Here is a 72,089-nt window from a genome sequence, read left to right on the forward strand (position 1 = left end):
CTGCTATACACGTTAATAGATCGAAAAAAATGTTTCACCGAAAGATGTATAATTTACTTTTATGCAAGGTGGTGACTGACTTATTACCATTTGATTATGACACAAAAGTGAAACCTCTCCTCTGGGCTATTTTTATATAAATGGAAAATGGATACAGGAGTCACTTCAAATGTTCTTTATGTAAAGCAATTCAAAATACTTAACAATTTGAATGTACAGTTTGGTGTATCAGCTATAGCACCAACTTCGTCCATGCACAGTAATCAACATTAAGAGAGATACAATGCTGCTGTTGTTAAAATAGTTTATTGCTGAGAAAGAAAATATTAAGAAATTATATTGTTTATTAAAGCTGAGAGTCAATATATTTCAAAGTATAAATTTGTGTCCGGACAAAGAACCACATTATTCACACACATTATAGTTATATCGTCATGAGGAACCAAGTTTATAAACAGACATTAGTGTATACCTTCATTTTGCCAACCGTTTACTCAATAAGATTAATCCTTTACAGAAACAGCTCGATAGCAAGCCTGAACTAACAGTGAACCTGTTAAAGCAAAACAGCTCGATAGCAAGCCTGAACTAACAGTGAACCTGTTAAAACGCCTTTAAGTTTACATAACTGCCCAAAACTAAGTATTTCCTTTGGCAAAATAAAAGATCTTAAGAACAAAGTATTAGCAGACAGAAACAAAATAGAAACTAACGTTGACAATATTTATAAAGGTTGGATAAAACAAAAATAAAATCGAAAATATGGACAAGTTATTTAATGATAAAGCAGAAGGAATACACACAATGACTTGCCACTTGAATCAAAGAACATTTTTCCTGAGCCTCGACTGAGTCCATTCTTTTCCTTTCGCCACTAATTCAAGGCAACAGTACCTGTCAAGTGAATGGGTTTTAACATTGCAAATGCCACAAATAATGTTCCTCTAATCACTTATGACCAAACAGACACGAGTCGTTAACTTTACAAATGCGTGCAATTTCCTACCTCAAATGTGTATTACCCATAACCAACCATTCAAAAAACCGTAGATAGACAGTATCCTGTATTGAAACACAATTACTACGACCCTATAGTTTTAAACTAACTAATAAAATGGAGCAAAATAAAAACAAATAATCTAATTCCCTTAAATACAAACTGAAGACACAAATAAAATTATAGGATAACGAATTTAGTCACATTTAGTCCAGAAAGTTCCATCATCACTCTTAAGGAATAAAGTTCTAATTCAATTTTATTTGTGCTTGAAATAAGATTCAACAATGGGTGTGTGGATGGCTTGTAGTAGCATATGACGTGGCAATCTCAAAGGTTTTTTGATGAACCACAAAATAAAATCCAAGATGTCTTTGTTTTGAATTCACTATAATGCCCGTTTAAATTTTCTTTCGAAGACTATTATTTAAGAGCCTTTTGTATTTCCAGTTAAAAATAATTTGAAAACATAATGTACCCAAACCAGATACTGAGCACAGCAAATGCAAATGATTCGGCTTTAAGGTCTAACAGCACGAATGAATAATTTCTGAATAAACAAGCTTACAAAGAACTCTACTTGGCCCAGGTCACAATTAGTATTTTTGGCAATGCTATGTCTTAATGAAATGTATCCATTCTAAAATAATTATGCCAATAAAAATATAATAAACAACGTTGTAAACATAATGTGATTGACTCAAACCAAGTTAATTATCCTAATATTTTACCCACAATCACACAAAAAAAATATTATCTATGTATTACATTTTGACCAGAATAAAAACAAAGTTGTCTTTAGTCAGGGACACAGTGCAGTTGACTTTGGACAAGGTTAAATCCAAACTACAATTAAACATATCAATCCACGATGGAGGAAAACTAACAAACACAAATAAAAATTAAATATTCGAAACACAATTAGGTAATAGTTTAACATCGGTCTCCATTACAGAGAAAACAATCTTAGCAAGCTATACCGGTTTATAAATTCTGAAGTCTACGCTTTTATTATCTATATAGATTGAAATGTCTCAAAACAAGTCAGATGTGAATCGCACAATTTAACTTGGTACTATTTTTTCATGAATATCTATATGGGTTTGGTGAACATCGGGGGGAACTAAGCCTGAGGCCAGATCGGTGCTTCACTCAAGTATTCTTAGTTTACCTTATCGATTAAATATACTAAACAAGATAAGAGAATTCCCAAAGATAAAAATATTTGAGATGGTTCATCATATGAACCTAACTCAATCTCCTATCATGATTAAAGTACATTATAACGTCTACTCCTTGAACTCTGCTGATTATTTGGTTCCCAAATATCTTCTCAACACCGGCTCCCATCAACGAAATAATCACTACAGTCTGACAAAGCTATACACGGATACATAAATACAAATAGTACATACCTTGAGTTTATCACAATAAATATTCCTCCTCGGATTTCAGATTCAGTCATTGCAAATCTATCATGTTCTTTAAGAAAGTATACGTACCTTACTTCTTTCACTCTAGAATTGTAAGCTAGTAATAGAGATTCAAAAACTGATCTACGGCTGCTTATAATTATTCATGATCAAAGATCTCGTTTTCGTAGCAATAAAATAAATCTATCTTTCTTTAGTCGCCAGCTTCGCCAAAAGAAATTAATCTGAATGTATTATACAATCTGTTACATTTTGTGCATTAATTCTTAATCCGTTTAGTTGTTAAATATATTATCGATGATATTCATAGAACTTGACTAGAAAGGGTATTGAGTATGATCGACAGATTATATATATATATATATATATATATATATATATATATATATATATATATATATATATATATATATATATATATATATATATATATATATATACTCAAGGTAATAGCATAAAAGTTATATAATTGTATTTCTATCGGGAATTTAAAAGTGCAATAGACGTTTATTGTATCAAAAGTTCCTTTATATCGTGCACATTGTAGTGCTGATCACGCGTAGGTTTGATAGATCGAAACAATCTATAATAATGTACTTAACAGTGAATGATTCATTGCAAGTCTTATGTTGCGTATTTAGGCTCGAATAAACAGTGAAAACAACAAGCTTTGAAAAAAACTTTAATAATTTATTTCCCAGGAAAATTCTGTAAGAATGGAAAAAATATGAACTTACGGTTTTAAGAATCAAATCCAAAAATAACATAAGAATAATCCACGAATACAATTTTTGAAGTCCTTATAACAAAATGTTCTACTGATTCCAAGTTAGAGTCCCGACCAAGAATCCAAGATGGAAGACGATGACGTATGCTGTATTATGTAGTGTTGTAGCCTACAGTTCCTTGTAGAAACGATAATTATCACTCCGGTTTTAGAAATCTAAATATTTTTTATATAAAAACTGTCCTTGTTCAACAATTTAACATGAGCACATGTATTTTCCAGGAAAAAATAATTAATCCTTTCGAATCCAAGCAATCTGAAATAACTCCAAGCACCACAACATACAACTTCCAGTGTAAGAGCCCAGCTAACTGAGAATATCTCTCAAAACAAAGGTTATATCGTATTCTAAAACTTAGAAAGGGGTCACATGATCATGTTCCAGAATCTCGTAGAAGTTATGTCCTTGTTAAAGATCGCGTACACACAGTGTGGTCCTGACGAAAACGAAACATTTTACTCTAAGAAAAAAGAAATTGTTTACATCTTAAACAGCTAGTTCTATCATGACCTCGACAACAACCAATCATTTTAAAATAGTAATATAACTTATTTACGTTGTTGCTACTAATTTTGAATCATGGTAAGGATCTATATCAAGCACCTGGTGTTTATAAAACGAACAGTCAAAGGTCAAACTATTTTCTGGAAAAAGTATCATCTCCAGTGAATAAATTTACATTTCAATAGAATGTAATGAAGAATGAAAAAATTTAAACTGACAATTAATTAATTAAAATGAATGTATATTAAATCAAATATAATTAAATCAAATATACATAACACAATAAATGCACTCTGGCTGGTCTGTGCCATTTAGCATGTAAGAGTGGGTAATATAAGTATGACCAATTCTAATTCTTCCAATGACTATCTCGTCCCTACGGATGGTTTTCTAGCAAGAAGCCCATTCTGCTAAGGTTAGTTTGATCGCATCAAGTTTGTTATTCACTGCATCATTCCATAATGCATGCAACTTGAGGCGTGAAAACTTTGTGATACTAGGTTTAAAATCAGTGTATGGTATTTTAAAATCATGGTTCTGGGGATAGGGCCATTTTAGAAGCGCGGTCTGATTTTCATTACCTTTAATACCAAACTAGCTGGGTAACAAACGGTATACTATATTGTGAATGGTACACATCTCAATATTTTTAGTGAGAATATTGGTGAGTACTGGATTTGCTAATGTTATATTGTGTAGTGACTGAATTACTGATATTGAAGCGGAGAAGAAAATGGAGCTCAAAATACATTTCCTTTCGATATATTCCACAGCAGGGTCTATAGCTCTGATTTCGGCTGACAAACAAAATCGATGTTCCATTTGGTAAGCGATAACTTTTCCATCAACACCCATTCATTGAACGCTACTACTTTATGTACATCTAGAGATTTCACGCATTTAGCTTTAAAATTCTTTATGTGTGGAATCAATGTCGCTTTTTAGTCGATGGTAATACCTAGAAACTCAACAACTGGTGTAGGTGTTCCGTCCAGCGTGAGTTTAGGCTCCTCGCGGTGTCTTCGTAACTGACAGAAATGCATGCGTTCTGTTTTTGATTTTGAGAATGAATTTGAAACCGTGGCAATAGCCCGATTTTGAATCTTATTGAAAGTTTGGTGTAGTTGACTTTCAATTGTATGCATGTACTTTGATCGATAGGATATTAAGAAATCATCAACGTATAGGGAACAATCTACACCAGGAGCCAAACACTTGGTGATGCCATCAATCTTAATGTTGAAAAGCGATACATCTAAAATACTGCCCTTTGTCACACCCATCTCTTGCTCGTACGTACCTTGAATTCATTGTTAAGAGAAAGTTTGACATAAAGGAGGGCAGACGGCCTTTTAGACCCAGATACTACAGGTCATTCAGCAGCGAGTACTTCAATGTCGTGTCATTGGCCATTTCTAAATCAAAGAAAACCGCTACTAAATGTTCTTTCTTGATCAATGCGTCGCGAATAAATGTTTCCAGTCTAACCAGATGATCCTTTCTGCTACGGCCATATCGAAACCCACTTTGAAAAGGAGATGTTAAATTGTTAGTTTCCAAATACTATATAAGCGAAGAATTTAGCAATCTTTCTATTGTTTTACATACACCGCTCGTTAGGGCAATGAGGCGACAATTGGTAGGATCTGTATTATCTTTACCTGGTTTGGGAATTGGTATTACTGTTGCTTCTTTCCAAACTTTTGGTATATTACAAGTAATTCATAAGTCATTGAAGATTTACAGAAGAGCTGTTAGTAATTGTTCTAGTAGGTGTTCCTAAAACTGATAATGCATTTCGATAGGCCCAGCGAAGGTATCTTGAGCCCTTTCCAAAGTTATCGTTAGCTCCAATAATGAAAACGGTTGATTATAGCTTTCTGATTATTATACGTGACTTTCAACAGTGGTTTTTCTTTTTGAGTTTTTTTAAACTCTGAAGACTTCTGAATAATTAGAGAACTATCTTCAAGTATATAGAGTAACAAGAGATTAAAGTAGAAACGCATGTTTTCATGACGATCTTTTGTTTTCTTTGAAGGTTCGGTGAGCTTTAGCCCAGAGAAAATGGTACTTATTTAAATTTTTGAACGTAAGACGATTATTAAATTTTCTCAGCGCTTCTATGGCTCACTTAGATTCTTTAGTGAAGCAAGGTTTTATGGTTCATTTAATGTTCGGCAAGTGACCTTCCAATCATAGTCCAAAAGCAGCGAAGGAGAACAAATTGTTAAATCGATACATTTGTGTGTACCCGTTCCTGGATTTAAATACATCGGAGATTTGGTGTTATATAAACACAAATCGATTCTAAAAATGAAGTCTTCTACTTTTTCGCCTCTGGCACTTGTATGAGTTGATCCCCATACAGTCGTATAGGCATAAAATCCCCGAGCAGACCAAATGGCGCGGGCAGTTGTTGAGCAAGGTTTTTTAATTAATTTGGTATGTTTGGTGATATCAAAATAGAACAAGAGGTAATCTCTCAATGTAGAGTAACGCTTACAGCAATGGATTGCAAATTTATGTTACCTATCCAAGCCATATTTATAGATTTATAGTCATCCATATTCATTGGTTCAATGATGCTTTAACAATAACAATAAAGAGCAAAAATTGGACTTCACTGACGCTGGTTGCTTTGTAAATTTAACAAAATAATCATATTTTTGCATTATATACATCCTTTTAATTATCTGAGTACATAATCCATTGTGTTATTGTAATTGAAAATTAGATTCCTTTATTTAACGATAACGATAGTTAGCATTGTCTTGTTTGCTTTTATAAATTATTAGCATGTCTACGAGACTGTATCTTCCTCTATCTGCTATTCTACTAGATCGAAGGATGTTCTCTTGTTCGTTGACATTAACATAAACATTAACGTAATCTTCATGGTTTTCATATTTTGTACATTTTTTCATTTATTAAACCAGTGTTTATATTCATATACGCGTTTTGTATGGCCTATACGGATGGTCTTATATAAGTGTAAAATAGTCTCCATTACAGAAATCTAACATTAATTTTCTACTCTCTGTATATTACTGCAAGTTCGTTTACCAGTAAATCTACATTTGATGTAATGTTCCCAACACGTAAACTTAAATAATGTATCTGATTAAAAGTCCAATGTCCATATAAACTTCCTTTTTGATCCAATGTAGTATTAAGTGCATGAAACAGATCTTTATCTTTAAGTTGTATCTACTTTTTGTTTATTACATATTTACTACCAACATACATAACCAATGCAGGATTAATGTGTTCATTGCAGAAAAGTGAAATGTTTTTCTTATTGTTACAATTTTTATATTTGTTTATTTATTGGGGGCTGGGCTTTTTGAAATTTCTCAATGGTCTCTTACAACCTTAATATGGCACTATAAATAACAATGATTTTATATTCCGTTTTCATTTTCTTCCTTTCTTATTGGCAGAATCGATACCTTTCTTATAAGCAGAATCAATAAAGCTAATTAGCCGTTTTCTGAGGTGAATCATTCATTTAGTTAGCTATTATTGCTCAACTTCTATCAATAAAGATCTTGTTAGTTCCAGACAGAAGAAAAGTTAAGGGAAAGTGTAATTTCCATCATTAAGATTTTAGTATTTTTTATTAAGTAACTCCGATAAATGTATATAGTAATACCGTATTTGTTTAGTACGATATTTTATGTTTTATTCTCTTACAAATTTGAGGACCATAGTCCAATATCTTCTTCTTGTTCTTTGTCTTCTCTTTTATATTTGTAAGACCATGGACAAAGGTAATTCTCACGGAAACATTACCAGCCACTGGCCCTGATTTTTCTGATAATAATTCGCCGACTTCCGGCCCAGTCCTTTAGTAAATTATTGAAGCCTGTTACCTAGGTAACCATTGTTTATCAAATTAATTTTGAAGACCACTGGGGAAGAACACAGGTCTCCTTCACAGAGACGGCATACGTTGTGTCTCATCGATTATTGCTTTAATTCTAAGAAAAGATGTTATTTATTTCATGGATGAAAAATTCTGCATTTTGTTAGTATGAATTAAACGACACTTTAGCCTGCAAATTTAAAATTGAAAAAGTTTTTCGCTTTCGTTTTTATTATATCTTTTCTCATAATAATGCAAGACAAAACCGCTAATGAAGCCGCTTGACATGAAATACAAATACTTAATTAAACATCAAGAAATGCCGCAACTTTAGCCTCATTCTTGACTAATCTAATGTTAAACCTGACTTTACCTGCCCGTAAATCATCACATATAAAATATTTATACAGGCTGGAAAATTTGTATAACACAAATGCCATATTCATGTAATGAAATATGAGCGTATTTGAAATTTGAAATTTTAATTTGCATTGGACTGATACTAGGGAAGATCGATTACGCATACATGTGGACGTAATGCCTGATCATATATAAGGACTCAAGGCTTAAACTAGTCTTTGATACGTTCCTAATGGCCGTTTGGCACATACTAAACGAAAATAATGAACTGAATGAGACATACAAGGTGTCCACCGCAGACGTCTATCACATGCTTAATCAAACTGAGCCGGACGTATGAGTGTACAGACGTCTAATATAATCCTAAAACAACAAGGCTTGACTGACAGCTGGTGGTATATAGGTGGAGCTTGGTCATTCGTCACATTTATCCCTATATAAATATTTCAAACTGCTGATTGAAACGGCCTGTATTCCGTATCAGACACCATCCACTTCAAGGCTCTTGTGAAAGAAGAACATATTCAATACAAAACAAGGGTATTGTTTTTGAATTAACAATTATATTTTTCAACGTGTCGTGCCAATATGATGGGAACATCTAAAGTCAGATTCTCTATTCGTTTTGTATTATGCTTGTTATTTCCATTTCCGGAGCTACTTGCTGAATACAATAACCAGGTCCCAAAACATATTGATATTCCCATCAAGTCAAGACAACATGGCAAGGACAAGTCTTTGAACGCTGCTTTGCGTGAACAAACAGAATACGAGACGAAAACTGTGTTTGAGGGATCGGCTGTGAACATTTCCTGCAGCGAAGATAAGGTTGTGGATATTCGTTCAGCGAATTACCATGGATATTGCAATCTTTGGTACTTTCTAATTCCTTGGTACATCTTATACTATGTTCATATTGTCGACAATTGTGGTGCGGCCTGTGAAATGAACGATGTCACTGACAAAGCAATTACTATTTGTATTCAATCCAACAAGTGTTCAATACCTGCTGACAACAATGTGTTTGGTGATCCTTGTCCTAAGCTATCGAAACAGCTTGAGGTTACATCAAGGTGTGTTGAACGTGCTTAAACGGACCACAAGTACTTTACAGCTACATAACATGCAAATGCAAATACAACAATTTGATATATAATTCCATTCAGTTTTGAAATAACATTTCAACTGTCCCACAAGTACTTTGAGTGTGTGTGTTTGATTTGAAATTTTAACGTAGCTTTAACAATGTTTCAGTCATATCGCTAAGATGTCTGCAGTGTGGCAGTTTACAGTGATATTTAGCACTGGGGCAGCATGTCGCAGACATGTAACATGGTGTCCCACCCAGTCACATAATCCTGACACCAGGCCAACCAGTCCTAACACTAACCTCTTATTGCTTAGCGCCAAGCGAGGCAGCTGTTAGAAACAGGTTTATAAGTCTTTGGTATGACTCGACCGGGGATCGAACTCACGACCTCCCGCATCCGAGGAGGATTCTCTAACCAATAGGCCACCGGAGCGGTCCAAATACTTTGATAATGATGGTGGAGTTTCATGTAATCCAGTTTGTATACTGAGCTTCGTTTATTTTAAACTTAGGCAAGTACATGTATTTGGCTTTAGTTTGTATAGGATACTTACGTGTACCTCTTGTACGATTGGGAAACTCGAAATAAAACATGTTATAGAAATTCCAAGTGGACTGTGTTATTTAAAAACAAAGTCTCCAGATATTACCTTCAATCTCAGCAAGCTCTTGAAACAAAGAACATTTAGGATAATAAAAAATAAACGTGGTCGGAATTATTTGTCTGTCATTATGAAATGTTCCATTTATGTATGTCTGTAAACTCGAAAGTACTAACAACTAAATGAAATTAGCGCATTTGAAGTTGTGTATAGTCGATTAATCGTGATGGTTTAGTAATCTAAATAAAAAGTATTGTAATACCTTGCAAGAGTTCCACAAGTGTCATTTTTTTATGTTTCGCTCTCTCTCTCTCTCTCTCTGTCTCTCTCTCTCTCTTTCTCTCTCTCTCTCTCTCTATCTCTCTCTCTCTCTCTCTCTCTCTCTCTCTCTCTCTCTCTCTCTATATATATATATATATATATATATATATATATATATAGAAAATGGCCACTATATACCTATGGCTAATTCTATAGAATGTTTGTTATCGAGATATACGAGGAAACGAGCTAATTGATTTTAGTACTGTAATATACATGTATACATATACTGAATACCCAACGCATCACACACATGCATCTCACTATGTGGAAACTCCAGCTGGATTTCAATGTAACAGTACTTGTCTTGACATTTGTCGTCTTGTGGATACAGTCTGCCACAAGGTAAGGTCACAAATGTTCGAAAATATACACGTATGATATAATTTTCATATGTTCTTTTCCGTTTTCTTTTACGGCCCGGTTACGATATCAAGCCACGTAGGCTCATATTCATGTGAAGACGGCCACTAAAGAAACCAAAAATGATTACATAAAGTAAAATATATGAAGGGTTTGAAGTGATTGCTTGGTTGTGCAAAGAAAACTATCATTTCAAAATAAAGATCGATTATGTAAAATTCAAACTGTACAGCCATTCCTATGCTTTGTAGGTTAGCAGATATACAGCATTTTAAGACTTTCCAGGAGGTAATGTTATCCATCGCACTGTAAAGAAAGTAACTCGAGGGAACATTTTGTCTCGTGCTCCTTTTTAGTGAGGCCCCTATCCTTAAATAACCTGGTTAATGAATTAGTGCTTTTTGACAGTCAAATTGCACCCCTGAGTAAAAAAATGTTATATTATATTGGATTGAAATTTAAGTAACTGCGATACTAATATCGATATGAGATATATTAAAACTAGAATTGCACCTAAGAAACTGGGTCACAAAATGTGCTTGTGAGACAAATACTAGTAATGAAGAAATAGAGTACAAAACATTTTTGGTACAGGAATAATCAAAGATAGTAAACAATGAAACGTAGAAACAGTAAGCATAATATTCTTTAGAGGTAATACAGGTCAAATTGTGGTATAAAATCTGCAGTATTAGTTGTTAAAATGTAAGCGTAAAGCCACTTAACCTTGGTAATAATCTTTAAACGGTATTCAGCTTCCATTCAACCAGTTTTAAACATTCTTCAACTAACATGTGTCATTACACAATTTTATTTATAGAAAATTTCAGACCACCGCTTTACATCTTCCAGTTTGATTTTTTTAAAAAAAAAAAACTATATGCTCAATTTAAATTCTTTCTTTGAGATATGAATATCAATTATATAAAAATATAAAAAATTTTAACAAATTACATGCTAAAATTAGCAAGCACGTGTTGATATGGGTTGGTTTAAGTGAATGAAAATTATCCTTAATGATCACATAAAAATCACCAGCTGAGTTAGTAAATGTTCATACATTATTGATTCAGTCTGATGATAGTGAGTACAAATATATATAAATATATCCACTTACTGTTATAAAAAAGGGACACGACTAAAAGGCGTGTTAATAATTCAATACTTTGTCGGGACACAAATGTATCCACTTGAAATAGATCGTTTCTGAGCTACAATAAATAATATAATCTCATTCAAAGTTTGTTTCTCAGCAATTACCTCTCTCTCTCCCTCTCCCTCTCTCTCTCTCTCTCTCTCTCTGTTTATTTATGTGTTGGCATGAAGTTGGTCCTATACATGAAACAACATAAAGTAATTTTTATTTTTATTTCGTTGTTCAACACATTTACATAACTTACGTTTAAGGTGACCCCTCTATCCAGTTTCCATTTACAGGAAATGGGTCTGATGACACGTTCCACCATTTAAAATTAAATTAACAGGAAAGGCATCAGCAACTCAGGTTTGTGGTATATCAAATCTGATATGCGATAAGAAACTATTGGTAGTTTGGCTAGAGTTATGAGCGAAAAAGATAAGATACCGAGATGGCATTCAGTTATAGTACAAAGAAGACGGACATTACAAAAAAATTTAAACACTAGCTTGCAGCCAGTTTAATTATTTATCTGATAAGTCAAAGGAACAATCAATCTGTTAACAGGTACAGCATTGCCAACATCCAGAAACATCATATACAATTGAATATTCTTTCCATTACCGAAGCTTGAAAAGCGCATACACCATGTGTAGGTTGTATTTTCAATGTCTGCAAATATATGTCAATCAATTCTTAATAGTAAGTCAGAAACACTTCAGCAGACGTTTTTATGATAATAATAATAATAATGATAATAATAATAAAAACACCCATAATAATAAAAAATGCAAGCTGGAATAACCTAAATAAATAATAATCCAATGTGAAATGTGACAACTTGGGGTATTCGTAGCTCATACTAATTACAAGAACTCACTACCCAAACTCCTAGCTCACATAGATAGCTTTGACGTTCCTGATTACCCTGCTAGAGCAACGAATTATAAATCGGATCTTTAAAGGAAGAAATCTAACCGGGCCTAGCTGCATGTAATATTCAGCAATTATAACAATCTCTAAGGGCAAGTAAAGTACGTACGAGTTGAACAAGATGTTTAACTACTTTATTCTGACAGGTGCCAGAGGAAGGCGTGGCCAAGTGCGCTTGGATTCCCAAGGAATGACTTCGACAATATGAAAATATCTTATTGCGTCATAAATCTGAATCCATACATAGTGTTAGTCTCGTCAAGTTCAACTCACGGGCACATAGTACAGTTTCCGTGAATGGTCTTAAATTACTACACACAGTATATTATTTCTAGCTCAAAACATGTTTGTCGCGTTGATGTGTTTATCAGTAGGTATGTGTGCACGTGTATGTTTGAGAGAGAGAGAGAGAGAGAGAGAAACAAAGAGAGACGGTATGCGAGGTATGACGGAAGTTGCTGGACTGACACACATATGCCTCTTCTTCAATGGCATCTAAAATATGTTGGTTCTGAAGATGACTGGATAAAATGAGAACACAACACCATGTGATGAAAGATGAATATTTATAAAATGAATTAATAAAAATGTATATATTATACAAATGCATACGTTTCATTCAATTACTTTATCCAAACATTCACAGATAGGAAAACAATAAAATAATTCATAGATTAAAATGTATCTCACACAATGAAAATAAGAGTCAAATAATATCATGGAATGAAAAGATTCAAATAATCTCATAGAACGAAAGTGAGATTCATATAATCTCACGTAATGAAAGTGATCAAAATGACTCAACTGTATTCAGTTGAAACAACAATCATTTGAAACAAACATACAACTCGGTCATTTGTACAGCTGTATGATTCATAAATATTTGTGAAAACTTGCAAATATGTCCACTGACAAACAACAAACAGTTCTCCCGAATCCTTGGGTTGGCCCACGCTTGTATTGGCCATACAAAGCCTTCATTGATCCTCCGTGCGCACAAGTTTACAAATTCGCGCTTTTGTCTTCGTATGGCCTTGATGGTTTCATCATCTTCCATGCCCATATAGACACGCACACGACCAGACAGACAACATGATATACCAGCTCACACATACGTACATACAGCTACAATAAAACCAAACTGGTCATAATAACAGGTACAGAATTAAAATCTATAGATACATGCTACTAAACTAAACCCCTAATAGCAACTAGCAAAAATTCAAAAGTTAACAACGTTTCAAATCCGCGTAGTAGTAAAGGCATCATTTCACGATACAAACATTCAAAACTGAATATGCATCACATATTAAATAAATTACAAATGTAACACTTACCCCTATGGCTGTAGAACAAAAATGGAGAACATTCACTACTTGACAAGATCCAAAATGACCAGTGTTTCAGTTAGAAAAGTAACCTGCCTTAAATCTACAGTAGAGTGAATATTAGTAAGGGTAAAATACCCGCGCAAAACGTGCTTTTAGTGTCTAGCCGCAAGCTATCTACGACGAGATACATTTGCACAGTCGTATGATTCATAAATATTTGTACTAGTTCAGTCGCTTACCTAGAAAAACAATTATCCACACTAGGTAACTTTGTATGCATGTACGACGAAAATGATCAAATCGTTCAAAGGAGAAACCAAGTTACTTCTTTCCTTATTCTGTGACAACGACTATCAAAGAAAAACCTATCCGCAACAACCTTCTAGCAGCAGTAAAATATTGAGACAATAATTTCTTACAGACCAATGCAATCTTTCAAAATTTCAATAATAATAATAATAATAATAATAATAATAATAATAATAATAATAATAATAATAATATAATAACATGATTATAATGCGCTCGAATAGTGTGGTTCTCACTCAAGACATAAACATATCCACTGATACAGATATCGGTATTTTGGGACATTTATAAAAATAAAAAAGTATGGCATCTGAATACATTCAATGTACGTTCATACAGCCATCGAGCTGTTTTTGTAAAGGATTTCTTCAGATTGTTAGGTATACACTCTGATATTTGTTATAAACATGGTTTATGCTTGGGACATGACCATTAGTCGTGTTAAAGGTGTGGTTTCAAACAGGTGGCACGAACTTCACGCTATAATTGTATCTGTTCTGAGCTAGAATATTATATAAAATGACATGAAAAGAATGTCTCACATCAATGAGCTTCACAAAGTTGAACACGAGCAGCTTGTTCTGCCTGTTTTAATATTTTTTCTTTCGAGTCTGGACAAGAATTTACCCTTACGAACATTGCTTTTGTGATCTTAATCTTCAAATATTATCTCATCAAAAGTCTCTTTGTCAGCAAAACTTTATTTGAATTTAGAAAACAAAAACTCTAATTCTGACAGTTATCATAGACATACACTCGCACGCCCCTCATACGCACAAACATATTCACAGAACTGAAATAAGTTTTTTTTAAAGTGTATATATGTCTCAAACAGAAACAAAAACAACTTCTTTGTGTGTGCTTCTCTCTCTCTCTCTCTCTCTCTCTCTCTCTCTCTCTCTCTCTCTCTCTCTCCATTTACTTCTCCATTTACTTCACAATATCTTTCATCACAGTAATGTTCGTGTCAATGCATGCTGGCTAAACTGATATCATACACCGATGACACGTTTATCATTCTGTGTACGAAATTCAACTCACCGGTTTGCAACGCAAAGTCCTATATATTATTGGATTAAAGCATATCACACAACAACTACACCAATAATAATAATAATAATAATAATAATAATAATAATAATAATAATAATAAAGTTTCATGAACATATCTTTAACATTTTGTTTTCAACTGGGTACATTTTGCAGAGCATTTTCATTATCATCAGTGATGATGATTCATTGTGTTAGTCCTAAATCTTAAGCCAAAGGTTCTAGTTATAAATAAAAACACCAACAAGAACACTATAATACATTATTATATTAACTTGAATTTATACTTTTCGATTCATAAATATATACACACACAAGGTGTCACACAAATTATTTAGGTTAGAACTGGTAATTTATTTCTGTTTCCAATTAGCGTGGGTGGAGGGAAGACCAATGTTCCTGTCGAACTAGACGCAGTTCACTTAATCCCTATGTTTCTAGGTAGGCAAACATAACGGAGAACGATCATCCCTGTGTCTGTTTTTTATTTCCTTATATTTATCAACCATGTCAGAATTGTACACAAATGTTCATCTGCTTTAAAATAAATATAACATCATCTTTTTCTGATTCTGTTATTTTGATTTCATGGGCACAAGTGGAAAGAGACAATATTTTAAATACAATTAAGATCTATATAAAATGGGAAATTACATTCAAATTATATGGATATGGACACAGCTATACCCATATTTCTCTATGTTTTACTTACCTAAGCATATACATAAATTTCTACTGGAATCTACACGCTGTGCCTAGCAAGCTAAGTATTGATCAAATGCACTTGTAGTTCATTTACGTACAGGAGATATAGTTAAATCCATATTTATGTATTAGCAAACACGTGAATTGTTCTAGAGAGGGAAAAGAGAAATTGTTTGTATTTGGTAAATTACTGATGAATGTTCCACATTTTAGTCATTTAAAGTCATACGAAGCTACACTGCATCGCTGGACACATTAGTTGTATGATTCAGCTTATCGAAACACGTCAGAGTTTTCTCCATGTTCAGATATGTAAAATGCTTTTGGAAATATGGCGAAGTTCGCCATTTGGGACGAAAATATTCCCATTTACTCAAACACGAAAATCTCCCATTCTGTTAAAATATGAAATTACTTGTCGCATGTACAAATTGTTGCACAGTATGGTTATTTTATAAACAGATGTTACGTAATGGAATGTCTGTTACGTCGTATCAAATACAATTTAAAGATAAATTGCAATGTTATGACTTTCAAAATGTTTTTGCCATGGTATTATCAGATCAAGTGCATTGTTGAAATGTTTGGATTGTTTGGGCCGAAAAGAGGCCTTATAGTACCTACCCGGTATAATTTTGGTATTAAACGTAACCCATAATCTATACTGTCATTTCAAAATGATTACTTTCTTGTTCCGTTCCTTTGATTTCTTTAAGCAATGTATATTCGTCCCCATTACTGGGCATTACTATTAATTACTATACATTACTGTCGAATTATGTTCCTCATTGTATTTAGGAAGATCCAGATTGACTACAATTACTTATAATACAGTTTGATGTTGACGTAGTCATTACGCACATACTGGCGAATCCCTGTTCTATAAATAGCAAATTGAAGGTCGCAAATGACCATGATACCAGTGACGAATTCCCGATTCCTATCTCAACAAAACAAACAATGCTTAACTCTACCATAGACGCGCCAATTCAACACTGGAATTTAAAGATTTAGGATGTGGTTAATCCTGATTAAACGGTTAAGAATGTTGGTTATGCATGAAACTTGATTTGCATAATATGTATGAAATTTCATTCAATCTAAATATTCAAAAGCAAACGTGTAATTTAATATTGATAATTTACATAAACTTAGAGTCATTGCTTGTTTCATGAACGAATATATCCACCAATTACCTTGCTCGAATGTTATTATTACGAAAATGATTGTAAAGAGAGTAAGATATCGTAGTTTGGTAAAGAATAAACGTATACTTTTTCTATATGTGTTCAGACTAATTAGCAATGCCTGGTAAGTTATTTCTTGACCAGTCTTTGTTATACAAGTATTGCGCATGACATTTTGAAGTCATATCAGAAATAATAATGTAAAACGATAACATCTGAGGAGAAGGTATAGAGGAAAATCAGCAGAAATGTTGGTCATATACAATGTTTTCCCATATGTTCAAGATAGGATTACAGTCAATATTGACCCAAGAATATTCGTCCTTTATAATTTATTTAAAGTTCCTTTGGTGTGACGACGTTCTTTTGAAGCGGTAATATAACTACAAAATTCGCCATAAAGAGAGGGATAATGACACAGATCTGTTTTCTGCTTTCAAAGTGTTTAAATTAGTCAGGCTTGTACATTTGCTAATGGGTGACCAAGTGGTCTAAGGCACTCGACTTTATAGATTACTTTTGTCTCACTTCTTTCTGCTTTGCTTCCATTCTCGGAAATAGTTGGTATGACAAAAAGATTGTCGCTTCTTAGGTCGATGGTTCTTCTCAGGTTTTTCCTCCATCAAATTAAAATGGCCGTCATGTATAGCCTACGATAAGTTGACAAATACTTTAAATCAAAATACCATAAAACACATCGGTAAATATGTGCATATATGAAAACAGAGATCAGTACACGGGCACATAATATTATACAGTTATATCGTGTATCATAAATTATTAACCTTAATGAGAAATAAACCTATTCATGTCCATCATTCATGGCATCATAAACAATATTGGGACTCCACGTATCAATCATATACAGTACACCTAGTTTTACTTACCTATTGATTTTTTTATGTACCTATTGATTGAATGACATTTTTATATACTTGCTATCAAAATAAACTTAAGCGCATTCCTACACACATCATAATATTTCGAAACATATTGTCATGTAGATGTCATGTCTTTAACAGTATTTAAAGTCGATAACAAGCATACCTCGAGATCAAAATGTTGCTGGCAGTTTGTTATTATCTTCAGACGCACCAAATGTGATGAAGTACTATTACTGTTTGTGGGTTCCTCGCAGTACCTTACTTTGCTCCAATGTATTGTTTGTGTGTATTTTCTTCAGGCATTTCATTTTCACCTATTTAGTTAATGGACAATCGTACATATTGTCACTGTAACTTGTCACTGTATGACATGCCATGTTTAAGATATTTATTTCAGCACTCCATCTCCATATTAGAATTTGTTATCTTTAATCTATCGCTCTAATAATTAAATGAATTGTCTTTTTCTTTAAAGGTATATTGCTCTTAACTGTGGAATGTTATTACTATTTAATTTATTTATTACCGGCTAATACATGCATATGCAACTACTAATTTAGATCATATAACCTAAAAAATTATAAATTTGTAGCTGATAAAATTAAAGTTTTGCATTTATACTATTCATTGGTAGAGATTGATATTTATTTTCTATAGACATTAGTATTATTGTACCTTATTATTATTATTATTATTATTATTATTATTGAATGAAAAAGATTTAACTTAGCAAAAACGCTGTATATTTTATTAAGTGGATATGATCGGAATTGGCTCAAGTAAAGTAGACTGCCTGTAAATGATAGGGGCTGGATCTATGCATGGATATACTACTCTATGTTTATAATCTGGCGGTGAGCGGGAACATGGCCATGGGAGTGTATAGTGTGGCTTTGAGCCGTGACACGAAGTTATCACGTTAATGTATTCGATCTAAGACATAATATTTAAAGACTTATTAAAAGTGTTTTCCGAGAAAAAAAAACCTTGGTGGAGTTCAGCATGATAAGATTGTTATGTCTACTTTTTATGAGTGTTTTTGTTCAAGTAGACAGCTGATTCTCGATAGGAGGTGCCATACAACTGTAACATGTAGATTGTTGTCAATGGAACGATTCACAACAGTCTTTCTCAAAACCTGCTTCTGATGAAGTACATAGATGATTCTGTCTGTAAGAAAAGTCTACTGCAGTTTAAGACTATTTTCAGCTTTGGTTCTGAGTAAAGCCATATATTTTCTGGAGAAAGAGAATTGATTTGGTGCGTTTTCGAAGGATCACTGTTCATTCAGATATTCTACCGCGTTGTTTTGTACAGTATTAGATCTGACTGGAGAAGTGTTGGATATATTCAGGTGTATAATCAAACATCTGTTGATCAGATTGGTTCACGGCTGGGACATGACTATAATGCGCTCGAATAGTGTGGTTCTGACTCAAGGCACAAACATATTCACCGATATAGATATCGGTTCCGAGGTAGAATATATAACACATTCATATTAAAAATTTCTTTCTCATCAATAAACTGCATGGTGCTTTAAAGCAGCAGCGTTTTTCTTTCTCTGTGTTAATATTTGATTCTGTACAAGGACGAAGTTGGTTCTATAGAGTTGGAGGGCCATAAAAATACAATATTTAAATTAATCTGGTTGAAAGAGTAAAGCCGTCGACAAGGACTATCTCTAAATTTATTTCTTACTGATGGAATAAATTATTACGTGGATATAACATGTCTATAGACGTTTTAGTCTATATTCAACACTGGCTCTGAGCAAGGATTTATTTATTCTGGGCAGAGACATAATTATTTTTGGACATTGGTAAAAACAATTATGGCGTCTGAATATATTCAATGTAAGTTCATACAGCTATCGGGGTGTTTTGGTAAAGGATTTCTTCAGATTTGCAGGTATACACTCTAATGTTTGTTAAAAACTTGCTTCATGCTTGGGACATGACCAGTAGGCGTGCGAAAGGTGTGGTTTCGAACAGGTGGCACGAAGTTAACGCTAGAACTTTATCGGTTCTGAGCTAGAATATTAAATCAAATGACATTAATGGAATGTCCCACATCAATAAGCTTGTTCTGCCTGTTTTAATATTTTTATTTCGAGTCTGGACAAATATTTCCCCTTTCGCACATTGCTGTTGTGATGTTGATCTTCAAATAATATCGCAGTAAAAGTATCTTTGTCATCAAAACTTTATTTGAATTTAGAATAAAAGTCTAGTTCTGACTGTTTTCAAAGACATACACTCGCAAGATTCTCTCACACACACACACACACAAACATATTCACAGAACTGAGATAAAGTTTTTTCAACTGTATGTTATGTCTCGAATAAAAACAAAACAACTTCTTTGTGTGTGCTCATCCCCCCCCCCTCTCTCACTCTCGCTCTCCATTTATTCCACAATCTCTTTCAGCACAGAAATATTCGTGTCAACGGATGCTGGCTAAACTGATATCATACACTGATGACACGTTTATCATTCTGAATACGAAATAAAACTCACCGATTTGCAGCGCAAAGTGCTATATATTTCTGGATTAAAGCATATCATACAACAACAATGCCAATAATAATAATAATAATAATAATAATAATAATAATAATAAAAGTTTGATGAACATCTCTTTAACATTCTTTTATCAGCTGGGTACATTTTGAGAGCATTTTCATTATCATCAGTGATGCTGATTCAGTGTGTTAGTCCTAAACCTAATCCAAAGATTCTAATTGTAAATAAAAACATCAACAAGAACACACTATAATCCATTATTATATTAACTTGAATTTATACTTTTTGATTCTTGACATATATATATATATATATATATATATATATATATATATATATATATATATATATATATATATATATATATATATAGAGAGAGAGAGAGAGAGAGAGAGAGAGAGAGAGAGAGAGAGAGAGAGAGAGAGATACAAGATGGCACACACATTATTTAGGTTAGAATTGGTTAATTTATTTTTTGTTTCCAATTATCGTGGGTAGAGGGAAGACCAACGTTTCTGTCGAACTAGACGCAGTTTACTTAATACCTAGGTAGAAGGTAGGGCAAAAGTAACAGAGAATGATTATCGCTGTGTCTGTTGCTTATTTCCTTATATTCATCAACCATGTCAGAATTGTACACAAACATTCATGTGCTATAAAATAAATATAGCAACATCTTTTTGTGATTCTGTCATTTTGATTTCATGGGCACAAGTGGGAATAGCCTATATTTTAAATAAAAGGGACATCTATTTCAAATGGAAAATTACATACAAATTATATGCATATGGGCACAGCTATACCCAGTTTTCTATATGTTTTACTTACCTGAGCATATACATAAATTTCTACCTGGAATCTACACGCCCTGCCTAGCAAACTAAGTATTGGTCCGATGCACTTGTATGATTCAGCTTATCGAAACACGTCAGAGTTTTCTCCATGTTCAGATAAGCCAGATGCTTTTGGAAATATGGCGAAATTCGCCATTTGGGACGAAAATATTCCCATTTACTCAAACACGAAAATCCCCCATTCTGTTAAAATATGAAATTACTTGTCGCATGTACAAATTGTTGCACAAGATTGTCATTTTATAAACAGATGTGACGTAATGAACTGTCTGTTACGTCGTATCAAATACAATTTAAAGATGAATTGCCATTTTATGCCGTTCAAAATGTTTTTGCCATAGTATTAATAGATCAAGTGCATTGTCGAAACGTTTTAATTGTTATGGCCGCAAAGAGAATTTCTATTACCTAGCCTGTATAGTTTTGGTATTAAACGTAACCCATAATCTATACTGTCATTTCAAAATGATTAATTTCTTGTTCCATTCCTTTGATTTCTTTAAGCAATGTATATTCGGCCCCATTACTGTACATTACTATTAATTACTATACATCACTATCGAATTCTGTACCTCATTGTTTTTAGGGAGATCCAGATTGACTACAATTACTTGAAATACATTTTGATGTTGACGTAGTCATTACGCACATACTGGCGAATCCCTGTTCTATAAATAGCAAACTGAAGGTCGCAGATGACGATGACAAAAAAAGAAACAATGACTAACTCTACCATAGCATCTATCTGGCGCATCGCCAGTTCAACACTGGAATGTAAAGAGTTAGGATCTGGTTAATCCTGATCAAACGATTAAGAAAGTTGGTTATACATGAAACTTTGTTTGTGTACTATGTATGAAATAATTTCATACATTCGAAATATTCGAAAGCAAACGTGTAATTTAATATTGATTATTTACATTAATTTAGAGTCATTGTTTGCTTCATGAACGAATATATCAACCAATTACCTTGCTTGAGGGTCATTATTCCGTACACTCGAACGAAAATGAAAGTAAAGAGAGTAAAATATCGTAGTTTGGTAATTATTAAATGTGTAATTTTTCTAGATAAGTTCAGACTAATTAGTAAGTTATTTCTTGACCAAGGTTTGTTATACAAGTATTGTGCATGAACATTGGAAATCATATCAGAAATAATAATATTAAACGATATTATTTGGGGAGAAGGTATAGAGGAAAGTCAACAGAAATGTTGGTCGTATATAATTTTTTCTGATATGTTCATGATAGCATTAGATTAAAGATTGACCCAAGAATATTCGTCCTTTATAATTTATTTAAAGTTCCTTTGGTGTGACGACGTTCTTTTGAAGCGGTAATATAACTACAAAATTCGCCATAAAGAGAGGGATAATGACACAGATCTGTTTTCTTCTTTCAAAGTGTTTAAATTAGTCAGGCTTGTACTTTTGCTAATGGGTGACCAAGTGGTCTAAGGCACTCGCCTTTATAGATTAATGTTGTCTCAGTTCTTTCTGCTTTGCTTCCATTCCCGTGTTGGCAATAGTTGGTATGTCAGAAAGATTGTTGCTTCCCTTAGGTCGATGGTTCTTCTCAGGTTCTTCCTCCATCAAATTAAAATGACTATGATGTATAGCCTACGATATGTTGACAAATCCGTTAAATCACAGAACCATAAAACACATCGGTAAATACGTTTAGTTAATGGACAATCGTATTTTATGTTACTGTAATTTGGCACTGACATGTTTAAGATATTTATTTCAGCACTCTATATCCATATTGACTGTTGTTTTCTTTAATCTTTCGCTCTAATAATTAACTGAATTGTCTTTTTCCTTAAAGGTATTTTTCTCTGAACTCTAGACCGTCGTGGAATGTTATTTAATTCTTTTATCAATGGAAAGATTCACAACAGTCTTTCTCAAATCCTGCATCTGATGAAGTTTATAGATGATTCTGTCTGTACGAAAGGTCCATTGCCGTTTAAGACTATTTTCAACTTTGGTTCTTGACAAAGCCATATATTTTCTGGAGAAAGAGAATTGATTTGGTGCGTTTTCGAAGGTTAACTGTTCATTCAGATATTCTATCGCGCTGTTTTTGTACAGGATTAGATATGACTGGAGAAATGTTGGCTATATTCAGATGTATACTCATATATCTGTTGATCAGATTGGTTCACGGCTGGAAAATGACTATAATGTGCTAGAATAATGTGGTTCTGACTCAAGACACCGACATATCCACTGATATAAATAACGGTTCCGAGGTGGAAGATATATAAATTCTTATTAAAAATTTCGTTCTCAGCATTAATCTGCATGGTGCTTAATAGCAGCAGCGTGTTTCCTCTGTGTTAATATTAGATTCTGTACAAGGACGAAGTTGGTTCTATAGAGTGGGTGGGGGCGATACAAATACAACGTTTAAATTGATCTGGTTGAAAAGGTAATGACGCCCACAAGGACTATCTCTAAATTTGTTTCTCATGGATGGAATAAATTATTATGTGGATATAATATGTCTATAGACGTTTAAGTCTAAATTCAACTCTGGTTCTGAGCAAGGATTTACTTATTCTGGACAGCGACATAATTAGTTTTGAACATTGACAAGAAAAAATAGTGCGTTTCATTAGATTCAATATAGGTTCATACAACTATCGTATTGTTTTTGTAAGGGATTTCTTCAGATTTGAAGGTATACACTCTAATGTTTGTTATAAACTTGGTTCATGCTTGGGATATGACCAGTAGGCGTGTGCAAGGTGTGGTTTCGAACAGGTGTCACAAGGTTAACGCTAGAACTTTATCGGTTGTGTGTTAGATATTAAATCAAATGATATTAAAAAAATGTCTCACATCAATAAGCTTCATAAAGTTGAGCACGAGCAGCTTGTTCTGTCAGTTTTAATATTTTTCTTTCGAGTCTGGACAATAATTTCCACTTACGAACATTGCTTTTGTGATCTTGATATTCAAAAAATATCTCGTTAAAAGGCTCTTTGTCAGCTAAACTTTATTTGAATTTAGAATATTCCTCTAGTTCCACTGTTTTTATAGACATACACTCGCACGCTCCTCACACTCAAACATATTTACAGAACTGAAATTAAGTTTCTTTTAAACTGTATGTCTCAAATAGAAACAAAAACAACTTTGTGTGTGCTCCTCCTCCCCCCCCCCTCTCTCTTCATTGACTCCACCATCTCTTTCACCACACAAAATATTAGCGTTAACGCATGTTGGCTAATCTGATATCAAACACTGATGACACGTTTACGAGTACGAAATACAACCAACCTATTTGTAACTATTAGAAAAAGAATTTCACATTTTAGTCTTACCATATGTGACTTAAGACCATGCAAGATTATAAAGTGATGACGTAAGAAAATATTGCGTTAGATAGATAGATATAGATAGATAGATAAATAGAGAAAGATAGATAGATAGATAGATAGATCGATAAATAGATAGATAGATAGATGATTGATAGATAGATATATAGATTTGTAACATTACGACAAGGTAATCCAGTGGAAAAGAAGGAAGACTGTGTAAAATATGAGGAGAGCGATTGTGATGCAGATGTTATTGCTGTCACTTCAGCTATTAATTAGCATCAGAGATTTTGATGTGTACATCAGACATTCCGTTCAGGAAGTTTGGAGAAAATATTACTCAGAAGCAAACAAAAACAACAGTAACCTGAAAAGAAATAATCATGAAAGGTAATAGGGCCAGCTCGAGTTTAAGTTTTGCAATAGTTTGGGAAATATGTACAACGCCTGGTCACGAACCTCTAAATTAACAAGATAATGTTAGAAGCGTGTGAATAATAAAGTTAATGAGAAGCGAACTAACGACAGATCTCAATGAAGGTATCTAGGAGATGTACGATTCGATGAGTTCTCTCAAATAACGAATTTACCAATAACAAATAGACTATATCATTCAAGCCACTTTTACAATATAAATTTATTTATATTCAGTGAGTGTAGCAAGAGTGTACGAAGTGTGATTTCTATCAGTAGTAATAAAACTAGAAAATTGTAACCAAATTGGGTATAGACGGAACGATTTAGTAGATTATCATTGCTAACAGTGATGAAAATGGCAGCTACGACATCTTTCACTTTTGAATGGCCATTCGCGCTCTCTGAAAGCATACTCTAATTGCTTTGTTTGATCCATGCAAAATATGGTTATCGAAGCCTCCTAGAGGGGAATTGTTTTACTGTTTTTAGCCTTGAATGTAATTGCGTTGTACGTTAATGATATTCGTTGTTTGAAGTAGGAATATGTCCTTCTGTAGCTGTGTCTGTGACCATATGCTTATCTGAATGCACTAATGATTCCGTTACATACCCTAACTACTATTAGTTATGATTTAAGGCAAAGCATAACAAAGTCGTTTCTATCTGTTCAGAGGACGAAATTAATTGCAAGAAAATGTTAAAACTTCAATGGATATAGCCATATGATTTTTAGCAAATCAGAGCGTAGTTGTTATAATAAATTACATTTAGACCGAATTTGCTGTAAACTTTCCAACCCTCTCCCACTAACCCTAAAGATGCAATCTTCGATCATGTACCTGTTACTCGAATGTACCCAATACAACAATGATTAAATGTCTATAAATATAGAATGAGGTCGATCAGTTCCTCTGTAAAATGGATGGTATTTACATGTACCACACCACCCAATCTATTACCTCTGTGCTATTCATATACTGGTGGAAGACTAATGTATGGCTTATATTTTACAGGTGTTTCTGACCGCGATAGAAACATATATTACACAGAGATTCAGAGCATTCATATTGTATTTGCGGTATGTAGTAATAGAATTTCGACAGTAATGAAATTTCATAAATCCCACATTTTTGACGGTATTTGGACAATAATACAGATCCAGTTGATAATGACTTTGATGATGCTATATGGCTCAGTTCCACACATCTGCATCAACCAAATATATGTTTATCGGCTAAATAAACAAAATATCATACTCGATGAATCAGTGGAGATGCATGAATCAAACCAATTAAAATAAATGAGATCAGGGAGTAATCAATTTTATATTATCTAATACAAGTTATGTATGGTTATGTTTGATTATGTATTCTGCTATGCAGTTTAAAATTATCTTTTCACAAGGTCTTCTGCATAGAGACATAAAGATTTAGGCAGTGTTTAATTCCTATTAAATTGGTACAAATGGTTGACTAAATGCAGTTATATACTCTAATGTATATTAATTGGCGTGCTTCATTGCGGTAACATGACTATAAGGCCTGTAAATAATGTGGAATTGAGACTGCCGTTTACATTCGGATCGTTGTCATTGTACTCTAACGGGATCACGAGTAATAAAAACCAAATACATCCCAGCAGTATTCTTCTGACATACACAATGCTCTAATTGTTAAGTATAAATGAAATCCAATTTAAAATTAGGAAACAATCCGTCTAAATTCTTACAAATGTAAAAGTTACGCAAGGCATCTTCAGAAGCAAAATTATTTCGTTATCATAGAAGCTGCATACGTTAACTAGACCAGAACCCCACTCACATCCTCCCTCCCTCCCTCCCCCTCCCTCTCTCTCTCTCTCTCTCTCTCTGTCTCTCTCTCTCTCTCTCTCGCTGTTCTCACTCAAACATACGAGGGCACACAAACATACAGACACAAAGATGAAGACCACAAACATACCTGAGGTAAGAACATATTATTCTGAGTGGAAATGTTAAGAGCTTCCACGAGTATGCACTATGTGAGCTCTAGTAGAACGTCGCCAGATTTACACAGTGTATGGATTTAGATTTATGACGCTTAGGAAGGTTTCGTGATTAGCACTGCTTTTCTCTGGTGACTGTCAGAATATTGTCGATATACAACTTCCTCAACTCAGAGTCACTTTTTTCGAGCTATTATTGTTTGTTATAACTGCAAAATATTACATGTACCTAGGCCTGTTACGTTAAATCTACATATGTGTGTTGGATATTTGGGTAGCAAATTGTTACTGCAAATATTATGAGCTACGAACATCTCCTTCTGTCACATGCAGCACCCATCTTCCCACATCCGATCATCAAATTATTTGTTGAAGTATTTCCATCTTTTATATTTCTTGTACTGCTATTAAGTTTCCTACTGCGAAATATTTCGTAACATGCAAAATCACCATGATCATCATCATCATCGTCATCATCATTATTATCATCATCATCATCATCGTCATCATCATCATCATTATTATTATTATTATTATATTATTATTATTATTATTATTATTATTATTATTATTATTATTATTATTATTATTATTCGGATAATGCAGAAGATGATGATGAATATCCGTATCGGTAATGGTATCATTCCAAAGATATCGATGAAAGTTCGACAGGCGTGAACGTGTATTTTTCTTACAGCCTTCGGTGATCCGGGCATAATTGAAACTAATAAGTCATTGACAGGTATTTTCTTGTAAAGGGATGTAGGCTTTGGCAGTGAGAAACCCACGGATCCACGACTGTTTCATTTGAATGGCTGATATTACCCACCGAGTCATTCCATATTTCCCAGTGTGAAACGACTGAACAGTTTTTCCATGTTTCCCTTTTACCATTCGTGCTTAGAATTCTCGTCCGTTCTATTGTATCGTTGGATCCAGTTAGTATAAAGTCATGCAAGTAATGCAAGATAACATTGAAATTTTAAACTATTTGATACCGTGCATTTAGCTTCTAAAATACCATTAATATTGAAAAGAAATCGAAGTACTCCGTAAATGTTAAATATTCCTCTCCAAACACGTCAAGCGCAAGTATGTTGTGACCTGCTCTTTTGAATTTATTTCGATATAAATCAGGCATTGAATGTACAGCCTAAATATTTTATTCCGCTTTAAAATCTTCTACAATGTTAAAATATTCTATATTTTCTTTTTCTAGATGTTCACCGTGCTATACACATTAATAGATCGAAAAAAATGTTTCACCGAAAGATGCATAATTTACTTTTATGCAAGGTGGTGACTGACATATTTCTATTTGATTATGACACAAAAATGAAACCTCTCCACTGGGCTATTTTTCTATAAATGGAATCTGGATACAGGAGTCACTTTAAATGTTCTTTATGCAAAGCAATTCGAAATACTTAACAATTTGAATGGACAGTTTGGTGTATCAGCTATAGCACCAACTTCGTCCATGCACAGTGATCAACATTAACAGAGATACAATGCTGCTGTTGTTAAAATAGTTTATTGCTGAGAAAGAAAATCTTAAGAAATTTTATTATTTATAAAAGCTGAGAGTCAATATATTTCAAAGTATGAATTTGTATCCGGACAAAGAACCACATTATTCACACACATTTTAGTTATATCGTCATGAGGAACCAAGCTTATAAACAGACATCAGGGTATAACTTCATTTTGCCAACCGTTTACTCAGTAAGATTAATCCTTTACAGAAACAGCTCGATAGCAAGCCTGAACTAATAGTGAACCTGTTAAAGCGCCTTTAAGTTTATATAATTGCCTAAAATTAAGTATGTCCTTTGGCAAAATAAAAGATGGTCGGGCACAGAACATAAATCGAATATAGTCATAAACGACTATAAACCTCTTCAAACCACATAATCATCTGTGTATTCCATCAGACATTAGCTTTCAGAGAGACATTTGAGTGTATTTCAAATTTACGGCCCGACCATACGTGTGCCCCCTCCAGATGTTTGGTTTTATTTTATTTTTGTTTGGAGGTGGAGGTATATGTTTGTTGTTGGTGGGATTTGTTTTGCAGATTAGATCAGGGTTGTGATGCCAAATAATCTTTAGGACAAATTTGCTGTAATCTTCCCAACACTCGCACAAAGCTTGATAATCCAATGTTCCATCGCATCGCTCTCATTCGAATATAGCCCCTACAGCAAAATCTTGAAGGTCCTTAAGTATAGAATCAGGTCAGTCAACAACTCTGAAAAACAGCGTGCATTTAGTTGAACCACTCCGCCCAGTTTGTTACTTGTCTGTTGTTGATACATTGGTCGAAGACAAAAGAACGACTTGTATTTCACAAGTGTTTCTGACCGGGGAAAACACAGGTATTGCATATATATTCAAAACATTATTTTTGTATTTTCGGTATGTAGTAGCAGCCGTTTAACAGCAATGACTTCATAAGTCATACATTCTTGATCATATTTCAATAATAATGTACATCCACTTGATAAATATTTTGATGATGCAATACCAAACTGTTCCGGATATATGCATCAGATAAAAATGTATTGATCGGCCAAATAAACAAAACAAAATTCAAATTTGATGAACGCATGAAGAAGGTACGCATGAAACAAACCAATTAACATATTTGTCATGAGACTGGGTAGTAATCAACTTGATTTTATTTCATATATGTCAGGTATAGTTATGTTTGGTTACGTTTTCCGTTGTTCAATTTTAAAATAACTTTATTTGCCTTTCAAATGAAGCAAACTAGTACTTAGTTCCATGCAGAATGTGAATGTGTAAATATAACAGCTTATATTCAACACCAGTGTCAAAGAGTAGGTTTGATTTACTTGAAAGATATTAGTTTTGCAAACGTTTCGTAGACAAATACTCTCCTTGAGTATTAATGGAGATGTTTAAACGTTGTTCAGTCTACAGACAATTTAGAGGGTTCACGGATCACTAAATATAGGATTTGATTTGTCAAAGCCTGACCATATTCACACAACAAATATGTATCACACCTACGTTCAAGTATTTGTATGCAGATGTTTATTCTGTGTTGCGGCAGTTTAAAATTAAAATTAGCCTTTCCATATACAATCATCAGAAAATGTGTAAAACTTCAAAGTCTTCTATACTATATGCGACTCAATATCATGGACGATTATAAAGTACTTAAAGTGGATAAAATAGTTCGTTACCATATATATATATATATATATATATATATATATATATATATATATATATATATATATATATATATATATATATATATATATATATATATATATATATATATATATAAAGAGAGAGAGACATAGATAGATAGGTAGATAGATCTGTGTGTGTGATTTGGATTTTTAACGTAATTTTAAAAAAATTCAGTCTTATCGCTACGATGCCTGCAGTGTGGCAGTTTATAGTGATGTCCAGCACTGGGGCACTATGCCGCAGCCATGTAGCATGATGTCCCACCCAGACACATTATCCTGACACCAGGCCGACCAGTCCCAACACTAACCTCTTAATGCTGAGCGCCAAGCGAGGCAGTTGTTAGTATCATTTTTGTAAGTCTTTGGTATGACTCGGCCGGGGATCGAACCCACGACCTCCCGCCTCCAAGGCGGACGCTCTAACCAATGGGCCACCGGAGCTAAAACGTCTGATCGTAAATGCTGGTTGATAAAATAGTCCACTTAAGCATTACAGTAGCTAGTCAAATATATTTAAGTATAGAAGGTGTATCTCAGTCGCACATATGAAATGTTCCGGCTAGAAATAAATAAAATTATCATTGTAATTGGCAATGTTTTGAAACAACATACAGAATTGTAAAGTGTTTTTTATGGACATTAAATAATCCAAACTATATACTCAGTTTAAACTACTTGAGATAGGATGGTCAATTTTATGAAAATATGAAAAGGAAAATAAACTTACTTTCTAAAATAGCAAACACATGTTAGTATGGGTTGATTTAAGTGAATGATACTTATCCTTAAGGATGATTTAAATCACATAAAACTGATCCTTTGAGTTAATAAATGTTAATAAATTACTGAGTCCATATGATATTAGTGAATAAAATATTCATAAAGATACCCACATATTGTTATAAAGAAAAAACATTAAGATATTATAAAAAAATTTGTAATTAGCTTGTCCACCATTGGCCAGTTAACAATGCAGCTGAAATATAGTCTTGAAGCTTTCTGTTTTCTTCTAATGATAAGACGCGATAATGATAAACAATCTCACATAAAAATGATTGATACGCATACTAAACGTGAAAAATATATGTTACATAAAATAAACGTATTAGATTTAAGAAACATGACACGTACATTAGTTGTTTGGGGTCTTTACAACACAAACCATTGTTGTGCGTGTCTGTTCGTATAACCTGCCTTTCGTTTGGATTTTCGACAATATGTTCTTCGAATTGTCTTGTATTCAACCACGTTTAATGTCAGACTCGTAATTCCCCTTGATATTTTTAACTGTTTTTTTATCATTAATTTTGCATGAAACCAATTTACTTTTTAAACCAATACGGTGAAAATTCTACCGCAGTTTCACCTTTAAATTTAAACATCTTTCCAGTGATTATCATCAACTGTAATGGATGATAGTTTGAGTCCTTAGATCTATTAGACCCCAAATCGAAATCTCTGTATCATTTGTCATATCATCATATAAATCTTCTGTCAATATTCCCGTAATCAAGTTACAATTGTCGGTGTACCATACTCTATTAGAATGATTTGGTTTCCCATTATCGTCTGTTATAAAACAACACAAGATCTATATGTAGGAATCGTCGTCTTTGCCGTTTACTTATCGTCCTAATCGTCTTCCTTTTGGCATCTTCGTGTCACATTTTCCACACTTTGTACAATCTAACAGTCTCATTTTTGTATTATTAGTTTTAATCATCGTTCTGCCTTATAATAATGTGACTATGTCATATTATGTGTGTTCAGAAAACACAATACTTAGAATGAACAGGGAGTAGCATAGCTTAAACTATTTCCAAGCCAACATGAATAAACATGACCAAATCTTGTTCATTATACATTGGCACGTGACCATAGTCTCTGTGCTTCTTCCACATATATATTATATATTGTAGCACTTGATGCTGAATGCTTTGGTATTTCAAGGCTATATATTACATATAATTGTAAAAGCGACGCTATGGAACAGCCCCTTTATCCTGAATGTGTTGAATCACAAGCAGAGCTTAAGTCAAATCTATGAAATCGCACAACATAACTGGTTCGAAAAACAGGAGTAAGTCCACGCAAGAACATTACAGTTGGACTAAAAACGTTCATTTCATCAGAGAACCTTCCCATAAATAGCAATTAATCTCAAATTCTTAACACCCGTAAGATAAAAGAAATGATAAAAGAAACAATGGAAAAAGTTTCTAAACAGGAAAATGATAATTAAAAGGCTATAACAATCTTCAGTCAACAGTCCATGTCTGCGAGGGAAAGGGATAACATAATAAATGCATTTGCAATTACGAAAATGAAAATATCACCATGGAATATTCGTAAAGAAGCAATCATTCGTTACTTCACTAGAATCAGAATATCAAACAAGTACCAATTTAATTCAAGTGGTATTCCAAATAAATTCCAATATTAAATGTGTTGATTTGCTTGTATTCTCTAACGTGCTAATGTACAAATGGCACAAAATGTGGGTATGTGTTACGCCTTTGATATATCAAAATAATATAATCCAAACAGTCCTTGTCTGTATTCACCATAATTTCAAATAAATGTTTTAGCTATTGAATATTATTAAGCATTTTATTACTGCAGGGAACAATAATTTGAATAAAAGCTCTAACCAAATAAAAACCTGAATACAACAATAACAATATTCACATTGCAATCTTTCGGTGACATCATATTTTCCATGGATATCGGTGTTAAACGTATGTATATGTGCAGGAATATGGTAGATATTCAAATTCATTTTTTCTGTCAAAACCGTTGTGACATTTAACCGTCCATAAAAATAGTGCGAAATACCATAACCTTAGATCTTGAAGGTAGAGATTTAAAGTTGGGTTAACTTCGAAGTTAAGTTGCTTGTGGTCATGACCAGTATGATTTAATAGTTAATGAGAGGTTCACCATTGGATCAGGATCGGACTGCCGCTCTCCTTAATGAGAATTATGCCTCGCCAAAACCTGTATTCCCCTTTAATCAATCAGATTGAGGGTGTCCGATTAGCAGAACCATTTGTCTCATGAACCGAACGTCCTTATGTTCTCCGGATGACGTACACCAGAGTCAACATTGACTTAAACATTGCTAATGTTCTTTGTCTGGTTCATAATCAGTTTAATCATTGAAAAGTACCCTAAATGTGGACAACATTTCAATCTAGAAAAGTGTGTTATTTTATATATTGCCCAATCTGTTCGCTAAACAGTAGAATACATTAGTGTATGAAATATATCTCCTCTTTTCATTAGTAATGTTCATATTCATAATAATGCATAAATGGAATGGTAAGGTTTTATATTTTCAAAGCAGTAGAGTTACAAAATGAGTCTCGCCAACTCTTGTTTCTTTGGTAACTGTTGGCCCATTCAAGCCTTAGAAATTATGCATATATTTATGCATTTGCTCAGTGAAGTCATTCGTTAGATTTAAATGTGGAAAGATATTACTATGTGATCCATCTAAATTTCCATGTTTGCAGATATATTCACTTCTTATTTAAGACAAAAATGTATCTTAAAATATGCCTATTTTCAGCTGTGCGAATATACACAAGAACAAATACAGGAATCTTATTTTAATAATTATATATATTTTTAAAACTACACATACTTATGCACAATCCTGACATGCTTCATGCAGATGAAGACCTAAAGATAACGTGTGTGTGTGTGTGTGTGTGTGTGTGTGTGTGTGTGTGTGTTTTGGATTTTTAACGTAGCTTTAACAATTTTCCAGTCAAATCGCTACGATGTCTGCAGTGTGACAGTTTATAGTGATACCTAGCACCGGGGCATCATTCCGAAGACATGTATCATGATGTCCCCCCCCCCCCAGCCTGACACCAGGCTCGCCAGTCCTTACACTAACCTCTTAATGCTGAGCGCCAAGCCAGGCAGATGTTAGTACCATTTTTGTAAGTCTTTGGTATGACTCGACTGGGGATTGAACCCATGAACTCCCGCATCCGAGGCTGAGGCTCTAACCACTAGGCCACCAGAGTGGTCCTAAAGATAAGGAAAGTAGCGAGAATCATTCTTGATGGAAATTTTTCGTCCACCAAACATCAGCGACTAATTAAAATGCGTCTAATTCAGCAGATACATTAGTAGGAGATGTACACACATATTAGTTCATTATCCTTGGGTGAAAAATATACCCAGTTTGTTACATCATGACAATGTCTTTTTAAGAACAAGTTTATTATTATTATCATTATTATTATTATTATTACAGATGAAATAATCATATGCGAAATGCAGTAATGGTGAGTTGTCGATCGTAGACTATATCTTTTGACTGAATCTGTATTGGATTTTACATGTGCGTGCTTGCTCGAGCACGTGTGAATGTGAAGAAAGATATGAGATTGAAGCAAAGATAAAGAGAGAAAAATGTAAATTAGTTTATCTTCCCATCTTGTGCGTTCGCGCTAGTGGGTCAAGCGTGAGCGAGGCTGAGAGAGAACACCATACTGAGAGTGAGATTAAAATAACAGTAAGTTGATATTTCGAGTGTGCATATCTGTTTACACATCAATATTGTGAAGTCTCATAATTTGATTTGTGTATACCCCCACTTTGAGATGAGCGTAGTAAACATGTTATTCCTCATTTATAAAAAATACCGTACAATCTTAGAATAAAATACAGTTTATCCTAATATTGGCATGTAAACATGTGGGTAACATACACTCAACTCAATCATTTAGACATATCAAAGTTGATACGTGAATACGACATATGCTTGGACATCTCAGCGTCGTTGGGTACTTATGTCATCCAGGACTTTTTGATGATGTTGCGTCAGTAAGTTATCTTTGATACAATTGCATACAGAGGATAGAAAATCAGTGCTGTCGTTTGACAGGGCAGTTGCTTTCATTTCATAGTAAGACCTACTTAAGATATAATGATTTCTGTGTTTGAACTTTGAACTTTTTGGTCATTGTTGACATAAACTTAACTCCTAAATCTAGATATTTCCTTTCATCAATACTCGTCAAGACATTACTAAAATATTTACTAAATCGTTACCCTGAGTGTATGTACTATTTTGAGATATCAGATACTTTTTTAAAAGTAAGCATGAAGTTATGATTGTTGACATGATTGGATCACACTGAAATATTAAAATGGTATTAACGTGTTTTTAGTAATCATCATAAATGTTTCAGTGCCGTGTTGACTTATACAAGGTTTAGAGAATAATTTAGGTGTAAATATGAGAAGACAAGTCTGTTAAGTTGGTTCAGTTACTTAATACTTTATAGTCATAGAATATCATGATCCAGAAATGTTCTTTAAATATGACATTCTTGAGGACATCATACAAAATATCTAATAAATCTCAGTAGCGTCTCTTTGTCAAAATTAATTGCGTTTTTATTTTATATCAATATTTATGATTGCCTTTCAAATTGTATAAGCGAGGGAATTTCGATATTAATCTTCTCTTTCGTGCTATAGGGGCAATTAAATTAATGTATAATCTATTTAACATTTCGATGAAATAAATATCTTCATCTACAACTATATCACATTGTTATCTTGAATGTACATGATGACAGTAATTTGCAAAGGTTTGTTAGAAATAAAAACATGGCTCAAGATGCGCGTGCATTGAAGAATGGGTATTTGCGCACATAATCGTGGCGTCTGTGAAAAAAACTCGTAATTTAGTATAATCCTTTCCCTTTATATCTTTTGTACCGTTCTTTGTTGGACTTTGTTCCTACACACGAATGCATATAACACCGCTTGAGTGACATCATTTAGGTCATGTGAAATTAGTCGTGAGGGAATATGGCCTCGTGTTTGCAGGCAAGGCGATGGGTGACGTTTACCCGCGAACCTGTGCTCGAATCTCCATACATTACGAATAAAAAAAGTCCCCAACCTTTATGATAGTATTATTTGTATTAAAAAACATATGTGAATGTATGGTATGTATGTATGGTAGGTATCTGTGGTATGTATGCATTGCATGTATAGTATGCATGGTATGTATGGTATGCATGATATGTATGGTATGTATGATATGTATGGTATGTATGTATGCTATGTATGATATGTATGGCATGTATGGTATGCATGGTATGTATGTTATGCATGATATGTATGGTATTTATGTATGGTATGTATGTATGGCATGTATGATATGTATGGTATGTATGTATGGTATTGTAAGTATAGTATGCATGGTATGTGATGTGATGTGATGCGATTTTTATTTTTAACGTAGCTTTAACAATTTTTCAGTCATATCGCTACGATGTCTGCAATGTGGCAGTTTGTAGTGATTTATAGTGATTTCTAGCACTGGGGCATCATGCCGCAGACATGTAGCATGATGTCCCACCCAGTCACATTATACTGACACCAGGCCTACCAGTCCTAACACTAACCTCTTAATGCTGAACGCCAAGCGAGGCAGCTGTTAGTACCATTTTTTAAGTCTCTGGTATGACTCGGCCGGGGATTGAACCCACGACCTCCCGCATCTGAGGCGGACACTCTAACCACTAGGCCACCGGAGCGGTGCATGGTATGTATGGTATGTTGGTATGTATGTATGATATGGTATGTATTCATGGTAGGTATATATGGTATGGATGTATGGCATGTATGGTATGTATGGTATGTATGTATGGTATTGTAAGCATAGTATTAAGGTATGTTGGTATGTATGTATAGTATGGCATGGAATGTATGTATGGTATGGCATGGTATGGTATGTATGTATGTATGTATGTATGTATGTATGTATGTATGTATGTATGTATGTGTGTATGTATGGTATTGTATGTATGGTATTGTATGTATGATATGCATGGTATGTATGTGTGGTATGTATGGTATATATGTACCGTATGTATGTATGTTGGTATGTATGGTATGTATGTATGGTATTTATGGTATGGTATGCTTGGTATGTATGGTATGTGTGCTATGTATATTATGTATATATGGTACGTATGGTACGTATGGTATGTATGTATGGTATGTATGTATGTATGTATGGTATGTATGTATGGTATGTATGTATGGTATGCATGGTATGGTATGGTATGCATGGTATGTATGGTATGTATGGTATGTATGTATGGTATGTATATAAGTATGTATGTATGGTACGTATCCATAGTATGCATGGCATGTTGGTATTTATGGTATGTATGTATGGTATGTATGCATGGTATGCATGGTATGATGGTATGTATGGTATGTATGTATGGGTATGTATGTATGTAGGTATGCATGAATGCTAGTATGTATGATATGTATGTATGGCATGTATGTATGTATGGTCGGTATCAATGGTATGTATGTTATGTATGGTATTTATGTATGGTATGTATATATATTGGTATGTATGAATGTTGGTATGTATGGTATGTATGGTATGGTATGCATGATATATATATATATATGGTTTGTATGGCATGGTATGCATTTATGGTATGCATGGTATGAATGGTATGTATGTTATGTATGGTATTTTTATATGGTATGTATATATGTTGGTATGTATGTATGTTGGTATGTATGGTATGGTATGCATGGTATGTATGTATGTATGTATGTATGCATGTATGCAGATCAGTGTGTATGTTGTTCATTATGATTAACATTGTGTTAACCTTCATGTGGCTGTGCATTATGAGACAGCAGATCAATACCTAACCAAATTTGGTATGATGTGTGTACATGGGTGGTACATGGGTGGGACAGCACACACATAAGCACACATATGCACATACACATACACACACACGTGTACTTTACATAGATGCTTACACAGACCCATGATTTAACCGTAATTTATAACGCTTGGAAATCTAAAATATAAATTCTGAGCTAATGTTAGCTATTATTTTAAGGTTTGATTAATAATGCATGAAAATTTGCTGAATTTTGTACAGTTGTTTCATTTTGCAACGTATGTCATATTGTATATGTGAATGTAATGTGTAGCATATTGCGCATGTCAATGCAGAGTGTAGGGTATTGCAAGTGTTAAAGCAAATTTGTAACACATTCCACGTGTTTGTGTCATTTGAATAATTTTCGCTGTGTTAGTGCCATATGTAGCATATTTGATATGTCAACTCTGCTTGTAGCATATCTTGAACAAAAACTTTAATGTATCATCGTTTATTCTACCTCACGATTCGGTGATTTTATTTGAACTGTGCAGGTTACCTACCTGTTTGGTGTAGGTATGCAACGGAGTTTTACTTTGTTTCCTCCTGCACCAGTTTTTCAGAAGTTTCATGAAACAATACGTTGAAAAAATGGAAACTTAGAGATTTCAATTTGTCACACACTTCTAATTTACTTGAAATATTTTACGGATATCAAAAAGGCTTTATGCGTGTTTTGCGTTTTGTGCAATAAAGTATTCATTGTATTTTTCTGTCGCGCTTTTATAAAAATGTATTGAAAAACTTCAGTACATCGTTGTTTTCTATCCAAGCTGTTCTAAGAATACTTGATATATGGTTGAGGTAAATGTTTAATAACGTTTCATTTTAGTCCTCTGTGCCAACATTGGGGAAATATCTGAAATAAAGAGGACTTTCCAGAATTCAACATGCATTGCCTCGTCTAAATGTCACTTGGTTTTCAGAGAAAATGTACGTGGTGGATAAGTGTTTGGTGTATGAGCAACGAAATTTCTTTTTTTCTCTTGCCCAGATTAAGACAAATTGTTAACACGTTTTTGATTAGATAAGAGGTTGGGGTGGGCGCACATTAAACGACAGTTATCATTATTGGGTGATAATGATAATTATGAATAAATATTACGTTTACACACGCTTAAGTAGAGTCCAAATGCAAACAATATAGACCCTGATTTGCCGTCGCAAAATGCGCTTTCAGAAGAATTTGTTCTAATGATTACTCCTTACAAATTCAATCGACTCCTATATGCAAGTACACTGGCCAAAGCAGATTTAGTTGTGCGCACTTTAGATTTGGAATTGACGTATAAGAGCATATTTGCGATGCTTTGAAATAGGGTGTTCCAAATAAGTAACAGATTGTATGAACTATTAATAGACATGTGGGTTTACATGTTTGGATTGAGTTTATCCAATTCAGAACAAATAGTATTGTCAGCTCTTACAGTTTGTTAAATATCCAATACAAATGAAATCTGGACATAGGTGTTAAACGTTTGCTTTCCCATTTAAGTCCTTGTAGATTGTAGTCACTGTTGCTGGACATCTGTGTTCCTTGAACAAAAATAACTTCCGCCTTTCCCTTTAACTTTAACATAACAAGGTATTCTATGTTTTTTAAATTCCAAACGTTTGCTTCATTTTGCAGTTGATTTGAATTTTTTTTTTCATTCAAGACTTTTGTTTGTGTTTCATTAGAAATTCATATGCAAACAAATACACACTTAAATTTACACAATCGTTTGCTTCATATTTAAACGACTAACTTGTATTTTGCTTAGCTTTATGTGAAATAATATGGCAGAGTTAATTTGAAACATTGTATGATTTATGCGAAATGAATTGTGCAATATTCCGCAACTTAATTTACAGGAAATAATGTTTACACGAAAGTCATACGCATAGATTATGTATTACTTTTGAAATGATTCAATCGTTATCAGATGTAAAACAGCAGAAATGGTAGAATTATTGTCTTATTTTACCCAGTGGATGTATACTAGTCTTGTACCAAGGTAATCGTGTGATCATCGGTACACGGCATGGAGAACTTAACTGTCATCCTTCCAACATTTACTTTGTACTCAATGACCACCATTTTCCAGTATTCGAGAAAAAAAGTGAACTTGGTTTCGTCCTATTTACCTCCCCCATTTGTGATTTCCGAAGATCTTTGTTATTTATTTTTATAACTTAGAGGCATTTTTCCTGCAACGTAATGTCCAAGCATTACAATTCTTTTGATTCTTTAACGATTGTATTTTAAACAAACTAATTATTTATCATCCATTCAGATAATTCTCTTCAGGAGCACCCCCAACTTATTTAAAAGCTATCCACATAAGATAAATAGAAATTTCAGTTTGATATGAAAGTTTGAGAAATTTAGTGCCAATGTGGCCTGACTAATAAGAACCTTAGTTGTTTGTTTTGACGTCATCCAAACCACATACAACATAGACCATGATATCCAGCACCATTATTTGGCGGCAATTCTCGGTGTGTGTTACCAGTTGAAACTAGTGATGTTATCATGAGCTTAAAAGTTTATAGTGGATACACCACTGTTTATACTACTTTCTTTATAGACACATGACCATGTATCACGGCCCTGGTTAAAGCTGAATATAGACTATGGCTTTATACAGCTGACAAACAAACGTGTAGACTAAAATTCACAAATGCGGACGGCTGCTTAACTACGGCAATCATTTTTTCATTTGTATTTGGCGCTGAGGTATAAAAAAGCAAATTTATATGGCGGTCAGATATAGGAGTTATCAAAAATGTACATAATATCAAAATATATTTCTGCCGTTATTTTCGTTGTGCCAAATCTACAACACCAATACATTGCTATTAAGATGTCAAAATGCAACACAACAGACTTGCATTGATTTGAATGTACTAGTGCTCATGATATAGCATATGACATAATCATGAAACTCTTTATTAGAACCTCTGTATTACAGTGAAATTTAGAACAGGATTATAGTTACATGAAATTCAACACCAATACACCGAGATAGAAATGGTATAAGTGATTGTATGTAGCAGCCAAAATTTTGTATACACAAGCAAATAGGCGTGGCCATTTACTAATAAAGCGGGCTGGGGGCTCGGACTAAAAAGGAATTTAATCCACCAAATGGTTTAAAATATTCTTGCGTCCTGCTCTAATTTGATGTTTGAAAAATCTACTGTCACAGTTGAAACAAATTATCTTGAGGTAAAATGAACAAACCAAAATTGTAGTTAAAACCAACATTCTGGGCCATAGGCCTGTTCTGCCTACACCTAACCATACATTATGTGGTCTTTCATGTTGGCACAATGCTTTACATGTTAAAAGTCGCATTTTGTAGAAAGTATTAGATATTTTTCTCACAAGACATTTTGAACATCATACACAATTAACAGATCAAGATGAAGATGAAATTGTGTATATTATCACTGTGTATGTTTTGATCAACTGTTCTTGTTTTGTTGTTGCATTAGCACAAAATGAATAATCATAGCAAAACAAAGTGTCATACATTTATGACATTCAAAATTGTGATATATTTCCTTTTAGTAAAGGACGTTAAAATAATTCAAGTTTTGTCTCTTAAACAAAGAAAAAGGAAAGAAGTATTTGATTGACCTATAAAATGTATTTATTATAAACTTATATCAGTTTCTCAAAAGTGATCACCAGGGGCCATTTTATACAGTTTACTTATTATGTTGTGCGTGCTTGTGCAGGACCAATTACTCCAACGGCCTCACCACTAAATAACCTAATTGTATTTCTTAGGCATAAAACACTATATTAGATCCAAACTTAGGTATTATTACTCTTTCCTGTATTTTGTTGTGACCTGTAAATAGGTCGCTGTATCTCTGCAGAAGTTCCACGTAAATTATGAATATGTTATTTCTGGTCTAATAGGTAGTAGTACAGGTAGCTGAGCGAATTCCCAAATGATGCAAACACAATTTTGGGGAACATTGAAGTGTGTCATAACAACATGAAAATTTGTTTATCTCATCTAAGTGATGAGGTTGCCTTCGTGGTTTAGAGATGTGTTTTCGCCACACAGAAATGTTCCCTTATTGAGGATATTTTTTCCAACGAAAACTATCAATTCTTAACACGGGCAAATTTTGCTACAATGAAGTATACAGTTTTGCTTCAAAAGCTACCAAAAATATCATAGTCTCATAGTCATAATATTTTATACGAATCAATTATTTCTAAAAAGAACATTAAACAAAATAGGTTTTAACATAATTAATGTATTTAAACTCTTCAGTGCTAATTCTTCATGTTTTTTCTTTGGATTTTTAGTACTACGCTTCCTAGCGAAAGCAAGATGAAGTATGCCAATACAAATAATTACATGTAAGCATGCACTGTATTGTCTTTTAATTATTCTAAAAATATTAAAACTTTTAATAAAAAATATGTAATAATCACACTACCATCTGAAAAATATTTATTTTTGTTTTTCAGGTTGATTTAAAACAAGAAATACGCAAGCAAAATTTACTAAATATAAAAATATGTTTAATTTAAATACAAGCCCAGATCGAGTGCACGTTTTACCATTTTTCATTTTCAAATACAAACGATGAAACATATAACATGTGAAAGATGTCAAACATAAATACAAACACACATGTATATCAATACAGATAATTTGTAGTCTCTCGAGGCGAAGAAGACAAGTTGTGCGATCTCATTCAACGGTGGACACGCATGTGGCTCCTGAGTCCAAATTCCGATGCACACAGGCGGTTGCAGGTGGGGCATGGGACACCGGTGGTTGGTGGTATTTGTGATACAGTTCTGTGACGTCTCTCCAGAGTTGCAGCAAGACGCTGGAGGCAGTCACCCTCAAAGGTGGAACAGGCTTTTTTTCTGGTCAGCGCTCGCCAATGGCTTCTGTCTAAGGCAGCGAGCTCGAGCTGGCGGGGTTGGAGGTCTGTCCATTTGATGTTCATCTTGAGGTTGTCTTTGTCCCTCTTATGAGGGCGGCCATGGTTTCGGTTTTCCTGGGCTAGCTCGCCATAGAACAACTGCTTTGGGATTCTGCTTTGATCCATGCGGATGACATGGCCAGTCCAACGAAGCTGGGCCTGGATTAGTTTGGCTTCGATGCTTGTTGTGTTGGCTCTGTCAAGGACTTCCTGGTAGGTGATTCGGTCCTGACACTTGATCCGCATAATGGATCTCAGGGAGCGCTGGTGGAATTGTTCCAACTGACTGATATGTCTTCGGTAGAGTGTCCACGTTTCACAGCCATACAAGAGAGACGTGAGGACAACTGCATTGTACACTTTCATCTTTGTTGACAGGCGTATGTCCTTGTGCTGCAAAACCTTGGCTCGAAGTCGTCCGAGTGCTTGACTGGCTTCTTGGATCCTCGCAGTTCCGAGTGCTTGACTGGCTTTTTGGATCCTCGCAGTGATTTCTTTGTCCAGGGAGCCGTCACTAAATATTGTGCTGCCAAGGTATCTGAAACTGTCCACATTCTTCAGCTGCGTGTCGCCAATGGTGATACAGGGTTGTGAGGGGACAGTGTTTGGGGCGGGCTGGAAGAGAACTTCTGTCTATCCTAGGCTGATTGTGAGTCCAAATAAGTTGGAGGCTTCAAAGAATGTGTCTATGATTGCCCGTAGGTGAGTCTCTTCATGGGCCATGAGGTCACAGTCATGTGCAAAGAGTGCTTCAATGATGAGTCTTTCTAGCGTCTTTGTTTTTGCAACTAGGCGACGGAGATCAAACACTGATCCATCCAGGCGATACCTAATGTAGATGCCAATGTCAAGGTCATAACCTATGCGTGAAGGAGATTAAAGTGAAACAGCCTTTGCACATTGACAGCCTCACTCTCTCGGCCTTGGTAGTTAGAACTCAGTGGTACGAAGATTCGTCACGGCTGGGAACTACTTCGGCTGCATTGGATGGCTATGACGTCTTCCGTGCCTTGTCATACCCTGCGCACTGCATAAAACGTTTGCAGATTCGCCTTCGTGGCCGTTGGATCACTCAGTTGATCTCTTTCGTCCAGTCTGCCGAAACTGGCTTTGCATGCAAGGATAGGCAAGCTCCTAAGTCAATACAGATAATTAATGGGTATGTGGTCAAATAAAATAATTTCTGAATGGAGTTACATCCTCTGTTGTCTTCTTTCGTGAGAGCTTTATTCGCTTTCCAATCTGATTTAAATTAGATCTTCATTATCATACTTGAAGATCTCACAGCATCCGCTTAGGGGCAATGTTCTGATGACCTAAGTTATTACCAAAATCGTTAATTTTATCAGACAAACAGAAGTCTTTCATCTACGCGATTGGGAGGCTGAGCAGTATGGATGAAGAGCATCAATAAGCGCTGAACGATTTGATTCCTTTCCAGATTTTTCAAAGGTGCATTTCCATATGCTAATTAAAAGGTCAACTGAACATGAGCCTTAAGTGGTCGCTGTTAGATCTTCAAGTAGGCAGTGGAGACCTGATTTTAGTCAGATTGCACACTTTACAACATTTTCCTACTCTTCTAATAAGCGCAACAACCAGTGTGGGCAAAGGAATCCCAGTTATGTGCATTAAATATTGTAAAATACCCGACTTCGTTGGAAATTTATAGATACGGGCTGTTGTCAAATAAATGTGCCAGAGGAGCAGGGTCAGTGCAGTTTAGTTTAAATTATGAATAGGACGATTCAAGATGATCCAGATTTGGCAATATATTATAGGTTACTACATTGTTGTCTTAAACCCTGCTAAAAGTGTGTTATCTATATGTGATTTAAGTTATATTTGATTTAATTTAATTGTCTGCTTGTTAGTTTTACAATTATTTTTTATATCTAAGGCTCATCTGCAACCTATTCCTGTATTTGACGAACAATTTAGTAGAATTATGGTAGATCGCGTTGGTCCCTTACCTATGACCAATCAGGTAGCCAATACTTGTTGACCAGAATGTGTACGTCAACAAGTGCCCAGAGGCAATTTCTCTGGGGAATATTAAAACATTGATAAAGATTTTTACTCAGTTTGGCCTTTTCAAATCTGTCCTATCGGGTAAAGGGTCAAATTTTAGGTCTTGAATTTTTAAGCTAATTATGTTTCAATTTGGCGTTCAGCAGTTCAAGTCAAAAGTGAAATTATGGTTTGACAGAACTACGCGGCAGGCAACTTTTTAATCTGGTAACGGGGTTCTGTCTTGTTTCCTTATTTTTCACAATTATTTTCCATTTAGAATTACGGCTCAAACAAAATTAAGAAGAAAATGAAAAACTTAAATTATAATATTAGTGCTCATGGGATTTAAATATTTATAGGAGTACCGGTATATTGAAAGAGATAGCCGGGTTTAACATGCAATTAATTTAGTTGTACCTGTCAAACTCGGTGCAAATTTACGTGTAGGAATATCATCGGATTCTACTGATATTTGAGTGTCACATCTTCGGAATTTAGACATTTAGACATTATAAAAGATGTGGACAAGAAACTTTCACATTTGTAACAGCAAGAAAGAAATGAACTTAAACAGCTATTATTTGAATATGAGCACTTATCTCCTAATGTTCCTACAAGAAAGAACAAAATTATCCATGACATTGAAATTTTGAATTCCAAGCCTGTGAAATAACACTCGTATAGGTTGAACCCACTCAAACAGGAATACTTGAAAAAGAAATTCAGCGAACGATTTCATAGAGCCCAGTAAAAGTGACTTGAGTTCACCATGTATACTTGTTGCGAAACCGGATAAAACGTTCTGCATTAGCACTGATTACAGAAAAGTGGACAGAGAGACATAAAACATATTCATTTCCATTACCAAGAATCGATGACTATGTTGATCAGATCTGAAATGCCAAGTACGTCACCAAATTCGACCTTCTGAAAGGATTTTGGCAAAATCTACTAACGAAAAGAGCAAAGGAAACTTCGGCGTTCGTGACACCAGATGGACTTTACCAATACAAATTAATGCCGTTTGGGATGAAAGGGTCGCCAAGTACTTTTCAACGTCTAATGAATATGATTACCTCTGGTCTAGATAATTGTGATTCTTACATCGAAGATGGCATCATCTACAAAGACACCAGGAAAGAACATTTAGCAACAATTCGGAAATTCTTTGACAGACTCACAGATGCAATTTTGACAATTAATTTATCCAAAAATGACTTCTGCCATGAAAGTATAACTTTCCTAGGACATATCGAGGGACATGGGCAAGTTAAACATATAGATACTAAGGTCAATGCTATCACAGAATTCCCTGTGCCAGTTATTAAATGCAACTAATATAATCTTTAGTTTTGGCTGGATACTATCAGAAATTTTATTCCAATTTTTCTATGCATGCCGAACCCCTGATAAATTTATTGTGCAAGAAAAACAAATTCCTTTGGAAAGAAAAATGTCAGTAGCCTTTTGATAAGCTAAGAGCCATACTTAAATGCGCGCCAGTTCTTGCAGCTCAAGCAAAATTTCAGCCAATCATTTAAACTGTATGTTAATGCCGGTGATGTTGGGGTTGGAGCAGTATTGATGCAAGAAGACGAAAATGTAGACGAACATTGAGTAGTCTATTTTTCTAGGAACTTTAATAGACACCAAAAACGTTATTCAACAATCGAGAAGGAATGTTTGACTTTGATTTTGACATTACAACATATTGAAGTTTACATTAGTTCAGCTCCTTCATCGATTATTTTGTTTAGTGACCACAACCCCTTTAATTTCATCGACAAGCAAGATGAAATGTACAATTCAAAGACTACTAAGGTAGAGATTATTGTTACAGGAATATGATATTGACATCAGGCACATCAAGGAAAAAAGATAATTTAATAATTGATAAGAGTTATTTTTAGTCTCGTGTATAATTAATATATGGTAAAAAAGAGAGCTTTGTCATATAAGTCTTGCTTTTTCTTTTTGGGGGGTAAGTGTTATGTATATTTTGTTAAAGTTATATTTGATTTAATTTAATTATCTCCTTGTTAGTTTTAAGATATTTTATTTTCATTTCCATTATTGGTTATAGTAATGTAATTTTGTTACGTGAATTTGAAATATTCCAGAATTTAGTTTGACCTGACTGTTTAGTCGTATACAAAAAATAATAGAATTTTGAATCTAAAAGCTGACCTAGTTCCTGGCATTGATTGGCATCCAAGGAAACTACTTCTTTTTTGTTCATTCTTGATGTCTGAGTGATGACAGTGAAATCAATGCTGATTGGTAATACTATAGATGTAAATAGATTCTACGATGTTTTCGAAAATTTTGTTTTACCGGAGGGTTGACCCTCATCCGGGAATCTGTTTTGCGTCTCAAGTTAGTGTATAACTTTTGTCTATAGAGACTTTAGTCAGCTTGGGCTTTTTACCTTTAATACTGTGAGGTGTTTTGTTGTGACTAGTTGAGTTGAAATTTTATTTTATGGAATTATTAATTCTTTTCCCTTGAATATTTAATTTTACACAGGAGTGGGTGGAAATTATGTAAATGGAAGTCCAACAAAAAATAGTTGGAATTAGAGATAAGACAGTTCAGTTTTAAGTAGAAAAAGATACAAATGGAAAGAGAAATGGAAGTAAGACGAATACAGTTTCGGAAAGAGTGAGATGAAAGATAAATGCAGTTTCAGAAAGAGATGGAAGTAATGCAAATGCAAATAGAGAGTGAAGAGAGTGAAAGACAATGGCAAATGCAAAAAGAGAAGGCTGAATGGGAATTTCAAACTCGGTTAAACGAATTAGAGCTTGCAAAGGACAAACCCTACCCTACTTTTACTGTTTTAAGTAATATTAACATTGTGCCTCTTTTTCTGCAAGGAGAATTAGACATATATTCCTTATTTTGAAAACATTACTGAGAGTTTGAAGTGGCAAAGAGAGTACTCGATTATATTATTGCAATGTGTACTCACTGATAAAGTTTGTCTATTTACATTCACTGTCACTAGAGCAGAACGCTGACTATGATGTAGTTAAGGACTATATTTTTATGGGTTATGAGTTTGTCCCAGAGGATTAAGGGCAAATATTCAGAAACATTAAAAAGGAAGCTGAGCGGACCTATGTCAAATTTGATAGGTGGTGCTCTTCTAGAAAGATTAATAAAGATTACGAAAGTCTCAGACAACTCATATTGGTTGAAGAGTTAAAGAACTGTGTCCATAGTGACATTAGAATTTATCTTGATGAGCAACCTTAGCAGATGCTTCTTGTTCTGTTGACGAGTATTCTTTAGCTCATACAGTTCCTCTTGTAAATAAGACTTCCACTCTGGCAGAAATGTATTTTAGCCTAATACAAGCCATTTTAAACCTCAAACGGCACGACTTCTAAAAACTGAACTTCGATAAGCTTGATCAATGATCATTGTCTCATTCTACGTGTACCTATTGCAAAAAGATTGTCACGTTATTTCTGATTACTACAAATTGAAAAATAAGCATCATAATCAAGACAGACCCTTTCCAAATGCTCTTATTTCTAATAGGTCATGGTAACGATCATGTATTGAAATCAATACATTTGTTGGGTCTAATAAACCCCAGTCTGATTTTATCATGTAGAATTATGAACCATTCATATCAAAGGTTTCCATATCACTCTTGCGTCATTCTGCCTATCATATCCCTATTACAATTATAAGGGACACAGGAGCTTCACAGAGTCTTTTATTGTCAGGTACTTGGCCTTTTTATGAGAACTCTTCTTCTAATTCAGGGAGTATGGTGTGGCTTTGTTAATGTTTCTCTCCATTGTGTAAAGTGTAAAGTTGTCATCATACTTAGCCTCAGGACCCGTGAAAGTCGGTAAGTGTCGTTTTACCCGTTGAGGTCATGCATGTATAACTAGTCAACGACTGGTAAATGACAATCCTTGTTTGGATCAGAAAATCGATCCAACTGAAAACGAATTCACTGATTTATACCCAACTTGTGCGGTTGCCAGAGATATGGCAAAGAAACGTCTATAGAATGAAGTTGATAAGGAAAATATTCCTTTAGCTGACACATTTTTTGATGGGGTCACTTTCCCTCGTTGTTTGGATCAATCAGAACGTATTGATCACAGTGATCCTCTTTGAACTACCCATTCTTTATTCAAATCAGGGAAACACAAAAAAAAAATAATTATTGAAACAACCGAGAAGGAATGTTTGCCTTTGATATTGGAATTACAACATTTTTCAGTTTACTTTAATTCAGCTCCTTCTTCGGTTATTGCTTTAATAATGACCACTCTATTACTTTCATCGGCAAGATGAAAATAAAAATCAAACACCACTTAGGTAGAGTTTGTTGTCAAACACTGGAATATTATTTTATGTAACTCACCAAAGAACTGTTCACAACATATCAGTACGATTTAATTCGTAGAACCGTACTTTTTTTCCCTTCTCATTTGTATCTTGTTTTTCAATGAAAACAAATAGTTGTTACATTTTACAAAGCTTGCTGTCTTCACTCTTGTATTGTTGCCTTTTGTAAATGCCTAAACGTAACAATGGTAAGACTATACCTTATTCGTTTTCTTTATTGCCAGTTTCCGTCCAAATCCTCTCCTTATTGCCAACTTTGCAAATGCTGAATCTGGTAATCGTTTCTGAGAGGCTTTGTTAATGAGGTTGAATCGATTATGTCGAAGATAGCGGAACTGCTTTAGATGGTACGCGTGTTACTAATCGTCGTAATCGATCTGGAATCGATTGAACCACCTGCTATCCCAGTTGTTTCAGTCGATTCATAGTAGGTCTTTTAATATTATCACCTACTGGCCTTGTAATTAGCTTAGCGCGGTATGATAAGCTGCGGGTCCTTTTGGTGGGCCAGAAAATAATCCACGAACAACATCACCTAGGAAAGTTCCGTAATATGTCATGAACACAGATTTGCTCACGTTATCTACGCAAATGGGTTTCACACGTCCACGCACGGCAGTCATTGTTATTATCAAATATCAGTTCGATCTTCTAATATAAAGTTGTATGGGCAATGTTTCACAGCGCACATCCACAACGTTCCCGTCTTGATGCACAAGGAAAAACGAATATGTTTCAATCGATTATTTTTACACAGAAGATACACAGGAGCAAAGGGCATAATCGATATCAAATCAAGTAGTTCAATGGTTATTGAAAAGTCAAACAGTATATAGCCTTGAACAACCACGTCTGTTGTTTCAGACCTGCTTTCATAACTCCTCCAAAAGGAGTCACATATTAATTTAAATCGGGTCGTTGAAGTAATTCTCACAATGTCAGGCGCAATATGATAACCAACACTTAAAACTCGTTTATCACCTGGGTTGGTGCAAGGCCAACCTAAAACTAATCTTACTGACGACAGTGCAATATTAATCCCATACGTTTGAAATTATATTACAATGAGAGAACAGAGTGTGTGTTCATGGGCACACATGGAAATTTTAGAGTCTTTGTCAGTCACCAATATGATTCTTCATCGAATTTATTCATTTTTTAATTGTCGCACGCGACAGATGGAAGTTCAATAGTATGCCAGTTGGCGCCAGTGTCTGATAAAAATACAAATGAAATTGTTCGCGGGCAGACCACCAAACCGATGGGATCGGATATTTGGCCTGTGTATTTAATCATAGCGATCCTAGTGCGATATCAAGTACGCTTGATTCGCAAGATTAATGAATGCAGAAACGTCACACTGAATTCTGGTTTGGGGGATGAAATTGTAGTCATCAAGGCAATGCACTGGGTTGTATTTATAACCACCTGTTGTCTTGTAGCACAGAATTTACGTAGCACACGTACCGTCTCAATCGTTTCAAAACTCATCATCGGTGAATGAACATCGTTAGTCGTATATCTTCAGCAGCTTAATGATGGGAAGTGGTGATCTGAGTTTTTCTGTAAATAAAATTGTGTAATGACACATGTTAGTTAAGGAATGTTTAAAACTGGTTGTATGGAAGCTGTATGCCGTGTTACAGTGGATTGCTCAGATTTTGTGGCCCATGGTGCTTACGTTTCAGCAAAAGGTTTGCATATTTTATACAATAATTAATATTGCATCTACACAATATTTTGTTTCTTGTTTCTACGTTTTATTGTTTACTTTTTATACTTCCTACATCATAAATGCTTTGTAATCTTCTTCTACACTACCTTGGTTGGCATTGCTCTTATTTTTCTCACATGCAAATTGTATGCCCAACCTTCTATTGAGCAATCCTAATTTTAGTATTTCTCATATCAATATAAGTATTAAGGTTAATTACATTTCAGTCCAATAATATATAACATTTAATCAGGAATGCAATATTTCACTCATTTAAAAACCAAGTTATTTTTATTTATTTTTTTCGGGGGGGGGGGGGCGCACTAATATGGAGCACGAGACAAGATGAACGTTCCATAGAGTAAACTTCCTTTACAGGTGGAAAGATAACAATAAGCCCTGGACAGTATTAAAATGATGGAGTTTGTGTTAGCTTCCAACCGACAGAGTGTATACGTGTTACCTTCCTCGGAAATATTTGACACACCTTTCAAATTAATTTTAACTTTGATGATCATTTTATTACATATAACGCCACTTTGATATTTGTTAATAAATAAAAAAAATTGAAAAGTCTTAGTGGTTTGTATTTCTACCTCTTATGTCTTTATTTCAATTGAGAGGTTTTTTTGCATAAACATTATGAGGTTAGTTTTAGGGCTGAAAGGCAAGGTGTCAGGATAATGTGACTGGGTGGGACATGATGCTACATGCCTGCGGCATGATACCCAGCGCTAGACATCACTGTCAACTGCCACACTGCATACATCGTGAGGATATGAATTAAATATTATTTAATCTACGTTAAAAATCCAAATCACTCACACACACACACACTTTGCACAAACATGCAAATACTTATAATACTTCATATATGTTGCTTAATGTATTCATTTTGTTTTCGTTAGTGGCAATTTTTACATGAATGTGTCCCTACCTAGCTTGATATCGTAATCAAGGCCGCAAAAGAAAACAGGAAAAAAACATGAAAAGTGTCATAAGTGAATATGTTTGAACGCCCACATTTCTCAGCTCACATACTATCAGCCTATAACCTCAATACAAGAAATGTCAAAACATATTGTTATATTAAGTCCAGGCGGAGTTTTCTCATAGCGCGATGCATTTACGTGTCTGATGTATTGGGTAGTCTGAATATGTAATCCTGTGTATTACAGTGCTAAGATTAATTGGCTCGTTTCCACGGATACCACCTTAAAGATATATACAGAACAAAACAGAAGAAAAAAATGACGCACGACAACCTCTTGCAAACTATTAGAATATTTACTTAGACTGATACGCCATTACAATGAATGGACCATACACAAGGACAAATGCGCTTATCTAGTTTAGTTTCTAATTTAGTACTTTCCATTTTGGAATCATACGTAAATGGAACATTTCATAATGTCAAACAAAAACTTGCGACCATATTTATATTTGCTTACCCTAAAATTACTTGTTCAGGCGCTAGTTGAGATTTATGGTAATAGACGGGCAATTTGCTTCTAAATAGTAAAGTCCACTTGGAATTTCTACGACATTTGTCTAGTTTCTCATAACGCATACAGAGGTACAGATAATATTTCCAATATAAACTATAGTGAAATACATGTACTTCCCTAAGTTAAATGTACTAGGAATTCAACATACAAACTGGAGTACATGAAACTCCACAATCATCATCAAACTACTTGTGGGATGGTTGAACGGTCCTTCTTGAAATGAATGGAATTAAGTATCAAACTGTTGTATTTGCCTTTACTTGGTATGTAGCTGTTAAGTACTTGTCGTCTGTTTACCCAAGTCAAATACATCCATATATAACGTCAAGCACTTCCAATGGGCCGGGACAAGGATCACCAAGCACACTGCTGGAAGCAGGTATTAAATAATTGTTGGCTTTAGAACAAATAGCGCTTGCTTTGTCAGTTCAAAAATATAACGCGCACATGTTCATACCTCAATAACATTACTATCTGTGCACCAGTTTTCATGACATTTCCACTAAATATTATTTGCAAAGGTGTAATTTAATTTAAAAACGAAAATCTTTGTTTGAACTAATGTTGTTGCAAGTTAGTATGCTTGGTCATCACTGTCATAATGGCTTATTCAGTTTACATGACCGAGTACGTCAGTTTCAAGCAATACTACTGCCCATATACATCTGCCCTTAGTTTAAATATATTTCCAAATGGACAGACTTTCTAAAATGAATATGTAAAATAAAAATATATGTACCTATTTGCTGACAAATTAGATGTGTAGATAGAAATATAACTTTCAATGGAATATAGAGTGTAGGGTTATTACACTTTTGTACCATTGTTATCGATAATTATCACCAATTGACTATTTCACGTCATTTAAAGGCAAGTGACTTCATACTAACATTTCTACTGTTATTTCCTATTCATTTCCTTGCAATTTCGTTTCCACATAGATCAAGAATGGATGCGTAGGTGACTACGACACTCTTTATAAACAAACCACGATACACTACATATCTGTTTATGCATCATGCCAATTATGCGTTGATTCAATTTACAAATCAGCAGATTTGATATCAGTGGGGAAAAATATTTCGGTTGCCCGGGGGCTAGTAAATACTAAAACATTGCAGGGATTGAATGTCCAGTTACGGAAAAGAAAAATATTGTTAAAATGATTCAATTTAAAATTTTATTCTATATACATTTTCACTAGGAGTTTCCTTCACCAGAAATAAACACTCGCATATACAGCCACATATATGCAAGCATTCAAGTAATAGCAATTCAATGTACAGTAAAGGTATTGTGTTTGTTTTCAAAATGCCATCATGCGATAGCAAATATCTCCAATAAAAACCACATAATATATTATAGCATTCGGAGTTTCGTTTTACATCAGACATTTAACTCATTTATAAGTGACAAAAGTTATTGTTGATTAAAACTAGTTATATATTGATAAAGCAGAGGAATAGACTGGACAACAAGATATGCAAAACGGTGATGCCTAGGAATATCGTCCTTTTAGTAAGAAATGTCATGGACCCTTCTGGGCAAGCTGGATAATGCAAGGGTGATTGACCTATTAGTGTTGATCACGCTTGTAGCACGTTATTTGTGACTGAAATATTTTGCTCTCTAGTACAAGAATGCAAGGTAAAAACAAAATATTTTGGGAATCATCAAAGGAAGAAGCGTCTTGGCAAAAAATAAGAGAGTCAGAGGGAGACAAAAAATGGACATTTGCTTTCTTATGTGATTTAATAATTGCAAGAAAAACAACAACTCGATACTACTACTACTACTACTACTACTACTACTAATAATAATAATAATCTGTTGTGCTGTATTAAATTAGCAGTTTCCGTTCTAACGATATCATTGTATGAACGCTATAGACAATGAAATTGTACTGAAGTGAAAACGACTGTACAAGTTGTTACGTGGAGCTATATTGGAGCTTGACACATTTGGGGACGGTAATATGTGTTTTTAATTATCTGACAGCGGTTTTGGGAACAAGTAGTACCGTGGGAAATGGACATTAGCGATTAGGGGACCAAATCTGAGCCTATTGGAATTAACATGACGGAAAACTTGGAGTGATATCAATATAATATTATTTGTGGATGAACTTGTTGACGAAGAATACGTTTACGAGTCAATGGGGTCATATTATACTTTTTGCTGTGTATATTGCATTATAGAATTCTATGGGAATTTTATCAGGATGTATAATTAGCGAAATGTATGTCGAATTAAGGGAAAAGAAATACACTTTAATTCAATAAGTTCTTGTCTGCTATATTTTCTTTTGTTCTGCAATCGATCGAAAGCGATCATTCTATTCATATGATGACTTTAGCAGACAGATGTACATATATAACGAGAGGAGGAATACTCATTGTGATAACCTCAAGCTTGGTTAGACTGTAATGATTATTTTGTTGATGGGAGCCGGTGATGGGAAGATATTTTTGGAACCGAATAATCAACATATTTCAAGTAATACACGTCCTAATGTACAGTAGTAGGAGACGAGTTAGGCTCATATGATGAACAATCTCAGATATTGTTCCATTGGAAATTATCTGGATTTTCTTAATTATACTTATTCAGTAAGGCAAAGTAAGGATATTTATTTGCGTGCAAAGCGTGAAATACCGATCTGACTTCAGCCTTAGATCCCCTCGATGTTGCCCAAAACCATAAAGATATTCCCAAAACATAGTACCAAGTTAAATGACGCGATTTACATCTGACTTGTTTTGAGACGTTTCAAACTACATTAGTTTTCTTCCATCATGGATTGTTATGTTTAATTGTAGTTTGGACATAACCTGGTACAAAATCACGTCCACTGTGTCCCTGACTAAAGACAACTTTTTATATTGGTAAGAAAGTAATAAATATTTACTATTTTTATAAGAGATTGGGTTAAATACTAGGATCATTAACTTGGTTTTAGTCAAGGACATTAAGTGTACCGTGCATTTTATTATATTTTTATTAACAGAATTGTTCTGGAATGGCTAAATTCCATTAAGTCATAGTTTTTCAAAAATATGCTAATTGCGACCTTGCCCAAGTAGAGAGCTTTGAAAGCTTATTTATTTAGACATATTGCAGGATTGTTGACTGGCCTATTTCTATACTTAGAGACCTTGAATATTTTCCTGTAGGGGCTATATTCGAGTAAGGGTGATGTGATGTAACATTCAATTTTTAGGGTTAGTGCGAATGTTTTTACCTTTACAGCAAATGTGTCCTAAACATACATTGGCAAAACAACCATGTTCTGATCGGCCATAAACCCAACAACAACAACAAAAATACACCCCAACCCCCCAACCCCAACAACAAATGTCAAACAGTGAGAGAGGGCACACATCTGCAACGCATGGTAGGGCTGTAGTTTCAAATACACTGAAATATCTTTCTCAAAGCTAGTGTCTGACGAAATAAACAGATGATTATGTGGATACAAGAGGTCTAAAGCCGTGTATGTCTATTTTTGACTTACGTTCTGAGTTTGTTTACACATATTTTATTTTGCCGAAGGACATAATTAATTTTGGTCAGTTATAGAAACTTAATGGCGTTTTAACAGGTTCGCTGTTAGTTCAGACTTTCCATCGTGCTCTTTTGTAAAGGGTTAAATCTTATTGGGGAAATGGTTGGCTAAATGAAGGTATACGCTAATGCCTGTTTATAAGCTTGGTTCATCATAACGATATAACTATAATTTGTGTGAAGAATGTCTTTCTTTGTCCGGACACAAATTTATACTTTGAAATATATCGATTCTCAGCTGGAATAAATAATAAAATCTCTTAAGAGTTTCTTTCTCAGTAAACGATGACTTGTTATCTCTTTAAATGTTTATTTCACTGCAGGGATTAAGTTGGTTCTATAGCTGAAACAACAAACTGTACATTACAATTTTTACATAATTCAATTTGCGTTACATAAAACTACATTTAAACTGAATCCTCTACCCAGTTTCCATTTATAAGAAATAAGTTAGAGACAGATTGCATCATTTTGTATCAAAATTGAATGGAAAGGTGTCAGTCACCACCTTGCATATAATTAAATTATGCATATGAGATTGACACATTTCTTCATTATCTTACGTGTATAGCAGGGTGAACATGTAGAAACCCGAAAGATATACTAGTTTAACATTGTAGAAGCTTTTAAGGCAGATACAATATAGGCTTTACATTCAATGCCTGCATTTATATCGCAATGGACTCGAAAGAGCAGGTTACAAAATGCTTGCGCATAATGTGCTTGGAGAGGCATATTTAACATTTACGGAATACATCGATCTCTTTTTAATATTCATGGTATGTTAGAAACTAAATGCACAGTATGAAAAAGTTTAAAATTGTAATGTTAACTTGCATTACTTGAGGTGATGTCTTCATAATAATTGGATCCAAGCATACAATAGACCGGATGAAAATTCTAAGCATGAATGGTAAAATAGAAGTAGGGAAAACTGTTCAACCGTTCCACACCTGGAAATATGGGTTTCACGCTGTCAAAATTTACATCCCTTCATGAGAAAATGCTTATTGATATTTGATTGATATATTAATTTCGATCATACTAGGATCGCTCCAGGATGTACAAAAAATACTCCTTCTCGCCTGTCAAACTGTCACAGATGACTTTGGATTGATAACATTACCGGTAATGATAGTAATCATCATCTTCAATATAATAATAATAATAACAATAATAATAATAATAATGTTGATGGTGTTTTTGCATGATACGAAATATGTCGCAGTTGGAATATTAATAGCAGTAAAAGAAACATAAAAGCTGGAAGAACCTCAATAAATAATCTGATGATCGGAAGTAGGAAGATGGTGCTGCATGAGATAACAGGAGATGTGCGTAATTCATAATATTTGACGGAGCAATGTACTACCCAAATAACCAACACACATATGTAGATTTAATAAGAGTGATTACACAGTTAGTTCCATGAATTATACAGCTATTAATTAAAGCAAATAATCTAGGTACATGTAATATTCAGCAATTCTAAAAAACCATACTGGCGCGTAAACAGCGACTCTGAGTTGAAGAAGTTGTATATCTACTTCATTCAGACAGCCACCAGAGGAAAGCAATACTAAACACTCAAATATTTTAGGCGTCATAAATCTGAATCCATGCAAGGTGTAAGTCTCACGAAGCTCTACTAGAGCTCACATAGTGCAGTGTACGTGGAGCCTCTTAACATTTCCACTAAGAATAATTTGTTCTTACTTCGAACATGTTTGTCGTCTTCATGGTTCTGTCTGTATGCTTATGTGTGAGATCGCATGTGTAACTGAGAGAGCAAAGAGAGACAGACAGACAGACAGAAACAAACAGATACAGAGACAGAGAGGTGGTGGTTGTGGACAAAAGATGTATAATAATTTTACTTCTGAAGATGACTGTGTAAGAAAAGTCTTTATTCCCGTGTGTCGATTTTCCTCAAAAATCTTCCTGGAGCAGTATAATTGTGAGACCTTAATGGATTTGAGGACAAGGCAGTCTTAGGTAACTTTTAAAGTTGAAATAATCAAGCCAGATTGTTTTCTGATCTATGTAAATGGTTAATGGATTATAAAAAATGGTGACCGTTGCCCACGCGGTTTTATATTACATAAAAATCTTTTATGTGGTAAATTGTTGCAACTGTGGAGACCAAATATATTTTCTTTACGTTGGAATTGTATTTCCTTTATACTTAACAATTAGAGCCTTCTTTATATGGACGATTTGATAACTCGTCATCCCATTCGAGATGAATGACAACGATCCCAATGTGAACCACAGTCTCAATTCCACACTATCTACATGCCTTATAGTCATGTCCCCGCCATGAATCACGCCTATTAACAGACATTAGAAAATATACCTGCCTTTAGCCAACTATTATTCCAGTTAAATATAATCCTTTCCAAACCCGCGTGATTGAATATCTGAACATACAGTGAACATTTAAAATATCGTTGAGTTTATACCGCTGCTCAAAATAATTTGTCTTTCTCTAGAAAATAGTATGGCCTGGCTCAGAACCAAAGTAAACACAAACTTCAATGGCTATAGAACTTCCGAGTTTTCTAAATCATCTATATACTCCATCAGAATAAAGCTTTGAGATAGACTTTGTGGTGTCTCACCACATACCAAGCGACCAAACTACACGATGATGGTGTTGGACACCAACCTTGAAAATCGATTATCTTCTTCCACAGAGCTACATATAAAAACAGACATAACAAGTTGCCCATGATGAATTCTAAGAACATTATTTTGCAGGAAGCGCAATTTTAATAAGATCTTGTTAAATATTATGTCTTAGAACCAAAACATTTCTCTGGTAATTTCGTTTTACGGTTCAGAATCACGTTATTCACGACCTTACAGGCATGTTGTTACGCCTAGCCAAGCTTATAAATATAGAGTATATTAATGTATAGACGTTTGCATAGGGAAATATTTTGGTACGTGTAGGAATGAGCTTAATTCAATTTTAACGTCAATTATATGAAAATGACGTACAATTTAAAGATACGTAAATTCAAAAGGTAAGTAAAACCAATACGAACAATGTATATGATTTATATTTGGATATCAAAAATTGTTTATGATTCTTTTTAGCTATCGACATGAATAGATTTAACTCATTAAAGTTCATAATTTATGACACATAATATAACTATAATTTGGATGTACAGTGATCTCTGTTTCATAGTCGCACTTATTAATCGATGTGGTGTGTGGTTTAAGGCCATTTTTAGGGTATCATAGGCAAGTGTGGTGGAAGAACAAACGGGCAAGAACCATCGCCCCAGGGGAAGACGCTATCAATATTTATGCTATACCCACTTTTGACGAACCCTGAATTGAAACTCACGCAAACAAAGTGAGATGGCATTGATCTGTAAAAACGGGTGACCTATACCTCTCGGCAATCAGTTAGCCAATGTACGAACCTGGCGAATGAAAATATTTGGATAGGGGATAAAATAACTGTGCTTTTATCACTTTCTCTCTGGTGTATTGCAGCCATATTGGTGCTCCAAAAGAACATCGGCGAACGAAAGGTACTTTAAATAAATTTAAAGAGCACGCATAATCTTGGGACAATCTTTGCTACAGTTTTAGCTATAACACCTCACAAGAAAATTATATATTACTTACATTGCGAATAAAGTTCCTGTGTACCTTCTCCCACAAGTGTTACCTTTTTCACTGTCTATTAATTTTTACGTCTTTCGATTTCCTTCGCCACAATTGTATAACAAACCTAGATAAAACAGAAACTTGCATTCATTGCAAATTATTTTGTACTCGTACAAAAATTACTTTCATTCTTTACTGAAATACGATATCTTATTCGCTTTGCACTCATGATCGTATAATGACATATGAGGAAGAGAACTAGTGGATCTTTTCTTTGATGCAACAAGAGCTTACGCTTAATAAATGTAACGTACTAATATACAAATGTTTAGGATTTATCCAATTTCATAAGTAGAACACAAATAAAGCTTCAGGTATACAGGTATAATCATCTGTTTTGAACCAATTTTATCAGAATTAAACAGGGCTCTAATCTTTAGATCTGTTTGCAGAATACCATCTGATGAATAAAAAGTATGTAACGGAATCATCAGTGCATTCAAATAAACATGTGATCACGGACACACCTACAAAAGGACACATTCCTCCTCCTACTATTAAATTACACGTTTTCTTAAAAATATTTTGATTTTATGAAATTGTACACAAATATAGTTTCATGTATAATCACCTTTCTAAACAGTTTAATTAGTATTAAACACATCCTAAATCTTTAAATTTGTTTGCAGAAAACTTTGTGATATCATGACTTTAGTGCCTTTGTTCTAGTCCCATTTATTCCTTCTTAGTGCGAATTAGTTTGTTTTTGTATATTGATTTTTTACTTTATCTAAGAACGGACTTTCTTCAGCTTCTTTTATTTGCAACATTATGTCATTATGTCATTACCATGCTTACTATATTTGTATATATTATTTGAATTATTATTATTATTATTATTATTATTGAATGTTTTGCTTCAGCTTGATATTTGTTTGTGCTGATCTTTTTATCTGTGTATATTTTATTTATATATATATATGGCGTCAAACACGTTATTTAGGATAGAACTGGTTAATTTACTTTTTGTTTCCAATTAGCGTGGGTGGAGGGGTGACCAATGTTTCTGTCCAACTAGACGCAGCTTACTTAATTCCTAGATAGAAGGTAGGGCAAATGTACCGGAGAACGATTATCCCTGTGTCTGTTTTTTATTTCCTTATATTTATCAACCATATCAGAATTGTATACAAACGCTCATGCGCTTTTAAATAAACATGACAACATCATTTTGTGATTCTCTTATTTTGATTTCATGGGCACAAGTGGAAAGAGACAATATTTTAAATAAAACGGCCATCTACTTTTAAATGGGAAGTTGCATACAAGCTATATGCATATGGACACAGTTATATGCATATGGACACAGCTATATCAATTTTTCTATATGTTTTACTGACATGAGCATATACATACATTTCTACTTGGAATTAACACGCCGTGCCTAGCATGCTAAGTATTGATCAAATGCACTTGTAGTTCAATTACGTACAGGAGATATAGTTAAATCCATATTTACGTATTAGTAAACACGTGAATGTTTCTAGAGAGAGAAAAGAGGAATTGTTTTCACTTGGTCTATTACCGATGAATTTTCCACAATTTAGTCACTTTAAGTCATACGAAGCTACAATGCATCGCTCGACACATTAGTCCTATGGTTCAGCTTATCGAAACATGTCAGTTTTCTCCATTTCCAGATAAGACAGATGATTTTGGAAATATCGCGATGGGATTACAGTAAAGATTGTCCCAAGAATATTCGTCCTTCATAATTGGTTTAAAGTTCCTTTGGTGTGACGACGTTTTTGAAGCGATAATATGACTACAAAATTCGCCAGAAAGAGAGTGATAGTGACACATTTGTATTTTCTTATTTCAAATTGTTTAAATTAGTCAGGCTTTTACATCTGCTAATGGGTGACCAAGTGATCTAAGGCACTCGCCTTTATAGATTACTTTTGTCTCACTTCTTTCTGCTTTGGTTCCATTCCCGTGCTCGGCAATAATTGTTATGTCAAAAAGATTGTCAGTGGCTTCCATTCGGTAGATGGTTCTTCTCAGGTTCTTCCTCCATCAAATTAAAATGGCCATCATTTATAGCCTTCGATATGTTGACAAATCCGTTAAAGCACAGACTCATAAAACACATGGTAAATTCGTTTATTTAATGGACAATCGTATTTTATGTTACTGTAGATTGGTAATGACATGCTTAAGATATTTATTTCAGCACTCGACATCCATATTGACTGTTGTTTTCTTTAATCTTCGCTATAATAATTAACTGAATTGTCGTTTTCTTAAAAGGTATTTTTATCTGAACTCTTGACCGTCGTTGAAGGTTAATTACTATTTAATTTCTTTTATCAGTGGAAAGATTCACAACAGCCTTTCTCAAAGCATGCTTCTGATCAAGTATATAGATGAATTTGTCTGTTGGAAAGGTATATTGCCTTTTAAGACTATTTTCAACTTTGGTTCTGGGCAAAGCCATATATTTTCTGGAGAAAGAGAATTGATTTAATACTGTTTAGAAAGTTCCTATTCATTCAGATATTCTATCGCGTTGTTTTGTACAGTATTAGATCTGACTTGATAAATGTTGGCTATATTCAGGTGTATAATCAAACATCTATTGATCAGGTTGGTTCACAGGTGGGGCATGACTATGACACGCTCGAACAATGTGGTTCTGACTCAAGACACAAACATATCCACTGATATATAACACATTCTTATTAAAATTTTCTTTATCAGCAATAAACTGCATGGTGATTCAAAGCAGCAGCGTTTTTATTTTCTCTGTGTTAATATTTGATTCTGGACAAGAACGAAGTTCGTTGAGTATAGTTAGAGGGCCATAAAAATGCCATATTTAAATTAATCTGGTTGAAAGAGTAAAGCCGTCGACATGGACTATCTCTAAATTTATTTCTTACTGATGCAATAAATTATTACGTGGACATAACATGTCTATAGACGTTTAAATCTAAATTCAACTCTGGCTCTGAGCAAGCATTTATTTACTCTGGTCAGCGACATAATTAGTTATTGACATTGATAAGAAAATGTAGGGCGTCTCAATATATGTAATGTATGTTCATACAACTATCGGGGTGTTTTCGTAAAGGATTGCTTCAGATTTGCAGGTATACACGCTAATGTTTGTTATAATCTTGGTTCATGCTTGGGACATGACCATTAGGCGTGTGAAAGGTGCGGTTTCGAACAGGTGGCACGACCTTAACGCTAGAACTTTATCGATTCTGAAATAGAATATTAAATAAAATGACATTAAAAGAATGTCTCGCATAAATAAGCTTTATAAGGTTGAGCTTTAGCAGATTGTTCTATTTTAATATTTGTCTTTCAAAACTGGACAATAATGTCCACTAACGAACATTGCTTTTGAGATCTTGATATTCTAATAGTATCTCATTAAAAGTCTCTTTGTCAGCTGAACTTTATTTGAATTTAGAATAAAACTCTAGTTCGATTGTTTTTAGAGACATTCACTCGCAAGCCCATCACACACACAAACATATTCGCAAAACTGAAACTAAGGTTTTTAAACTGTATGTCTCAAAAAAGAAACAAAAACAACTTTGAGTATGCGCCTCTCTTCTGTTGCTCTCTCTCTCTCTCTCTCTCTCTCTCTCTCTCTCTCCCTTTCTCTTTCTCTCTCTCCATTTATTCCATAATCTCTTTCTTCACAGAAATGTTCGCGTCAACGCATGCTGGCTAAACTGATATCAAACACTTATGAAACATTTAACATTCTGTGTACGAAATAAAACTCACCCCGATTTGCTATGCAAAGTGCTATATATTTCTGGATTAAAGCATATAATAAAACAACTATGCCAATAATAATAATAATAATAATAATAATAATAATAATAATAATAATAATAATAATAATAAATAAATAAATAAATAAATAAATAAATAAATAAATAAATAAATAAATAAATGAATAAATAAATAAATAAAAGTTTCATGAACATATCTTTAACATTTTGTTATCAACTGGGAACATTTTGCAGAGCATTTTCATTATCATCAGTGATGATGATTCAATGTGTTAGTCTTAAAACCTAAGCCAAGGTTCTAGTTGTAAATAAAAACATCAGCAAGAACACATTATTATCCATGATTATGTTAACATGAATTTATACTTTTTGATTCTTTAAATATATTTATCTCTCTATCTCTCTCTCTCTCTCTCTCTCTCTCGCTCTCTCTCTCTCTCTCTCTCTCTCTCTCTCTCTCTCTCTCTCTATATATATATATATATATATATATATATAGAGAGAGAGAGAGAGAGAGAGAGAGAGAGAGAGAGAGAGAGAGATACAAGGAGGCACACACGTTATTTAGATTAGAACTGGTTAATTTATTTTTTTCTTTCCAATTAGCGTGGGTGGAGGGGTGACCAATGTTTCTGTCGAACTACATTCAGCTTACCTAATTCCTAGATAGAAGGTAGGACAAATGTAACGGAGAACGATTATCCCTGTGTCTGTTGTTTATTTCCTTATTATTATCAACCATATCAGAATTGTACACAAACGTTCATGCGCTTTAAAATAAATATAACAACATCTTTTTGTGATTCTCTTATTTTGATTTCATGGGCTCAAGTGGAAAAAGGCAATATTTTAAATAAAACGGACATCTATTTTCAAATGGGAAATTGCATACAAATTATATGCATATGGACACAGCTATACCCATTTTTCTATATGTTTTACTTACATGAGCACATGCATAAATTTCAACATGGAATTAACACGCCATGCTTAGCAAGCTAAATATTGATCAAATACACTTGTAGTTCAATTACGTACAGGAGATATAGTTAAATCCATATTTACGTATTAGTAAACACTTGAAATTTTCTAGAGAGGGAAGAGAGGAATTGTTTGCACTTGGTCCATTACCGATGAATTTTCCACAACTTAGTCACTTTAATTCATACGAAGCTACGATGCATCACTGGACACATTAGTCTGATGATTCAGCTTATCGAAACATGTAAGAGTTTTCTCCATGTTCAGATAAGGCAAATGATTTTGGAAATATCGCTAAATTCGCCATTTGCGAGGACAATATTTATATTTGCTCAAACCCGAAAATATTACATTCTGTTAAAATATTAAATTACTTGTCGGATGTACAAATTGTTGCACAAGATGGTTATTTTATAAACAGGAGTGACGTAATGAACTGTCTCTTACGTCGTAGATAATGCAATACAAAGATGAACTGCCATTTTAAGACTATCAAATATTTTTGCCATGCTATTACCAGATTGGGTGCATTGTTGAAACGTTTGGATTGTTTGGGCCGAAAAGAGGCCTTATAGTACCTACCCGGTATAGTTTTGGTTTTAAACGTAACCCATAATCTATGCTGTCATTTCAAAATAATTACTTTCTTGTTCCGTTCCTTTGATTTCTTTAAGCAATGTATATTCGTCCCCATTGCTGGGCATTACTATTAATTACTATACATTACTGTCGAATTATGTACCTCATTGTATTTAGGGAAGTCCAGATTGACTGCAATTACTTGAAATACATTTTGATGTTAACGTGGTCATTACGCACATACTGTCGAATCCCTGCCCAATAAATTGCAAACTGAAGGTTGCAGATGACCAAGCCACCATTGACCTCTTCCTGATTCATCTCTCAAAAAAGCAAACAATCATTAACTCTACCATAGATGCGCCAATTCAACACTGGAATTTAAAGATTTAGGATCTGGTTAATCCTGATCAAACGGTTAAGAAAGTTGGTTATACATGAAACTTTATTTGTGTACTATGATTGAAATTTCATACAATCGAAATATTCGAAAGCAATCTTGTAATTTAATAATGATAATTTACATTAATTTAGAATAATTGCTTGTTTCATGAACGAATATATCCAACAGTTACCCTGCTCGAAGGTCATTATTCCGTACACTGAACAAAACTGAATGTAAAGAGAGTAAAATACCGTAGTTTGGTAAAGAATAATCGATTATTTTTCAGATGAGTTCAGACTAATTAGTTATTTCTTGACCACGGTTTCTTATACAAGTATTGTGCATTAACTCTGGAAATCATATCAGAAATAATAATGCAAAACGATAACGTCTGGGGGAGAAGGTATAGAGAAAAGTCAATAGAAATGTTAGTCATATATAATGTTTTCGGATATATTCAAGATAAGAATACAGTAAAGATTGTGGCAAGAATATTCGTCCTTTATAAATTATTTAAAGTGCCTTTGGTGTGACGACGATTTTGAAGCGATAATATGACTACAAAATTCGCCAGAAAGATAGTGATAGTGACACATTTATGTTTTCTTATTTCAAATTGTTTAAATTAGTCTGGCTTTTACATCTGCTAATGGGTGACCAAGTGATCTAAGGCACTCGCCTTTATAGATTACTTTTGTCTCACTTCTTTCTGCTTTGGTTCCATTCCCGTGCTCGGCAATAATTGTTATGTCAAAAAGATTGTCAGTGGCTTCCATTAGGTCGATGGTTCTTCTCAGGTTTTTCCTCCATCATTTTAAAATTGCCATTATGTATAGCCTTCGATATGTTGACAAATCCGTTAAATCACAGACTCATAAAACACATGGTAAATTCGTTTATTTAATGGACAATCGTATTTTATGTTACTGTAGATTGGCACTGACATGTTTAAGATATTTATTTCAGCACTCTACATCCATATTAACTGTTATTTTCTTTAATCTTTCGCTCTAATAATTAACTGAATTGTCTTTTTCTTAAAAGGTATTTTTATTTGAATTCTTGACCGTCGTTGAAGGTTAATACTATTTAATTTCTTTCATCAATGGAAAGATTCGCAACAGCCTTTCTCAAAACATGCTTCTGATGTATTGTATAATCGATGTTGTCTGTATGAAAGGTATATTGCCGTTTAAGACTATTTTCAACTTTGGTTCTGGGCAAAGCCAAATATTGTCTGGAGAAAGAGAATTGATTTGATGCTGTTTAGAAAGTTCCTATTCATTCAGATATTATATCGCGCTGTTTTGTACAGTATTAGATCTGACTTGATAAATGTTGGCTATATTCAGTTGTATAATCAAACATCTGTTGATCAGGTTGGTTCACAGGTGGGGCATGACTATGATGCGCTCGAATAGTGTGGTTCTGACTCATGATTTCTTTCTCAACAATAAACTGGATGGTGCTTAAAAGCAGCAGCGTTTTTTTTCTTCTCTGTGTTAATATTTGATTCTGTACAAGGACGAAGTTCGTTGAATAGAGTTAGAGGGCCATAGAAATACCATATTTAAATTAATCTGGTTGAAAGAGTAAAGCCGTCGACAAGGACTATCTCTAAATTTGTTTCTTACTGATGGAATAAATTATTACGTGGATATAACATGTCTATAGACGTTTAAATCTAAATTCAACTCTGGCTCTGAGCAAGGATTTATTTAGTATGGGCAGCGACATCATTAGTTTTTGACATTGATAAGAAAAAGTAGGGCGTCTAAATATGTTTAATGTATGTTCGATTCTGAAATAGAATATTAAATAAAATGACATTTAAAGAATGTCTCGCATAAATAAGCTTTATAAGGTTGAGCTTTAGCAGATTGTTCTGTTTTTTCTTTCGAATCTGGACAATAATGTCCACTTGAGAACATTGTTTTTGTGATCTTGATATTCTCATAATATCTCATTAAAAGTCTCTTTGTCAGCTAAACTTTATTTGAATTTAGAATAAAACTCTAGTCCGATTGTTTTTAGAGACATACACTCGCAAGCCCATCACACACAAACATATTCGCAATACTGAAATTAAGGTTCTTAGACTGCATGTCTCAAAAAAGAAACAAAAACAACTTTGAGTGTGCACCTCACTTCCGTTGCTCTCTCTCTCTCTCTCTCTCTCTCTCTCTCTCTCTCTTCATTTATTCCACAATCTCTTTCTTCACAGAAATGTTTGCGTCAACGCATGCTGCCTAAGCTGATATCATACACTTATGACACGTTTATTATTCTGTGTACGAAATAAAACTCACCGATTTGCAACGCAAAGTGCTATATTTTTCTGGATTAAAGCATGTCATACAACAACTATGCCAATAATAATAATAATAATAATAATAATAATAATAATAAATAAATAAATAAATAAATAAATACATAAAAGTTTCATGAACATATCTGTAAAATGTTGTTATCAACTCGGAACATTTTACAGGGCATTTTCATTATCATCAGCAATGATGATACAATGTGACAGTCTTAAAACCTAAGCTAAAGTTTCTAGTTGTAAATAAAAACATCAACAAGAACACACTGCTATCCATTATTATATTAACCTGAATTTATACTTTTTGATTCTTGAAATATATATATATATATATATATATATATATATATATATATATATATATATATATATATATATATATATATATATATATATATATATATATATATATGCATAGAGAGAGAGAGAGAAATAGGGATATGCAAGGTGGCACACACGTTATTTAGATTAGAAATGATTAATTTATTTTTATCTTCAATTAGCGTGGGTGGAGGGGTGACCAATGTTTTTGTAGAACTACACGCAGCTTAATTAATCCCTAGTTAAAAGGTAGGGCAAATGTAAATGAGAACTATTATCCCTGTGTCTGTTTTTTATTTCCTTATAATTATCAACCATACACAAACGTTCATGCGCTTTAAAATAAATATAACAACATCTTTTTGTGATTCTCTTATTTTGATTTCATAGACACAAGTGGAAAGAGGCAATATTTTAAATAAAACGGACATCTATTTTTAAATGGGAAATTGCATACAAATTATATGCGTATGGACACAGCTATACCCATTTTTCTATATGTTTTACTTACATGAGCATATACATAAATTTCTCCTTGGAATTAGCAAGCCGTGCCTAGCAAGCTAAGTATTGATCAAATGCACTTGTAGTTCATTTACGTACAGGAGATATAGTTAAATCCATATTTATGTATTAGTAAACACCTGAATTGTTCTAGAGAGGGAAAAGAGGAATTGTTTGTATTTGGTCCATTACTGATGAATTTTCCACATTTTAGTCACTTTAAGTCATACGAAGCTACGCTGCATCCCAGGACACATTAGTCCTATGGTTCTGCTTATCGAAACATGTCAGAGTTTTCTCCATGTTCAGATCAGCCAGATGCCTTTGGAAATATGGCGAAATTCGCCATTTGGGACGAAATTTTCCCATTTACTTAAACCCGAAAATCTTCCATCCTTTTAAAATATGAAATTACTTGTCGCATGTACAAATTGTTGCACAAGATGGATATTTTATAAACCGATGTGACGTAATGAACAATCTGTTACGTCTTATCAAATGCAATTTGAAGATGAATTGCCATTTTAAGAATTTCAAATGTTTTTGCCATGGTATTATCAGATCAAGTGCATTGTTGAAATGTTTGGATTGTTTGGGCCGAAAAGAGGCCTCATAGTACCTACCCGGTATAGTTTTGGTTTTAAACGTAACCCATAATCAATATTGTCATTTCAAAATGATTACTTTCTTGTTCCGTTCCTTTGATTTCTTTTGGCAATGTATATTCGTCCCCATTACTGTGCATTACTATTAATTACTATACATTGCTGTCGAATTATGTACCTCATTGTATTTAGGGAAGTCCAGATCACTACAATTGCTTTAAATAAATTTTGATGTTGACGTAGTCATTACGGACATACTGGAGAATCCCTGTTCTATAAATAGGAAACTGAAGGTCGCAGGTGACCATGACACCAGTGACGACTTCCCCATTCCTATCTATAAAAAAGACAATGATTAACTCTACCATAGATGCGCCAGTTCAGCACTGGAATTTAAAGATTTAGGATCTGGTTAATCCTGATGAAACGGTTTCGAAAGTTGGTTATGCATGAAACTTTATTTGTGCACTATGTATGAAATTTCGTACAATCTAAATATTCGAAAGCAAACGTGTAATTTAATATTGATAAATGACATCAATTTAGAGTCATTGCTTGTTTCATGAACGAATATATCCACCAAATACCTTGCTCGAAGGTCATTATTACGTGCACTCGAACGAAAATTATTGTAACGAGAGTAAGATATCGTAATTTGGTAAAGAATGAACGGGTATTTTTTCTATACGAGCTCAGACTTATTAGCGAAGCCCGGTAAGTTATTTCTTGACCAGTCTTTGTCATACAAGTAGTGCACATGAAATTTTGATATCATATCAGAAATAATTGCGTAAAACGATAACATTTGGGGGAGGAGGTAAAGAGGAAAGTAAGCAGAAATGTTGGTCAAGTATGTTTTCTGATATGTTCAAGATAGGATTACAGTAAAAATTGACCCAAGAAAAGTCGTCCTTTATAATTTATTTAAAGTTCCTTTGATTAGAAGCAGTAATATGACTACGAAATTCGCCAGATAGAGAGGGATAATGCAACTTCTGTTTTCTTCTTTCAAAATGTTTAAATAGGCTTGTACATCTGCTAATGGGTGACCAAGTGGTCTAAGGCATTCGCCTTTATATATTACTTTTGTCTCACTTCTTTCTGCTTTGGTTCCATTATAGGCAATAGTTGGCATGACAAAAAGATTGTCGCTTCCCTTAGGTCGATGGTTCTTCCCGGGTTCTTCCTAATATCAAATTAAAATGGCCGTCATGTATAGCCTACAATATGATGACAAATACGTGAAATCACTTAACCAAAAAACACATCGGCAAATTCCTGCATATATGAAAACAGATCAGTACACGGGCACATCATATTGTACAGTTACATCGTGGTTCATAGATTATTAACCTTAATGAAATAAACCTATTCATGTCCATCATTCATGGCATCATAAACAATCTTCGAACTCCAAGTATCAATCATATACAGTATACCTAATTTTACTTACCTATTGATTTTTTTATGTACCTATCGATTGAATGATATTTTCATATTTTCATATACCTGCTATCAAAATAAACTTAAGCGCATTCCTACACACGTCATAATATTTCGAAATATATTGTCATGTATATGTCATGTCTTTAACGATATTTCAAGTCGATAACAACCATACCTCGAGATCAAAATGTTGCTGGTAGTTTGTTATTATCTTCAGGCAGAACAAATGTGATGAAGTAATATTATTGTTTTGTGCGTTCCTTGCAGTGTCTTATTCTGCTCAGATATATTTCTTTGTTTGTCTTTTCTTTTGGTCTTTAGATTTTCACCTATTTATTTAATGGACATTCGTATCTATTGTTACTGTAACTTGTGATTGTATTGCATGCCAAGTTTAAGATATTTATTTCAGCACTCTATATCCATAATGGCTGTTGTTATCTTTAATCTATCGCACTTATAATTAAATGAATTGTCTTTTTCTTAAAAGGTACATTGCACTTAACTGTGGACCGTAGTGGAATCTTAATACTATTTAATATCTTTTAATATCTGATGACATCCAAATATACAAATCTAGCCACCCATCTGAAGTTGATGCTACCATTCAATGTGTAGAGAGGTGCATTTCTGATGTGACATCATGGATGACATGTAGCAAGCTGCAGATGAATGATGATAAAACTGAGGTCATTCTGATCACAACACAAAGACTTTCTCATTCACATCCTTTACCTCAAACAATAAATATCAGCAACGCCATCATTAAATTCACACAATCAGTACGAAACCTAGGTGTTACTCTGGACAGTATTCTCACATTGCACCAACATGTCATGAAGGCTGCATATCTTGAGCTGAGACGCATCAGCTCCATTCGCAAATATCTTTCAGTTGATGCCACTAAAACACTAAAATAATTTCAAGAATTCACTATTGTAACTCAGTTATGTCTGGTTCATCTCAATATCTGCTCCAGAAACTTCAAAAAGTTCAAAACACAGCTGCTCGGATCATACTTAGAGTACCACAATCAGAGCACACCTCCCCCCTGATCTGTACCCTACACTGGCTATCCATTCGATCCAGAATCAAGCATAAAATTTGATCTCTGTGCTACGTTTCACTGTCGGACTATAGTCCAACATACCTATCCGACCTCACCCATGTGTACACACCAGCAAGATAATTACGCTCCTCTTCTGACAATCGTATACTCTTTATTCCCACTCTGAAAACAAAGTCTTATGGACAGCGTTCTTTTGCATACCAGGGCCCAGAAACGTGGAATGAATTGCCCACTGAACTTAGACACATAGACACAGTGATTACATTGAAGAGGGCTCTCACAACTCATTTATTTCGACTGCAAGAACAAACTTAAACACCTAATAAAGTTTCCTACCTTAAATATTCTCAGCATGTTTTTTAATGTTTTCTAATTTCA

This window comes from Sinohyriopsis cumingii, unplaced genomic scaffold (genome assembly GCF_028554795.1).
Source record: "Sinohyriopsis cumingii isolate HCF-2022 unplaced genomic scaffold, ASM2855479v2 utg002043l, whole genome shotgun sequence".
Classification (NCBI taxonomy): Eukaryota; Metazoa; Mollusca; class Bivalvia; order Unionida; family Unionidae; genus Sinohyriopsis; species Sinohyriopsis cumingii.